The 72,089-nt window shown below is 40.3% G+C and overlaps 5 protein-coding genes and 1 non-coding gene across 7 annotated transcripts; 4 read left to right on the top strand and 2 right to left on the bottom strand.

Moving 5' to 3' along the window:
- Positions 1-16,316: 16,316 nt before the first annotated feature.
- Positions 16,317-16,733, bottom strand: LOC141627866 (uncharacterized). Its single transcript, XM_074441071.1, has one exon. It carries the CDS (start codon positions 16,731-16,733, stop codon positions 16,317-16,319), a length of 417 nt encoding a protein of 138 aa, XP_074297172.1.
- A 1,234-nt stretch (positions 16,734-17,967) lies between these two features.
- LOC141635439 (small nucleolar RNA R71) lies at positions 17,968-18,074 on the top strand. The gene has a single exon (XR_012540130.1). It is a non-coding gene; the product is annotated as a small nucleolar RNA R71 (small nucleolar RNA).
- Positions 18,075-24,863: 6,789 nt separating this feature from the next.
- LOC141627865 (uncharacterized) lies at positions 24,864-25,301 on the top strand. Its single transcript, XM_074441070.1, has one exon. It carries the CDS (start codon positions 24,864-24,866, stop codon positions 25,299-25,301), a length of 438 nt encoding a protein of 145 aa, XP_074297171.1.
- A 5,617-nt stretch (positions 25,302-30,918) lies between these two features.
- Positions 30,919-35,412, bottom strand: LOC141634486 (mitogen-activated protein kinase kinase 6-like). Of its 2 annotated transcripts, XM_074446644.1 has the most exons (7): positions 35,061-35,412; positions 34,021-34,127; positions 33,857-33,931; positions 33,664-33,731; positions 33,376-33,460; positions 32,515-32,649; positions 30,919-31,557 (listed from the first exon to the last, which is right to left on the bottom strand). In XM_074446644.1, exons 3-7 carry the CDS (start codon positions 33,875-33,877, stop codon positions 31,519-31,521), a joined length of 348 nt encoding a protein of 115 aa, XP_074302745.1. In that variant the 5' UTR covers positions 33,878-33,931; positions 34,021-34,127; positions 35,061-35,412; the 3' UTR covers positions 30,919-31,518. The 2 variants fall into 2 exon arrangements, 1 of the variants encoding a protein (XP_074302745.1); XR_012539217.1 differs by lacking the exons at positions 34,021-34,127; positions 35,061-35,412 and having other exon boundaries at positions 30,920-31,557; positions 33,664-33,726; positions 33,857-33,936.
- A 2,500-nt stretch (positions 35,413-37,912) lies between these two features.
- On the top strand, positions 37,913-39,555 carry LOC141627863 (uncharacterized). Its single transcript, XM_074441069.1, has 3 exons — positions 37,913-38,101; positions 38,222-38,961; positions 39,045-39,555. The coding sequence occupies exons 1-3, from the start codon at positions 37,913-37,915 to the stop codon at positions 39,553-39,555; spliced, it is 1,440 nt and encodes a 479-aa protein (XP_074297170.1).
- A 15,047-nt stretch (positions 39,556-54,602) lies between these two features.
- On the top strand, positions 54,603-55,415 carry LOC141627862 (uncharacterized). Its single transcript, XM_074441068.1, has 2 exons — positions 54,603-54,731; positions 54,936-55,415. Exons 1-2 carry the CDS (start codon positions 54,603-54,605, stop codon positions 55,413-55,415), a joined length of 609 nt encoding a protein of 202 aa, XP_074297169.1.
- Positions 55,416-72,089: the final 16,674 nt, after the last annotated feature.

Genomic DNA, 72,089 nt, shown 5'->3' with positions numbered 1-72,089 from the left:
CATAATCTAAGATTGATCATCCCTCGAAAAAGAAGACCCCACCAATAAAGGACATTAAACTTACAAACCCCTAAGCACAAAACTCCAACCTGTGAAATAGACACAAAACACATATAAATCAATCCAAAACAGCATATATCCACATAAGAGGATTGCTACGGATCTCTTTCCAACCTTCTCTTTTCACACAGTAATAATATAAAAATTCACCCACTCGCATATAAATAATTGATGGCAAATGTTATAACGCAATTAAGATCGGTTGTTGAGAGTAATCGATTGAGGAATCCTCGAGATCTGCTTTTGGAACTGAATATAACGCAATTAAGTAATCGATTGAGGAAAGAAAAATAAAAAAGACCTGCTTTTGGAACACAGGGGAATCAACGATTTCAATTTGGGATTTTTTGGATATAGACCGAGAGGATGAAGAAAGATGACGTTTGATGCAAAGTTTGTTTTATTTTATTATTTAATCTCGGGCGTTGGTTTCTTATATTTAATGGTTGAGATTTTCCAAACTCACAACTCACCGTAAGAACCTAACTCACGAGATCCCGCCTCTCTCTCTCTCTCTCTATATATATATATATATATATATATATATATATACAAATAAAAACAAATATACACAAAGTGGATATTTCCCTCCCCACACTTAAAATTTACATTGTCCTCAATGGAACAAAGTATAGGGAGTGAATGAGAAAAAAGGAAAACATATTTTTGTGTTTTTGCAATTTTTTCGAAAATGAAAAACATATTTTTGTTGTTTTTGTATTTTTCTTAAAATCAAATAACCTATTTTTTTTTTTGTGCCTCCTCCCCACACTTATTATGTACAACATCTAATGACTGATGAAGTGTGGTGAGAAGGCAAGTTTTGGGAAATAAAAGCAACATATTTTTGGATTTTTTAGTTTTTTCGAAAATTAAAAACATATTTTTATGTTGTTTTGAATTTATGGAATTTCCTCCCCACACTTATTTATTTACATAGTGTGTGGAGGAGATTCGGGAAGTAAAGTGCATGTTTTTTTGATTTTTGATTTTTCAATTTTTTCTTAATTTTGAAATGGGGATGCAATGCATGAACTATCCTATATGCAATATTGAAATTACGATGCAAACTATGCTAAATGAATGCACTTCCTATATGTGACAATATTTTACAAAATTTAAATCTAATGCAAGCCTAAATGAATGCAACTAAGTGATTGACTAGGTTAAATATATTACAAGTAATCTAAATGCATATGAAAGTAAATATGAATTAGAGACTTTGGATTAAGGGAGTCATACTCGGCTTTGGATTGGATTGGGAGCAAAAGTAGGCCAAAAACTAGGCCATCTACGACTCGTCGTCCACATCATCATCATCTCCGGTCCCGAACTTGGACTCCTGGATGAAGTCATTCGTGTTCATGGCCACGGTTGAGTTATCCATCCCCGTTGTCAAGTCAATGTCGACCTCCCGCCCCGCTCCCGAGCCACTTGAAAGCTCGGCATCACCAAAAATGGAGGGGGTCCCTCCAAACAAACGAGTATCATGCCCCTCCCCTTGAGTAGAGGTTGGGGTGGGGAAGAACGGAGCGCCAAAGTAGTCAGGGCGAAGGTTTATATCGGCGTAGACAAAGCTCCCGTCCTTGGGATACCCACCATCCGGCTCAAGGTAGTAAGAGGGGTAAAGGCCGAAGGGGTGGTTGTATTGCCTCCTTCTATAATCATCATAAATTGGGAATTGCCCGACCGATTGGTCGAAATATATCCGATCCAACCATTTTTGCAAACCGAGCCTCTCGCTCGCGGCCGTTTGAAATCCAAATCTCATGTCATTCATGAATATTACCAAGTTGGAGTGGAGCGGGGTTGGTTGAGGAGGGTGGCTTGAGGAGGCACCATCACAAATTGAGGGTTCTAAGGATTAGATTGGAAGGGTGATGGAGTCGGCATCATGAACCGAAGACTAGACGCGGTCTCCGTCGGGGTGTCCCTTCCATAGGCGATTGGTGGGTTTTGGGAAGGTTGGGACGGGTCTTCCTCCGCTTCAATCTCAAGGAGGTATGATTCTTGGTCGGGTTTGATTTTCATTTTGGAAGCATTTGGGAGCGGGATTGAGTTCCGCTTTTGAATTTGCTAATATTCAAGGCCATCAAAAGGAGTTGTTTTGATCCACTCAAGAGATTTCATCATGTAATCTTTTGTTATATAAGTCTCTTCTGGTAGCCAATTTATGCCGGAGAGGTCCACCGGTTAGTCCATGTGCTTGGCGATGTGGGTGATGATGCCACCCACATGTAGGGGAACCTTTTGCTTCGGAGAGTTGGCCAATTTGGCTAAGTGAAGGGCCATGTGATGAGCCACATTGATTTTACAGGGCTTATGAAACACCCCCATCTACCAAGGAGCCTTAACAAGACCTTCCCCAGCAGATAAGGGCGTTACCATCTCAGTTGCCCGAGGAACAATAATAATCAAATGTCGATAAAAGAACAATTATGTGTATTTACAAGTGATTAACCAAAAGGAAAGATAGAACTTGTGACAACTACCAACTACGTGATACTATCTCTGCCATGACTCGTCGTAGACTCGTCCCTCCAAGCACCCAGCTATGATCCAGATATCAACCTGATAAGACCAACTGCTCACCATAGTGGATCACGGCAGACACAACACAAGAAGAAAACACAACAACACCACACAAGGACAGTACCTGAAAGAACACAAAACCGGACACAACAAACATACACACATCATCTTCTCCAATCACCCACACTCCTCTTACTGCCTGAAGGTCCAGTCCTGCCAGATTACCAATCGTAACCAGTAATCCACACCGCCAGTGGGGGACCACAGCCGTACCCACCAAATCCCCGCTCATCTATTCCGAGCGATAACCAATGTTCCTTAATGTGCACATCCCCTCCTGTGACGGGTTCCACAGAGGGCGAATCAAGGGCGTGAAGCCACTCCCGCAAGTGATCCCACCAGCCGAGGACATGCCTCGTGAACCACAGACAAACAACAACAACCAAACACAACCAATCTACTCAACCAATCAGAACACTAAATGCAATCAAGCACTACAACTGACATACTAGACAACCAACAGTACTGAGTAGGAGAACCTACCTCTTGCAAACCGCAGTGATTCCGCACACGACCGTAAGAACCACCATAACCACTTATAAAAAATAGTATGACCATCTATTACTACTGTCACAAGCATAAACGAAACCAAGGAAGACGATGATGATGATGATGATGACAACATACCTATATATATATCAATCCGGCGTCAAGCCCGCTACCCGACTCATGCTTCCCATCCCTATAGTGTCTCTAGTCTCAAATGCTCCAAAGGCATGACTCAAGGTGAAGGAATAAGGATATGATGGCATCTAGGTTTAGAGAAAAGGAAATGAAATGATTTGGATTTCACGATATCACGATTTATATTTCCCCGCTGAACTCCTGTTACTCGATCGAGTATGTAACTTACTCGATCGAGTAGCCTCTGCTAGATCGAGTCTCCTGAACTCAAAGGGTTACTACGTCACATGGTTAACTCGTAACGTGCCCGAAGGTCTAAACAGGTGTCTAAGGTCGGTCAATGACGGTCAACGGGTCCCTAAAAAGGACGGGTATTATAGTGTTCCCCTCTTAAAAAGAACTTCGTCCCCGAAGTTCAACTCATCATCCCCCACGACACAAGGTGAAAAGCGAACTAAGGCAACTAACAATCATCCACCTCGGCAAGGACAAGCACGACTGTTCGCATATACCACCCATCCATGAACGCCCACCACCCATCATCATCATCTACCTTAGCAACAAATCATCCAATATGACCTCCTATCGAGTCATCAAACATGTAACACAACCGTTACTTCCACTTACTAACGACTTTTATTATTGCACGATTCCTTACACCATACATATTATATCTACCTGATACAATTAATTACCAAACACCAAAAACACAGTAATTTACCACTTATACAATTCGCAAATTAACATTCATTTTAAATTAATTCCACAACACTGATATTACTTCTTTAAATCATTTATATCACTCAACAATGTAACAATTCAATTACTTAACAACTTCGCTTAACAGCCACATGCATTGCCATTACCCAGCTGACGTACAAAGTTTAATCTTTTAATTAACAACATTGTTAAGCAACTCGAAAATGGTGTACAACAATACGACAGATTTTGCTAATAGTTACTAACAATTACTCAAAATGTGATAAGTTTGTCATAATTTGTCATTTTCTCATGCGACATTCCTCTTCCCCTCTTAAAAGGAACTTCGTCCCCGAAGTTCACCTTCAAGACGAACTACAAACATTACACATAAGGATAAATTTATTCGATCTAGACATTATGAAGCAATTGTATCATACGTTGAGACCAACAATTATCATGGTACCTAATTGATATTACATAGATAAAATGTATGCATGTTGAAATACATATTAGATGTAAATAACAACAAATAAGCAAGTGGGATGTTCCGTCATCCAATTATTATACATGAATACCGAGAAACTCCCTAAGTGACATTACCCAAAAATGTGTACTCAACATATGTAGTTGTAAACTTAAGACCGTAACAATAAACTATAACCACCGTTTAACATGGTACTTGAAGCAATTCAATTAAGCAACCAAAAGGGTGAAAATAATGAAAACCATACTTATATTATACAAAGTATATATGCATGACGATCATCAACAATTTATAACGAAACAAACGATAATCAGGGGCACTCGATCGAGCTAAGGAGAAACTCGATCGAGTTGATGCTACTCGATCGAGTACATCTACTCGATCGAGTATGTCGAGTCCAGTAAGCACTTCTAATCCCTATACGCAGTTACTCGACCGAATTAGGGGCACTCGGCCTAGTAGCTACGGGTTAAAAATACTTCAAGAAAACTTTGCCATTCTAAGAAATATAACCATTGCCGGAGTTTTCGTCTCCGACACTATCCACCTGCATAACAAGTTCCAAAATCCAACAAAATACGGCCTTATGGCCAAGTACAAACCAACGTATATCCAAGTACCAACAAAATAAGTAGCAACCGACTAAAAATCCATGGAAACGGAAGTAAAACAACAAGAAACATCACTCTAAACTCGGCTCCTCCATCTCCTCATCTCCGCCTCCTCCTCCGGATGTGCCTGCTCCAGCTTTACCCTCGCATGTGGCAGCTCCTGTAGCTGAGTCTCCTCCTACTCGCCATGGCACCAAACAACCGAAAGGATAACTCCTAGGCTTCCCCATGTATTTGGATCTACTCCAAAGGATTATAAGACTCCACTATCATCTCCGACACCCCTCCACCACACTGGTTCGGCCGAGTCGGTCCTAATGCCCTGCACATACACCATCTCATGAAGGTTCCGGAGCGTCAATGTGGGGGATACCCTCTGTGTGAGCTCACTCGCATGCATCACGGGACTAAAGGAAGATGGGTAACTCGGGTACTGTTACTGTAGAGGCACGGGCTGTACAAGCTGAGTCTCACCAACCCTCTCTCTCACCCATCTAAGACCTCTCCCCACTCTAGGTTGCTGATCCTCAGGTCTAGTCTGGCCCCCCTTGGTCGGCTCAAGCATCACCTCTAAGAGATCATCATCTATGAGGTAGTACTTCTGGGTAGGGGCAGCCTCCTCGTCATCGGAGTCCGATGCAACCACCGCCACTGTCAAAGGCTCAGTCACAGGGAGGTGCTCAGGGTCAGGTAGCTTCATCCAACTCATACCCCACACTCTCTAAGCTAACCCACCACCCTCAAAAATCTTCAACCATTTCTGGTCAATGAAGTAATTTCGGTCCAATGTAGGCACAGTCGAGACCATAGGTGTAAGGGCCGAAGAGGCCTCAAAGGTAATCAACCGCTCAGTTAACCGTGTGGCAATAACACCACAACTCAAGTACCGGGTAGAAGAGGTGGCCATGAAGGCCAAGCTAGCACAAACGATGGCCGGAGCACTAAAGGAGACTTTCGGGGCTCGGGTGGGGTTCAGATAGGCGACAAACAACATAACCTCATGTGAGTTCAACTTATTCACATCCCTCCTATCGTACAGCAGGCATGTCAAAGCTCGAAAGAAGATCTTCAAAGTTACATGTTGAACGTCATTTATCAACATGTTACTCGAAGTAGGAGCAGCCTTACCAGTAAAACAGGGCATATAACTACTAGCCCCACACTCAGTCGGAATTTCTCTAAGAGATCCCTTCTTAGGTCGAGCAAGTCCAAGGTGAGAAGAAAACTGGTCCATTGACAAAAGAAAACTGGTGTTCATAAGACGAAACTGTACGGTGTTAGCTGCCGCATCATAAGAAAACGAGCTCATAAACTCCAAAGTCAAGAAAGGGTAAGAGTGTTTCCTAAGATGATACAACCCCGCCAAACTCAAGGTCTCAAAGATGTGTCGCACGTCTGTCTTTATTTTCAGGTCCGCAAGGACGGTAGTGTCGATACATCTAGTAGGTTTCATACGGCGCTTTTGCAACTTATTGAAGGCATCTCTTTGCTCAAAGTTAACAAAGACAATGGTAGGGTACTCGGGAACCGGTGGAACAGTGGGTCCCTGACTCCCCTCTCCCACCTCGGGCTCAGACACACCAAACGGATACTTACTTGATCAAAAAGAACATTTCAAAGTATACTCATGGATAAAGAAACAACAATTTAAAGTAGTTTTCACAAGACAACCAAAAATTTCCCAAAACATGTTACTCCCACATCTCATAAAAGACGGTCTCATGGCTTTCAAAACACAAAATTTCAACAATAACCAGAAAAATTGGGGTCTTAATCCCTCAAAAATAGTTTCACAAAAGATACTTATCATAAAGATTTGGGGCGAAATTCAGTTTCGGGCACTTTTAAGACGGAGTTTTAAGACAAATTTTTGGGTGAAATTAGTCAAAATCAACACCAAAGATAATACCAACAACTTACCCTACTCTATTTCCCCTTTTTGATACTCAAAAGACAACCAAAAATCCAATTTGTAAGCCAAACCCTAGAAATTTCGGTCCATTTGTACTCACAATTTGGTTGGATTTTGCAACTTCTAGCATCAATAATCAACAAACTAAAGCAATTTTACCAAAATACACCAACTATAAACAAAATCCATGAGTATAAATCGAATTTTTCAGAAAACTAACACTTTTATATGTTACTAATTGATTAAGAACGAAGAAAGAGAGTAACAATCTTACCTTGAATGATTTGCAAAGGGATTGAATGAGTTAACAAGGATATTACAAGAGGATTAGGCACAAACTTCACCAGGATCTTTCAGAGAAAAGGGAGTTTTAGAGAATTAGGGTTTGAATCAAGAAGAAAATAAGAAGGAAGAATGAGCCAAAGAGAACATAGAAATCCCGTTATAATACGTGTACTATAGCACTTACTCGATCGAGTTACTCGGGTACTCGATCGAGTGGCCTCTACTCGATCGAGTTGGTGTTGCTCGATCGAGCTTCCGCTAGCAGTTCCAACGATTTCGATCTAACAACCCCACTACTAGATCGAGTAAGGTCTACTCGGTCGTGTAGGAACTCATACTCGATCGAATAAGGTTAGGAACAAGGTCAAAAGTGATGAATTCAATTAACAATTCCTGCAAAACAACAACTTGTTCCGAGTCCAAAGTATGTTTGGAACTCGTCACTGATTATTTCATCCAATTACGATCCATTAGTACTAACTCAAATGCAACACAACTATCTCATCCGAACATTGCACATATTCTCCACTCTATATCAAACATTTTACAAAATAATTCAACTATGACTTGCTTCAACTCACATGAACATACATATAATAACACATTATTCTACACTCACTTACGCATATTCGAATTCAGTCGTTCAACATGGGATTACACTACCTTAAGCATTCCAATTGGCAATATAGCTACTAATTATTACTCATGTTTGCTCAAAGTTTTAACATACCACAACATATCACAACAATCCGACAACCACAAGATAACTCACATACCATGCCTATTCACGGGAATATGCAACAACATTCATCCACTAAATTCCACAGCATTACATGTCAATTAATACTAACTCAGGCACATGTGAAGGTTCACAACCTATTATCACACTCACATTAATAGATACTCGTATGCAACTATCAACACATCCACTACTCCCACCACACACACACACACACACACACACACACACACACACACACACACACACACACACACACACACACACACACACACACACACACACACACACACACACACACACACACACACACACACACACACATACACACACTCACACTTCCAACGATTCACAACACCTACACGATCTATCACTACTACTTGCACGCACCAGATATTACCACAAACTCAAACACATTATATCTATTCTATAAACAACACACAAATATACACAAAAAATTCCCAACTCAACTTCTCATACGAAGTGGCTGTCTTAAGCATATTGGGGCCATGATTTTGAAATGAGGGCGCCTTTAGCTTCTCACCCAAAATCAAGCAACTGCCGGGGCTCCCAATATACATGCACCAGGTTCATTTTATTAGACTCACTATAACACCCTCATACTCCAAGTGCCTTACCAGGACCACTTAAGGTATGAGAACGCTACCATCTCGGTTACCCGAGGCAATGATAATCAAATGGACAATAACGAAACATACTTAAATAATAATAAAGTTTAAGTGATACAAATCAAATCCAAACTAATAAAAAGAAATACAAATGTTCTCAAAATTCAAACGACTAAAAGCAACTAGTTCATGACATAGCGAAAGACTCTACGACATGCGATGTCTCCATCCCAGCTATCCCTCGCGTAAGCCATCATACCTGCTCAACAACTACTCACCACCCCCGAATGGATCACCACAGTTTTTAAAACGATTAAACGGGGTCCGTACTATTTACATAAAACAACAGGTGCAATGAAATAATACTATAAATAACTCAATCAGCACAACTCAATCAGCACAACTCCATCTCATCTCCACACACCTGACTACACAGAGTGTGTAGTCCTGCCAGAGTACCCATCGCAACAAGTACTCCTTGCCGCCAGTGGGGGACCGCAGCCGTTCCCACCTAAGCCCCGCTCATCTCATCCGAGCGAAAAACCCATGTTCATTAATGTGCACATCCCTTCTATGGCGGGTTCCACAGAAGGCGAATCAAGGGCGTGAAGTCACTCCCACAAGTGACTCCACTCAGCCAGGGACGCACCTCGAAGATCACAAACAGTTACACAACAATCACCTTACACAATCCACAATTACCAGAAGCCAATTCCAATACGATAATAAAACAACAACAACAACAACAATTACCAACAATACTATGTAACCAATACTGAGTATGGAAAACTCTACCTGAAATAACAATTACCACAGACGATCTAGCAGCTAATAAGAATTTCTCCTCAACGAATCCACCTCCTATAACATGTATACATACAATTACCACCAATGCCACACAAAACACCAAAAACCCCCAACATTACCCAATTAGGGTTTTAAAGAAACTCAACCAAACGCTACATAAATTATACAAGGAACTTACCCTCGACACGACGATCACAACAGCGTAAAGAACGAGACAATTCGACACTCCTAGCTTTGGGATTTGTTGACAATGCGATGAATGCGATGTACGTAACTGTTAATATTCTCTTTGAAAGGTTTTTAGAATGTTAAAAGTGTTTAAGGAAAAGTGACGAAAGCCTTTTATATTAATCCCGAATTATTAACAAAACCCGTCAAAACACACCCGTAAAACACACTTACTCGATCGAGTAAGTGACTTACTCGATCGAGTGCCCCTTACTCGATCGAGTCCCCAACCTACTCGATCGAGTAACCTACAGGCAGTCTACTGTTTTGCGTCAAAAACTATTTACTCGACAGACTAAGCCTCACTCGATAGAGTACCCATAGACATAGAAAACCGTAGGATTACACTCACTACGTTCATTAGGCTCATTAGTTAAAGGTTCCAAAATCGTCGCTCTGATACGACATTGTAACACCCCCATCTACCAAGGAGCCTTAACAAGACCTTCCCCAGCAGATAAGGGCGTTACCATCTCGGTTGCCTGAGGAACAATAATAATCAAATGTCGATAAAAGAACAATTATGTTTATTTACAAGTGATTAACCAAAAGGAAAGAAAGAACTTGTGACAACTACCAACTACGTGATACTATCTCTGCCATGACTCGTCGTAGACTCGTCCCTCCAAGCATCCAGCTATGATACATATATCAACCAGCTAAGACCGACTGCTCACCATAGTGGATCACGGCAGATACAACACAAGAAGAAAACACAACAACACCACACAAGGTCAATAACTGAAGGAACACACAAAACCGGACATAAGAAACATACACACATCATCTTCTCCAATCACACACACTCCTCTGACTGCTCGAAGGTCCAGTCCTGCCAGATTACCAATCACAACCAGTAATCCACACCGCCAGTGGGAGACCGCAGTCGTACCCACCAAATCCCCGATCATCTATTCCGAGCGATAACCCATGTTCCTTAATGTGCACATCTCCTCCTGTGGCGGGTTCCACAGAGGGCGAATCAAGGGCGTGAAGCCACTCCCGCAAGTGACCTTACTCAGCCGAGGACACGCCTCGCGAACCACAGATAAACAACAACAACCAAACACAACCAATCTACTTAACCAATTAGAACACCAAATACAATCAAGCACTACAACCGACATACTAGACAACCGACAGTACTGAGTAGGAGAACCTACCTCTAACAAACCGCAGTGATTCCACACATGACTGTAAGATGACAAGCAACCACCATAACCACCTATAACAAACAGTATGACCATCTATTACTACTGTCACAAGCACAAAAGAAACCTAGGAAGACGATGATGATGATGATGACAACATACCTATATATATATATATATATATATATATCAATCCGTCGTCAAGACTGCTACCCGACTCATGCTTCCCATCCCCGTGGTGTCTCTACTCTCAAATGCTCCAAAAGGGTGACTCAAGGTGAAGGAATAAGGATATGACGACATCTAGGTTTAGAGAAAAGGAAATGAAATGATTTTGATTTCACGATTTTTATTTCCCCGCTGAACTCCTGTTACTCGATCGAGTATGTAACTTACTCGATCGAGTGGCCTCTACTTGATCGAGTGACTAAGATACTAAATCGAGTAGCCTCCGATAGATCAAGTCTCCTGAACTCGAAGGGTTACTATGTCACATGGTTAACTCGTAAGGTTCCCGAAGGTCTAAACAAGGGTCTAAGGTCGGTCAACGGGTCCCTAAAATAACGGGTATTACAGCTTAGGTTTCGTGATAAATATTGGTCTAAAATTTCTAGCTCAATTGTCCTAAATACCCAAGTTTCATCGGTGGCAAAGACGGTGCACCCCATGAATCGGTGCCAAATCCTCATGGGTGCATTGTGGCATGAAGTAGCCGGCTTTTTCAACCAATTTCTATCATCTAATCCCGATATAGCTTTCCACAACCGCGAAAAATGGAGGGTTTCGAGTGCCTTGTGGGTAGGGGCATTTTCCAACCCGAAAATTTGGGCAAGTTGGGCAAGGGAAATTGTATGGTCGCGATTCATGGGATGGAAGTGCAATTGGGCACCATCCCGGTTTGTCTATTCTTATCAAGACAGAAACTACTTAAGAATTCCCAAGTGATACGAGGGTAGGTCCTCTCATGGTTGGTATACATTCCTTTCATACCCACTCCCTTCAATAAGGCCTCCATCTCCTTGTCTAAACCTAGGTTCCGTATAGAGGGGCAACAAATAAACCGAGCCGAGGTTAGGGGACGATGCTTAAAAATTATGAATTTACCTTTTTGAGTTTGTGTGACAAACTCAACCTCCGAAAAGTCGGGATCCGGGTTTGTATCATTAGCCGCCACCTCGACTAGTTGTTGTTGTGCCCTCGCGAGATCGCCCCTTGTCCTCTTTCCCGCCATAGATATATGAAGGATTAAGAGGTTAGTAGTGATGTAGGGTTGGTGGTTGGTTGGGTGTTGAAGGTACGGTGGAGTACGGGTGTGCAAGAGAGGGAAATGAGTGTTTAGAGAGAAGGAAAAATCTGAAATTATGAATGAAATTGGGTGTTTCTCGGGCATTAATTGGGGGTTTCGGAGGTCCCTGCCAGTTGACCGGCAGGGAGTCTTTACCCTTATTTCCAAAAATGTCAATTTTCTTAAGATCTATTAATTCTCGCTGCCGGTGGGGGCATCGGCCGCCGGTCCCCCAGCAGGGGACTCCTTCCCTTCCTCTTTCAACGTGTTTTCAACATTTGACAGATTTCCCAGACGGTGAGCCGGCTGCCGGTCTACCGGCCTACCGGCAGAGAAATCTCTTTCCTCCTTTTTCTTCAGTTTTTTGCAATAGCATGATTCCCTACCGGTGGGCCGCTGCTGGCTTGCCGGCAGAGAATCACTGTCCTTTAAAAATATTCAATTCTTCAATATTAGGGGTGTTCCCAGCCGGTGAGCCATCTGCCGGCCTACCGGCACACACCCCCCTTCTTCTCAATTCAACAAATCTTCCTCAATTTGAAAAGTGCTCGCTGCCGGTGGGGGCACCGGCTGCCGGTCCACCGGCACATGAGCACTATACGTGAAATTCAGCCCATTTCCTTTCTTTTTCTCTTATTTTGTTCTTCAGTTTCTCATTTTTCAAATAAACCCGACTCCTTCACTTACCCATTTTCTCGTGTTTTGCACTTTCAAGCCGACACATCATGTCGGAAGTTAGGCCAAGTGAATGGTCCCGTTACACAATCCAATATGTGCCATGCACGATCTTTCCAAATTCTCATTACCTATCTAAATGAATGCAAAATCCATGGGTTGCCTCCCATGTAGCGCCCTTGTTTTACATCGTAGGCTCGACCAAGGCATGAAATAGCTTGAAATAAATTGAAATATCGGCAAGAGTAAAATGAGATTCAATGAGGGAGGATACAAGTTTCAATGGCATTTACATTCTTCAATATAGGTGATCCGGCTATGTAGTGCTTGAGCGGTTGCCCATTTACTTTGAAAACTTAATCTCCATCGGCCACTTCCACCGAGCCATAAGGAAAGACTCGGACTACGGTGAAAGGACCCGACCACTTCGACTTTAGCTTACCCGAGAAGAGCTTAAATCTTGAATTAAAGAGGAGGACCAAGTCCCCCACTTTGAACTCTCTCCTTATAATGGCTTTATCATGAAATCGCTTTGTCCTCTCCTTGTACAATCTAGAGCTCTCATAAGACTCTAGTCTAAATTCCTCAAGTTCATTAAGGTCAAGGAGTCGCTTCTCCCCTGTACTCTTCAAGTCGAAATTAAGATGTCGGATAGCCCAATGTGCCTTGTGTTCCATTTCCACCGGCAAATGACATGGCTTCCCATATACCAATCGGAATGGTGAAGTTCCTATCGGTGTTTTGAAAGCAGTGCGGTATGCCCATAATGTATCGTTAAGCTTGATGGCCTAATCTTTCCTTGACCGACTCATGGTCTTCTCAAGAATAACCTTGATCTCACGATTTGAGATTTCGGTTTACCCGTTAGCTTGTGGGTGATAGGCAAGGCTCCACCTATGTTGCACCCCATGTATTCTTAGAAGAGCATCCAAGATTCGCTCCCGGAAATGAGTTCCTCGGTCACTAATCAAAATCCTTGGCACTCCGAATCTAGGAAATATGATGGTCTTCATGAGCTTGGTCACCGATTTCGCATCACAAGTTTTGGTGGGGATTGCCTCGACCCACTTGCTAACATAGTCGACCGCAACAAGTATATATTCATAGCCATGGGAGGAGGGAAATGGACCTTGATAGTCAATTCCCCACACATCAAATAACTCCACTTCAAGAACATAATTCATAGGCATTTCATGCCTCTTCGATATGTTCCCACTCCTTTGGCATTTGTCACATCCCTTCACATAACGTTCCACATAATGAAACAAGGTGGGCCAATAAAACCCGCATTGAAGTACCCTTGTGGCGGTTTTTCTTGAACTTCCATGCCCTCCACTTGGCATGTCACGACAATGAGAAATTATTTGCTTCACCTCCTTATTTGGAACACATCTTCTAATAATCCCATCCGCACATGATTTATAGAAGCATGGGTCCTCCCAAAAGTATTGTTTGACATCATGAAAGAACCACTTCTTCTTATGGGAATCATAATCATGTGGGATGATCCCCGATACAAATTAGTTAACGAAATCCGCATACCAAGGAGCATTCACTATGGCAAGCGCAAACAATTAATCATCCGGCAAGTAATCATCAATCGGTAGTCCATCTTTCACATTCTCATTCAATAGCCTAGATAGATGGTCGGCTACAACATTCTTCACACCTTTCTTATCTCTTATCTCAGTATCGAACTCTTGGAGTAAAGTTTCCACCTAATCAAGCGGGGTTTTGATTCCTTTTTTATTAGCAAATGCATCAAGGCCGCATGATCGGTGTGCACTATTATCTTAGAGCCCACCAAGTAAGAACGGAACTTGTTCATAGCATATATGACCGCTAGAAGCTACTTTTCAGTGGTGGTGTAGTTTGCTTGAGCTTCATCCAAATTTTTTCTTGCATTATATATGGCATGATGTTTACCATTCTTCTTTTGTCCAAGCACCGCTCCCACCGCAACATTGCTAGCATCACACATCAACTCAAACAGTTCTCCCCAAGTAGGGGGTTGTATGATTGGAGCGGAGATAAGAGCTTCCTTCAACCTATTAAAAGGAACAAGACATTCATTAGTGAATTCAAATGGAATATGTTTACCAATCAAGTGAGTTAATGGACGGGCAATCAAAGAAAAATCCTTAATAAACCGCCGGTAAAAATCGGCATGCCCAAGAAAACTCCTAATTCCCTTGACATTGTTGGGAGAGGGTAGGGTTTTGATGACTTCAATTTTTGCTTGGTCAACTTCTATACCCTTACTAGACACAACATATCCCAAGAGCACCCCGGAGGTCACCATAAAATGACACTTCTTCTAATTTAGAACCAAGTGACACTCTTGGCATTTTGTCAAGACTTTCTACAAATTCGTTAAGAAATTTTCAAAAGATTTTCCCACCACCGAGAAGGCATCCATAAATACTTCACTTTCATTCTCAACGAAGTCGGAGAAAATTGACATCATGCAACGTTGGAAGGTTGAAGGTGCATTACATAATCCAAACAGCATTCTTCTATAGGCATATGTGCCGAAAGGACATGTGAAGGTGGTCTTTTCTTGGTCACTTGGATGTATAGGGATTTGGAAAAATCCCGAGTATCCATCTAAGAAACAAAAGAAGTCATGTTGAGCCAAACGCTCCAACATTTGGTCCAAGAAGAGAAGTGGAAAATGGTCTTTCCGGGTGGCTTTGGTCAACCTTCTATAATCCACACACATGCGCTTCCCGGTCACGGTTCTAGTGGGTATCAATTCATCCTTGTCATTTCTAATCACCGTCATTCCCCCCTTTTTGGGCACCACATGCACCGGACTAACCCACCTACTATCGGAAATGGGATAGATAATCCCGGCATCAAGTAGTTTGAGAACTTATTTTCTCATAACTTCCTTCATGTTAGGATTAAGGCGGCGTTGGGGCTCAATAGAAGATGTGCCCTCATCCTCTAAGTAAATTCGGTGGGTGAAAAAATAAGGTTAACACCCTTAATATCATCAATTGTGTACCCAATGACATTTCGAAATTTTCTTACAATAACAAGTAACTTTTCAAGTTCAATGTCATTGAGTGCACTATTGACAATGATGGGGTAAGTCTCATTAGGACCAAGAAAAGCATGTTTAAGAGTAGAGGGAAGAAGTTTTAATTCCACTTGAGGAGGCATGGATCTCTCCTCAATGTTGCCGTCCTTCCTTAAGCTCTCAAATTCCTTGTTTGGATCTTCTACCATTTTTGAATCCATAGCCAAAGCATATTCCCGGTGCTCCTTACAATCCTTCACCTTACCCTCAAGAAATCCTTGTAAACCTTTGTCTTCTTCAAATTTCTTCATGTCAACCCATTCTTCCACCATATCAATCATGTAGCAAGACTTTGCTTCCGAAGGCTCCTTCATAGCCTTATTCAAAGAGAACTAACTCCACTTTATCCTCACCAACTTGAAGAGAGTATTTCCTATTTTTCACATCAATCAAGCCACCCCCCGTAGTGAGGCAAGGGTGCCCCAATATGATGGGAATGTTTGAATCTTAGGGAATATCCATTACATAAAAATCACAAGGAATTTCAAGTTTGCCTACATTGAGTGGGACATCTTCCACAAGGCCAATTGGATACCTCACCGATCTATCCGCAAGTTGAAAAGAAACCCTAGTTGGTGAAAGATCATAATCCTTCAATTTCTTGAAAATCTTGAGAGGCATGAGGCTAATGCTTACCCCCATGTCACATAGAGCCCTCTCTATTTGAACGGTTTCAATGGTGCATAGTACAGAGAAACTCCCCGGATCTTCAAGCTTTTGGGGTAACTCATTCATTAGAATAACACTACATTCTATGGACAAATTCACCGTAGTTGAGGAATTCAAGGAATTTTTGTTGGCAATCAACTCCTTCAATAATTTCCCATATATTGGAATTTCCTTGATAGCATCAATGAAAGGCATTGTGATGCTCATTCCTTTCATCATATGCATGAATTTCCCATAGTTTTGCTAAAGTTTTGCTCTTGCCAACCTTTGGGGAAACGAAATTGGTGGCACATATATTCTCACGACTTGTTGCTTGGGTTCTTAAACAATCTTGGTAGGTTCATCAACTACCATAGGAGTTTCCACAACAACTTCCACAAGATCATATTCGACTACTTTCGGTGGTTCAACCACAACTTCCGGTTTCCTACTCTTTATCCTCTTGATGAACACCCGGTCTTCCAACTCCCTACCACTCCTCAAATATATAGCATAAATGGTCTTTGTGTTTTCCTCGGTTTTACCCGGAAACCTACCATTTGAGGCTTGCAATTGACTCATTTGAGAAGCCAATTAAGAGATTTGATTATTCGTCATTCGTTGGGAAGCTTGCATTTGAGTCCTTAGTTGGTTGATAGGAGACGTGGTCTCCTCTTGTTTTAGGTTAGAGTGAGCAATGAATTGGGTTTGAGTATTCATCATTTGCTCCATCATGAGCTCCATATTTGACTTAGGTTGAGTAGATTGTTAGAATAGTTATTGAGGGGCTAGTTGGAAAGGTTGTTGTGTAGGTTGGTTTAGTGGTTGGAATGGTGGCCTTGGTTGAAAAGTTCTTCCTTGAAAACCCAGTGGACCTTGGTTAAAGGGTTGATTTTGTTTGTTGGCTTGGAAGTTTGGTGGGTTTTGTGATTTTGTTTGGAAACTGGGGTTTTGCACATTTTGAGAACCATAGGAAAAATTCAGGTGGGCTCTCATTCCGGGGTGATAGTGGTTATTGTTGAAAGCTTGTCTAGCCGGACTAGACTCCCATACCCCGTTCACTTGTTCCATGCAACTCACATCTCCCATCATCAAAGGGCACTCATTTGGTGGATGCCCTTGATCTCCGCAAAAGTCACAACTATAAACATGGGCTCTTGGTGAAGAATTGTTGTGTATGTTAGAACTCAACAATGCAACTTATTGTTTAAGGTCCTCTATCAATCCCTTAACCACCATGTTATTTACCGACTCAAAACTTGTCTTTCCTTTCCTTTTATGATGGTTATTGTTCCAATGGAAAGATCGAGACGCCATCTCCTCAATCAACTCTTTGGCCGTCTTGTGGTCAATTTTATCGAGTGCTCCTTTCCCCGAACCGGAATCTAGGTTCATCTTCATGTCATTGTGCAATCCCTCATAAAAGTTGTTTATGAGATCATCCTCACCAATCTCATGATGAGGACACAACCTTTGTAGGGCCTTATATCTTTCCCATGCCTCGTAGAGGGTTTCATCATCGAGTTGAGTGAAGCCTTAGAGCTCACTTTTGATCTTTGCCGTTCTTTGAGGTGGGAAGTATTTGTTCAAGAAAGCCTTTGAGACATCATTCAATGTTCTTAGAGAATCGGGTTCACAACTCTTGAGCCACTCCTTAGCACTTCCCGTCAAAGAGTAAGGGAATAGCCTAAGGGGGATGGCATCATCCGAAACTCCATTGGCCTTGTACATCTCACAACTATCCAAAAAGTCATCGATATGCTCATTTGGGTCTTTGGTTGGACCTCCCCCAAATTGATTCCCTTGGACTAGTTGTAGTAATGTACCCTTCACTTCAAAGTTGTTTGCTTGAATTGGTGGCTTTACAATACTCGGGTTGACTATTGTTTTGGAGCCAAAATTTCTCTCGTAGAAACCGCGGCCATAACTACTTCTTCGGGAGTCCCAAAAGAATTCTCAAAGAATTCTTGATTACCCGGTTCTTCCAATTAGCCTTCCACTACTAAAGGTTCTTCAACACTTGAACTTGATGCTTCTATCAAACCCCTTTTTCGCAATGCGTTAAGTCTCCTAGTGGTGGCTTCAATTTCGAGGTCAATCACGAGTGGTGGGCCCCTTCGGTTCCGCCTTACCATGCAAAGAAGAACCTACACACTCAAGAAAAGGATTAGTAACAAAGAAAGACTTACTCTAAACTAGAATAAAACGATTAATATCTAGCCTTTGCTCCCTAGCAACGGCGCCAAAAATTTGATGATTCAAAGTCTAACCTCGCAAGTGAACGAGTTCTTTGCACTATTTAAGGATCGAATCCGCAAGGAGCATGGAAGAGTACTAATTGTTTTAAGTCTTTGGTTTAGCTAAGTCGGCGTAAATTGAGTTGAGATTATAGACTAAACAACTACACTAATTAAAATAAAATGTAAATAAACTAAAAATGGAAATTGAACAAGTGAGATTAAGAAGTTGTAATTCGAGGATAAGAAAAGTCTAGGACCCGATCTTCCCACCAACAATTCGGGTTTACTATCATGATTCCAATTTGACTAGCCATTGGGGTGATACAAAGGGGGAGATGCCTCTAATTTGCCTAATACCCCCCTCTCGGGTTCGCATTAGGACACTAGTCCTCCCAACCCCCCCCCCTTTCGGTCTCGGAGGTCGGAATCCTAGGGTAGAAAACCGGCTACCCTAGAAATGTGCACTTCTCTAAGGTATCCTAACTTCTCCTAAGTCCAAAAATCCTCATCATTTTCCGGGTCATCCAACTCCTTCTCTCGAAGGTCGAATTCAAACACTAGTCTAGAGGTGTCCTCCCATGGTTCTCCCTTTCGGTCTCAACCTTGGTTAGCAATAAGTTTCATTATTGGGTACTCGGTTCCCAACCTAACCAACTCTCGTTGGTGGACAAGGGTTACAAACCAACAACACCCACAATAGACCAAATCAACTCTAGCCTACCCTTACTAATCCTCCCCAACAACTATTTTATAGGAATAAATCAATCAATTAAACCACTCATGTTGGGGTTAAATCGGGTCCTACCTAAAGGACTACTCACTAATCATGGTTATTAAGACAAAATAGTTGATAAAGGTGGATTCTTTAACCATGGACATGATATGAAATTGAATACTACAATTAAACATGCAATAAACCAACAAAACTATGAGAAGAGACTAATTAAACTAAGATGGAAAAGGATTAATGCAAAAAGGAACAAACTTTGACACAACAACTCAAAGATTCAAACTTTTATAAGAAATATCAACTAGAAACATGAAGAAGATGAACAAGAGAGAGAAAATTATAATCTAACAACTAATACGAGAGATTTAAGTGCAAACAATTGAGATAAAACTTAAGAGAAAGTAAATGTAAACAAATGAACATAAAGGAAAGAATTGTACCAACTTAATTGCAAAAGAAGAAAACTTGGATTGAACAAGAATGGAGTAATCTTCAATTCACTTACAACCCAATTTCTAAGACTAAAATTATGCTAATTGTTGAAAGATTAGAGTGTAATTAAGGAAAGATTAACAAAGTTTGAAACTTGGTAAAATGGAAAAACTAGATCTAGGGTTGTGTGTCCAAGGGGAATTAGTAATGGGGTATTTATACTATCCCATTTGATTAAGTAACAAGAGAAACGAGAGAAAGCCCATTTGCGCCTGAGGCTCCTGTGCCGGTCTCCCTGCCGGCAGCGAGTTCTTTTGCCCAAAATGTAAAAAATTGACTTGGGGTTGTTCTCTGCCGGCTGACCGGCTACCGGCCTACCGGCAGAGGACCCTTCTTCTTTGGATTTTCTTCACTTCCTCACAAACACAGGTTATGCATGCCGGCTGACCGGCAGCGAATATCTTCAGATTTTCTTCCTTTCTTCTCTTTAAATTGGCCGAGTAATTGGGAGGGGTTCCCTTTCGGTGAGCCGGCTGCCGGTCAGCCAGCCGGCAGAGAACTCTTTTTCATTGTTTTTCTCTCTTTTTCCTCTCATGTTAACACAAGCTAACTCCGTGCGTGCTCCTTATTCCGCTTTGCCTCTTCCTAGGCCTATTCTCTACAAGATGAGACGGGAATTCACAGCATGGGAGCACATGGAATAAAGGGGGCAAAATGCAAGTAAATCGGAGCTAAAATCGTGTCAAAGGGGGTAAAAAGCATGAGAATAAAGAAGGAAAACGGTCTAATTAATCGTTTATCACTTTTATTTAATACATATTTTATTTCATGGTTAATGCAAACATTTTATCGCAGATTGTGATAAGTTTATTTGTAAACTAATTTACATACTCAATTTATTAGTTTCGTTTTTACATTAAATCTATCGTGTGTTGGGTAATAATATAGGAAGTGTTTCTATATACAGATAATCTAGTATCCTACTCAATTAGATACTGTGTAGTTGTTGTGTAAAATTCTCTTATATCAAAAATATATACAACTTACTCTATTGTTGATCAAATTCTTGTAGTAGTCAATTGTGAATTTGTGATACACGTTAATATTTTTGTTAAATTATTTAGGGATAATGACAAATGTTAATAATTTTGTTCAATTATGTAGGGATAATGACAAATGTAAATAAATATTATAATTGGAGTAAAATTCATATGTTATCCTCTTTATATTAAAAAAAATGGTTGAAATTTATATTAAATTTATTTAAGGTAGTTAGCAAAGATTGGAGATTATATTATGGACTCGAAAATTTGTCAAAGTTCCTCTTTTGCCCCAGTGATGTGTGCAGATACAAATATTTCATATTTATCTAGCGTGTAAGCAATCCACGTGTACAAATGAAATATTTACGAAAGTAACCAACAATTACAAACTAAATTACAACAACATTTCCAACCGTTATCTCATTATAGAAATAACAATAAGCTGCAATTCAAGCAAATAATTACGGAGTATTGTGTAACTCAGCAACACATAGAATCAATCTATAGGGGAAGATAAGATAGTGGCCATGCACTCACGCATGGTTCCATTACTTGAGCTTAGACACAGATGATAGTAATAAGTAAAGATGGTGAGTTTATATTTTTTGAATCTTTTTTCGGGATTTTTATACCACTATCTGTTCACCCCGCTAAGTTCAAATGTACTTAAAAGATGAACTTTTCGAGCAATATTAGAGTCTCCAAAATTATGAATGATTTTCAAGCACTCACATTAAAAATTAGATTTTCGAAAAATATTAAAGAGTTTTCGATTCATAACTTTATAAAAAGCTTCTGGCTATATTAATCAATTAGTCTTGCTATAGACGGGTATATCCGTCTATTGGTATAGACGGGTCAAATACAATGAAAGTGGTGACATTTTTTGCCCCCATCACCTCACTTGTTGTTTGTCCTACTAGGAAAGTGGTATTGTATTTGGCCCATCTTGCATTATAGACGGATAGTGTCCGTCTATAATGAGAATTTGTGTATTAATCAATTTGTGTATTAAGATATATTTTTATTTTAATATCAATAGGTCTACTTAAAAGCCACAATTATTAATTAACATAAAAAAGAGTGGCTATGAATATACATCTCGTACATCATAGAGAAGACCCCTTCATATGAAAACTTATCAAAATTGTAACATTTTACCCGTATTGTTTAGCAAAGAATAACAGAAGATTTGACTACTGCATCTTGTACATTACTCCCGTATTATTCTAAAGGGTTTGTTTTTAGATAAAGAACTATTATTATTTTAAACATTATGCTTAAGATAAAAAAAAACTACTATTAGTCAATATTCTAGCTTTAATTTATATATGTAGTTTAGAAAAGTTAGGATTATTATTATTATTATATGTTGTAAAATAGTCGATCTCCTTAGAATTTAAGTAGGACTTTTGGGCGCGCGCGCGTACACACATACAAAAAAAAAAGCTCCATGGAAACCTTGAATAGTTAGAAGTCGTTGGAAAAGAATGGCCCATTATTTAGTTGCTAGGAGACGACTCTTGTTGTTAATAGTCCCTTGAGTTGCATATAGATATATTATCGCGAACTATTTACCAGTAAAGTTTTCGTTAATTTAATAAGAGCAAATTATCACATGATTAAAATTTGAGAGCCTTTGAAACCCGAATCAAGTGGCAAAAGTTTAATTTGTCTCATTAATATATTTCAGATCAGGTGGTTAAGTCGTAGAGCTTAAAAACTCCATGTTAATAATTTTTCTCATATATTCGTTACTCCGTTTAAGCTGGCAACCGCATACCTTGCCTTAAAATCGAATCCTCTTGTGATTAACATTAAGGGTAACTTTCGAAAATAATGTTACAATAACATGCACTAAAAAATAAGCAGCACTTCAAAAGAACCCCTTACAACCAAAATATTTACTCCGTACCATTTACAAAGCCATATTGACAATTATTGAAGTTTACTCGCACGATCACAATCATCTTCATCTCTGTCTATCATCTGAGTTTCACGCCTTCAAGATTATCGAAACTGCAGCAGTCCCATCCCAGTATACATTATACGGCTTAGATGGTTTGATAATTATGCATGATACGTACTACCTACATAACACAACAAATTGGTACACATTAGAGAATAAAGAAAAAAAAAAGTGGAAAAAAAAAGCAAACATGAGAATAAGTATGATATGTTGTACCACCAGTACTGAAGGCAATTACGAACTGCATATATACACTATGAGGTAGTTGTGTTTGCGTAGTGTTTGTATTCTCATGATTATTTATTTATTTTATATATAGAATCCTAATAATTTTATACACTCTTAGAGCATATTTGGCCTCAATTCTCAAAAATGAGTTTTTATTTTATTTCCAAACTTACTTTTTCAAAGTGTTTTTGAAAAGCAGAAGCAACAAATTGCTGAATCTATTTATATGGGCAAAAATATGGATTTTTAGCTTTTGAGAATTTTTTGTTTAACTTTTAAAAAATGATGTGTTTGACCAAAAAATGTTTTTGAATCCAAAAACACTTTTACAAGCTAGGCCAAAACACACTTAATCTTGTATTACACAGTAAGTTTTGTAGCAATTATGAGTTGGATTTTATTTTTATTTTTATATGCACGTAGATTAGGTTTATTAAAAACAAAAGTATTTAATTAGTAAAAGCAATATAAGTAGCTAATAAATCATCGACCACTAATATCACTCCAAAAGTTCCTCTTTTAAGTATATATACTAGATTTAATGCCCGTGCAATGCACGGGCCTATTTGTAATGCACTATAACATATAGGCCCTGTTTGGTAAACAACGGATTAATTTCAGCATAAGCAGATTGCAAAATCAGATTATAAATGACAGATTTTATCAGAAGGTTTGACTAGCATATTATAATTAGCAGAATTAATTTGAGTATTTGGTCATTGGCAGATTACGATTAGTAGATTTTTAGTTTTCTTTGTAAAATGGAGAAAAATTTCCTATTTTACAATATGCTAACCAATATGTTGGGGTAAGCAGCATATTGTAAAACAACATATTGACCCCAAATATGCTGTTTCAATTTATTGTTTACCAAACACTAAAATTAACATATTTATTGGGCAAACATGCTAAAACCCTTGAATATGCTAAAAATTGGCCAATATGCCGTTTACCAAACATCGCCTATATGCAATAACCAAAAATGTTTCAAGAATTGCAACTATACGCTACTTTGTTTGTGCTGTGTTCTACACTCCTACCAATGTATGAGATTAATGTTTTAATCAACCAATAGCAAATCTATCTTACATTAGTTTGAGATTGTTGTATACTCCCTCCATACTACACCAATGGTTACATTGACTTTTTCACACTTGTTGAGACTCATTTTGTTACGTGAATATCTTTAGTTACACATTATTAAAAAGTATAAAAATTTGATATTCTTATAGCATTCATGACGATAAATCAAACAAGATCTCACATGACTGTATTTTGTCTTATAGATTAAGATTAATATCGTAGATTCCCTACAACCATGAATAGTCCCAAGATTCTCAATATTACCATTGGTGTGATATGGAGGGAGTATTAACTAAGTGGCATTTCCCTATTGTCGCAATTACTTCCCTATTGTCGCAATTACGGGAAGAAAACAGCCTTAAATGAAAACATTCAACCGTGTAGTAACATGCCTTTGCTAAGTTGATGCTCCTTATATTATACTCCACCAAACTACATTGTGAAACTATAGTGTAACTGAAAGAATTGTGTTTGTTTATTTGTAGAGAAACGCCTATATATTTGCAAAAACCATAAAATCATGCTAGATAGAATACTCTCATGTTTGTTGGTCTGAGTATATTTGTAAAATTAGATTCGTTTTTGGTATGTATTATTATGCATGTACAACTAACACTAACAATGGCTCATGAAGCCCTGAGTACATCTGCCAAGCTGGTCGGGTTTGGGATGGATATTGAAGACAAGTGCTCTCTTTGCGGCCTACTCTCTGAAACTATGGAGCATCTGTTCTGCGCATGCCCGTACAGTAGAAGAATAATATGGGAATTGAACAAGATTACTGCGTGGGACTTCCCTTCCAGGAACACCATGGACTGGTGTGTGCATAGAACAGGGACTGCGCTTCAAAGAGGAATTCAAAATGCTATGATGATGAGTGTGATGTACCAGATATGGCAACAAAGAAACAAGAGTAGAACTGAGAAAGTGCTGATCCGTCCAGAAGTAGTGGCAGGGTTAATCATGGAAGAAATGAAATCAAGAGTTCGAACCCGAGATAGAACACTCCTTACTCTCGAAGATAGAGATTGGCTAAAGAGATTCCGGCTTATGGTTTAAATCCTTTGTATAATCATTTTTAGCAACACTTATGTAACTCATTATAATTATTAATATATTATTCTCACATTTCACCAAAAAAAAAAAAAAAAAAAAAAAACTAACACTAACAATTTCTAAAATACTTATATTTTGATTGATTCATTTCTATGAAGATTATTTGATTACATATCAAATTGTTTGTTTTTTAAAATCCAGTAATTTATAAAACTCAAACTCTCTAATATTCGTTGAAAAGAGTTTTTTTGTGCAATCACTCCGAGAAAGTTTTTGATTTAATTTAGGAATTTAATAATTCGAATTATATTTTCTAGTGTTGTACTCATAATAGAACTAATCTCCTCATTAAATAATAACAATATCACGTTTTGTTTTAGTAGAAAACTTGTAAATGATGTAAAATATTATATTTGATACTCAAGATCCCATAAACTCGACCCGTGAAAAAATGTCAGTCGTTTCAGTTATTATGTACACTAGCTTTTCTTTTTAACAACATAGAGGTTTTTCCGACATGTTTGTACCATAACTCGAACGTTACATGAAGTTAATTACGGGTAGGAAATTGAGATAACACCACCCAGTGGTACTCAAATTCGGTACCAACGGTGGCATTTTAGTAAATTATTATCATAGTATCGTATTTCTCTTAACAACTTTTTGAAATTCAAACTTGTTTACAATTGAAGGATAGTTTGGAAGTTCACTATTTTTATAATAGAGAAAATAGAATTTTGTAGCATTTGTTTGACGCAATTATCATTCCTAAATAAAAACTGTATATATGAGCAGAACTCAATGCCTAAACTCAATAAGGACTGATGCGTGCCTATTTTATACACTTTCTTCTATTCATTAGCACGCATTTCTATGCCATTTTGAGTAGTGTAAGCTACTATTCTTCCATGAATTTGCTACTTTGTGTTATTGTGTATTTATTGCAGATTTGGACCCGAAGGAGTGTAAACAACCAAAACCCGTCCCTGGAGTCACACTTTGGATACTAGTGAAGTTAAGCTCGGGAATTATCATCTTGGAATGCGTGAAGACATAAGGAAGCATGATAATGTGATGATGGACACTACTGTCAGCCCAGGAAAGTCGATTGACAGCCACTTCTTGTCGATCGACTGACTTCAGCTTAGGAAAAAGTCGATCGACCGTTCTGGGTAGTCGATCGACTGATTTTCATACCAGGCCATGTTGATTAAGTATTAATTCGGCCCATTAGTTGTTTAATTAATAAATTTTAGCTATCTTTATATAAAGAGGGATTGAGAACAATATTAGGTTAGCTCTTAGTTTTGCTAGAATACTGTTACACGTTGCTTTCATTCGAGAATTCCGGATCTTAAATTTGTAATCTTTCTTCTTTAATTCGGTAGTCATTCCCTTTGTTCCACCTTAATTACTCCTACCTTAATTCTTTATTTTCACTTTGATTGTTTTATATTTTATGCTTAATTATTATTCATATCCTTACATCATGTTTAATTTTGTCGTTATATTTATTATCATTATTTTCGTAAATTCAGTTATGCGTAGCTAATTTCCCTCTACTAGAATTTAGTGGAACCACGGTTTTATGATGATATTTTGTGGTTGACCTGACCTTAGACCGTTTTTTACCGTGGTGAACCGACTATCCTAGCTATTTCTCTATTTATTTTTAAACCAAATTTCTTACTTGTTTACTCTTTCTTTACGCTACATTAGTTTTAGTAATCAATCAAACAACCCCCGAATTGTTACTTAGATAGTCTATTATTAGCAGATAGAACATATTTGTCTCCTTGTGAATACGATCCCGACTACCTCCACTGCATTAGTTTAGGCCAGTTGGTTTATATTTGATAGGTGTGCGATTTAGCCTGTCAAATTTTGGCGCCGTTGTCGGGGAGGCAACATGTAACACCCCTATACACGAAGGTGCCTTACCAAGACCACCTAATACATGAAAGTGCTACCATCTCGGTTACCCGAGGCAATGTATATCAAATAGACCATCAAAGAATTAAATAAATAGTTTAGGTGAATACATCAAAACCCAAAAACTGTAAAGTAAGATACAACGGATCCAAATCCAAAAACCAACTAAAGTAAATAAAATGTTCAACATAACAGCGGAAGACTTCTAATAGACTCGTGGTGACTCATGCCCAGCTAATCCCTCGCACATCCAAATCACACCTGCTAAATAACTGCTCACCATCCCCGAATGGATCACCACAGTTTTTAAAATAATTGAACGAGGTCAGTTACTGCATACATAATATAAGATATACAACAACAATATACAAAAACAATTCTCCAACACCGTCACATCACCAATCACTTGGCTAGCCTGAAGGTCTAACCCTGCCAGATTACGGCTGCAACCAGTAATCCACACCGCCAGTGGGGGACCGCAGCCATTCCCACCTAGGTCCCGCTCATCTTTACCGAGCGCAAACCCATGTTCCTTAATGTGCACATCCCCTCTTGTGACGGGTTCCACAAGGGGCGAATCAAGGGCGTGAAGCCACTCCCGCAAGTGACTCCACTCAGCCGAGGGCGCACCTCGCGAACCACAGACAAACAACAAAAACCAATTACAATATCAACAATACCAAATCAATTACGATATAAACAAATGCCAACAACCAACAACCAATAACCAACAACCTACAACCATCTCATAATCATGTATACAATAACTGCATAGGAAACCCTACCTGAAAATGCAATCACCACAGCCGACACAACAACAGATCAGAAACGCTCCTCTACGAAGTCACCTCCTATAAACATACAATCACCATCTAATACCAATAATACCCCCAAAACCCCCCAAATTACCCAATTAGAGTTTAACCAAAATTAACGAAACAACATAAAAACTGTACTAGGACCTTACCCACAATGCAACGGTCTCAAAGGTGTAAAGAACTCTGGAATCCAACGACTCAAGCCCTTAGATTTGATAGCAATGTGAGAAAGGAATGCTACGTAACTTGTTTTCTCTTGTGAAATGATAAGAATGAAGTAAAAAGTAAAAAGAAACTGGTAAAAGTCCTTTATATACCAATCTCGCATTGCTATCAAAACCTGGCCAAAAACCCGTAAGAACTGACGCACTCGATCGAGTAAGTGAGGTACTCGATCGAGTGGCCCCTACTCGATCGAGTTGCCCCTACTCGATCGAGTACCCAACAGACAGAACACTGTCCAGAACGCCAAAACACACTTACTCGACAGAGTAAGCCTTACTCGATAAAGTACCCAACATCACATAAAACCGTAGTATTACACAATAATTTTCTGTTTTATTTAGTTTGTCTCGTCTCAGGGAACATTTTTTTCTTGAGACCGTTCTCATTCCTTTCTTTAGTGTTTTGTTTATGCACATGTCTCACAGGTCCGAGCTCGTACCATTCGACTCTGAACCATAAAAAACCTTCCGAGCTAGACGAAATTTTTAGAAGGAAGTCCGTCAAGCAAAAGACTTGAGTATGCTTGACGCTGCATACGCCAATTTTATTGTAGAAAATCAGTCTTTTGAAGAAGACACTTCAGTTTCTGCCACTATTACAATCATGCCTACCTTAGCAAGTCACTCAGAACCCACCTTGAGTCCATTCCTAAAGGATTCAAACTCCCTGCAACAAACAACGGAACTTTCGAGATTAGACCATCTTACATTAGCCCGGTAGAGAGAAATTTGTTTGGAGGGGGAGCTACGGAAGACCCTGCTACACATATGGAGAGGTTCGTTACATACTGCTGCTCCATACCCTTGACCGCTAGGGTGACCCAGGACCAAGTAAAACAGGTCCTTTTCCCCTTTTCTCTGTGAGACGGTGCTGCAGAGTGACTGCGTGATTTAGACATGGAAGAACATGGGGTTACCGACTGGAATAGCTTAGCTCTTGCCTTCTACAAGAGATATTTTCTGCCACAGAAGACAAATGCCTTGAGAAGTCAAATCACAAGCTTCAAAAAAAGTCCCCCTGAAGACTTAAACGAGGCATGGGTTCGTTTTAAGAGACTGGTTCGTTCAGTCCCTTACCATGGGTTTCAGAAGTGGTTTCTCTACAACCAGTTTTTACAATGGATTGTATGATGACTATTGGGCTCTACTCGATTCTTCAGCAAACGGGTTATTTCAGAACAATACTAATGACGTTAATGCCTGAAAGCTAATTGATCAGATAACTACCCACACTGCTAAGTATGGTAACTCCAGAGGTAGTACGAGAGGGGGTGGATCAGATGGAGTTGTTGCAGCTCAGTTAGAGGCATTGACTGCCCAGATTGCCGAACTGAAGACATCCTAGTCTTTGGGAAACGAGCAGACAGTTCACGCCATGACCCAATAGGAAATACCTTGTGAGTGATGTGGTATTGCAGGACATAATGCAGTTGAATGTATGAGCACCATAGAACAGGTCCATGCTTTTCAGTCCTTCGAACAAGGTACACCATACTCAAATTTTTATAATAAGAGGACTAGGGAGCATCCGAACATCTCTTACCGAAGCCAGAATGTTCTAAATCCTACTCCACCGCCGCCGCAAGGTCAGAATCCGTCATATATTATCCCTCAAAATCGTGGAAATCAACCACAGAGTGGTTATTAGAGGCATAATCAAGGAGGTCAACAGATGCAATCCCCTCAACAAACTCAGAATAATGACATGTCTGAAAATAAAGCCATGATATAGCAATAGATAGCGGCTTCACAAAAGCAATAGGCCCTAATCGCTCAATTAATGGCACATAATAAGATGTTGGACAATCAAATTGCTCAATTATCTAATTCAAGTAGACAACCGGGTACATCGCCATTGTATGGGTAAAAATACCCTCTCATTCTCATCGTGACGTGGCAACTCGCAATTGGGTAAAATAGAGGCACACGGATCAATGATAAGGCAGCAGGCTGCTAGACGCAAGGAAGAACAAGGGGGGATGAACCTAGACATTCAAGTGATACGAAACTCACGGTTGAACTAAATAACAAACAGCCAGCAGGAACGTTGAAATGGTCAGCAGGAACATTGCGGTTATCAGCAGGAGCTTTGATAAAGTCAGCAACCACCACTAGTAGAAAAAGTCTAATTGACATCGGTTATTTTACCCCATTTACATCGCTTTTGTGGCGATGTTTCTGGGGGCGACGTATTTAGTATTTTTACCTTAACATCGGTTTTAGAACCGATGTAAATAGTATACAATTAACATCGGTTATAGGTGAAAACCGATGTTAATTGTGTTTAAATTACATCGGTTTTGGTCTAAAACCGATGTAAATAGTATATTATTAACATCGGTTATAGGTGAAAAGTGATGTTAATATTATCTCAATTACATCAGTTTTGGTCTGAAACTAATGTAATGTAAATGACAATCCTATGCTACACGATTCTACATCGGTTTTGGTCTCAATTACATCGTTTTTGGTCTCAATTACATCAGTTTTGGTCTGAAACTGATGTAGTATGAAACTAATGTAGTATGTTTCAGGTTCGCAAATGACGATTTACTCATAACCTATTTGTGAATTTTTACACTATTAGGGGCCTGCAAAATGAATCAATATACAAATAATAACCATGCATCTCATTCCTTCCAACAATTTAAACACAGCTATATATTTATTATACCAAAAAAAAAATATCATAGCGTATACAATTCCGTTCATTCAAAGTAGTTTAAAACGTACACTACACGCTTCCACATACGACGCAAAATGTGTATTTTCAATTACAATTTCTAGAAATCTAAACCATAAATACTCTAGACGTTCTTTCCACAATAAAGGGACCAAAGCTCTCGAACCTCGTTCATTTGTTCAATTGTCATGCATTTGTGAACTTGAAACACACTACATACAAGAACAAGGATTAGGAATAGGTACACACTTAGAAAATACGAACAATATATATACATAAAAGTTCTATACGAACAATATCTATACATATAAATTCAAACAGTTCGAGACAACAGATCAAGATACCTTTACTATGTCGTTAGCTAGTCGATTGAACTTACCATGCTAAGCAACTTTAATGATCAAGATACCTTTACTACGAACAATATCATATTATCGATCATTCATACATGAATAACTATAATTTAATGTTGTTAGCTAGTCGATTGAACTTACCATGCTAAGCAACTTTTTATTTGCCATGTCTTCTTTGTCGCCTTATCCGAATCAAAAATATATGCAATATTATCTCCAAGACAAAATATAACCAACATCCAATGCGAGCTATATAAAAAAACAATACTTATAAATCCTTTAATTAGGTGAGCTAAGTGATGAAATGCAGGAAAAAAAAAAATTACAATTTGTTAACTCTTATTAATAGAAATATATTGTAGCACCAGTTAACGAACACAACAAAGATGAACATAAATTATTCTATGGATAACATACTGAAAATACTTACTACACCAGCTTATGCATTCTCGGAATCCACGTGTAATGCGGTGGGGGCAATGAGGATTTATGAAGTGCAGTTTAATTTGGCTATGGCTGCGGAAAAGCGATTCCCTGATCAGAAACCACCGGGCTTTGGTACTATTAGTTCTGAAGATAGTCTTCAGGACATTGGGAGACGCCTCAAGAAGGGGGATGCGCTGATGTTGTATGGTGACATTTCCTCTTGCCCTAAACATTTTATCTGTGTAGATGCTTCATGGACTGAACAGCGAAAGAGTGGTCTTGGATGGGTCTGTTTTTCGCCGAATAGGAATGTTACTCAAATCCAAAAATCAACTTTTGCGCAAAGTGTGGAACAGGCTGAAGGTATGGCTATTTTGGAAGCTTTGCTGTGGGCAATTAACAACAAGTTGCTACATGTCTATGTAGGCTCTGATTGCCTTCAAATACTACAACAAATAATGGACGGGAAGGCAAAGAACCATTTAACAACGGCTCTAATTAAAGATATTATCCATGTTGCATCTTCTTTTCATTGTATTAGCTTTTCTTATATTCCTAGATCATGTAATACTATTGCTCATAATCTAGCCAATCGGGCTAGAGTTGAGTTCTCAATTTGTCAAAAAAAAAAAAAAAAAAAAAAAACATACTGAAAATAACTAAAAAGAATGTCAACTCACACATGTGTAAGGTAACTAGACTAATCTCATTCAATAGAAATATATTGTAGCACCAGTTATTTTCAACTATAATAATATTTATAGCTGTGAACACAATTACCTTAAAAGCAAACAACTTTACGACCCACTTATGACGAACAAGTTGCACTACTCCACCACTTCCTTTGCCAATGACCTTGACTGTCTCCAGGTCTTCCAATAAAACTTGAAAGTCAAGTTCCCTAGAATCTGAATGCTTTAAAACAAGTTGAACAAAGCTTATTCAGAAATTATGAAGGGGAACATTCAAACAATTGCCTAAAGTATTAAACTATTAATATTGAACTACATAAACACTAGCTAACTAATGTCACTGACTTACACAGCCAAAAATCGGCATAACAGTTTCCGGTCATGAATAAGTTGTACGAGTAATAAAGGCAAATCACATTGACACATAATACATTAAATTGAAGTTTAGATATTTAAAAAGGTGATACTCGTCACAAATCTTCCAAGGCAACTAAGAAAAATGTCATGAAAATACCGCACAACTTTTCTATTTATAGTCAATAATACACACAATTCCTAACTTGGTTAAACACGAATAAACACACTTCCATTATCCATGCTTGAATTGAACTTATTCACTTATCAAACTAGCAGCAAACTTGTAACCTTTGTCCCATCAAAACTATCACAAATCAGTGACCTTTCTAATTCTTTTGACATAATAGCTCTGATATGTCCTTACCGCTCGGATAGAAAATAAGCCCATAAGATTTAAGATACACGGCAATGCTAGCAAAATGATAATTAAAATTGAAGTAACAACTTACTCTTACTTGGGTTTCTCTTACTCTATCACATAATTGCTATACATAGCAAAACACAATTTGGTTCGGAACTCGAAAAATTAACTTGTTAACTGATTAAATAATTAACTACAAATAAAATTGAAATTGAATGCAACAACACTTACAGAAGAGTCATTATCTTGAGACATAAGCTGTGATCCTTTATGATTAAGCATCAAATCACCGTCTTGCAAAGTTTCACTTGCAGTCCTAAATTAAAACTCAAAAAGAGAGCATCGATTGAGTAACACATTTTCGCTTAAAACATGAAATTAATGTTTGAAGAAAAAGAAGAGAGAAGCTTATAAGAAACTGGTCAATGATGTATAATAATCAAATTAAATGCACTAAAATATATCATACAATAAAAATTAACATCAAGTAACAGGAAATTGAAATAGAAAAAGATCTACCTTTGAGTGGCAATTGAACTGCACTTGTAAGAGACCCATGTACTCAAGTATTGACCGACTGAACTGCACTTTTGCAATAAAAAAAATGTTGACTTTAGCTTGTTCATTCAAAGCGTTGATCACAAATACACATATAAGAAACAAGCAACAAAATGCTAAAGATTGATACTTTTAAATGAAAACAAAACTGCACCTTTGCCTTGGCAAGGGCCATGACCAAATCTTCTGGTTTTTTCTTTACGACGCTTTTTCATCAATGTCTGCAGCCTATATAATAAATTGCTTAAAAATTAAACTTACTAAACCACCACAAAGGAAAAATGCTTAATAAAATCCAATACATTGCTTGACATTTCCATTATTGTGAATTTATACCCCATCTCTTCCATTATCTTTCTGCGCGCTATTGACTTTGATCCCAAAATTATTTGCAACACCCAAAATCAGCCATTGAAATATGATGGCTGAAAAAGAAATGGTAAGAAGATGACTCACTCAATCATGAACTGGTAAGAAGATGACTCACTCAATCATGAACTGGTAAGAAGATGACTCACTCAATCATGTGCGACTCTATGCACTCGACAACTATATCTCAAAGTTATGGTGAAATACTCAGTAATTAATAGACAAAGGGAGCATAAATGTTCTTCCCCTAGTTAAAGTAGTATTTCCATATACATGGCAGTTAACTTTGTTTTTCTTTGTTTGTTTGTGTTTTGTTGGTCTGTAACTGAAAACTAATGAATCGTAAAGCATCATATTTTCTGCGGAGTATATATTTGAGCACCCAAGTGGTTGAACAAATTTCATGCTGAAATCTTAGTCTGAGATGGGAAAATGGTAAAAAGAAGGCATATCATTGTTACCATAACATCTTAATTTTGTAAATCTACTTTATCATTGTGTAATTTGTCAAGAGCTTGATCAGTACGTGACTCAAGTTTGAGTCAAAATTTAATCACTTTGTTGGTCTGAAACTGCAAACTGATGAATCATAAACCAAATAAAATGATGATAATGTAAAATTGCAAAGCGGATCAACCTGTGGTCATCTTCACCTCATCAATTAGCTATATCTCTTTGGCAACATGAGTTTCAAACCATTTATATAATTGAAGCATTTTAAGTGAGAGTCTCAAACTGTTGTTGTTTTTCTGACTCCCTCAATCATGTGCGACTCTATGCATTCCGCTACTATATCTCAAAGTTATGGTGACAGTGCCTCCATTATTCGTAAACTAAACTCTAACCCGACATTTCTACCATCAAGAACAATATTGGATTGCACATATTTACTCTCAAAATTGGCCATGAACACCATAAAGAAACGACAGATTTGTATTCAATATTCATAATAATCAAAGAAATAAAACAAAATTAAATGGACAATTCACCTGAATAATTCATCGAAAAAAGAGAACGACGAAAACCGGTAAGAAATCTGGTATTAAATACATAGCGGGTTGTATAGGCATCGTCATCAGAACCGGTAGATTCCGGTTGTGCTTGGAGGAGCCAATTCACCAACGGTTTATAAATGAAATGGAATGAGATTTGGTAAGAATTCTGAATAATCAACAGGCATGATCCATGTTTGGCGAGAGAGAAGGACAAACAGATGAGACGGAATTGGTGGCGGAGGAAGAGAAATCGATGCGGCGGCGGCGAACGGTAAAAGGAAAGTGAAGGTCGTGTGAAGAAAAGAGGTTAGGGGAGTTTGTCTATTAATCTTTTGCAGGTTAATGATAAAACTTTTACATCGGTTATTTAAAACCGATGTCAATGATACCCCTTTACATCGTTTATGCTAAAACCGATGGTATCAATATTTTTCTACATCGTTTTTAAAAATAATCGATGTAAGGGAAAAAATATGTACACATTTTACATCGGTTTTTGTAAGAACCGATGTTATTTATAAACATTTACATCATTTCAACTAAAATCGATGTCTTTGTGGCGATGTCAATAGGACTTTTTCTACTAGTGCACTTCCTATTTCGTAGGGAGTGGAGCATATGGTTGAGCATTTGTAGGAAACATGTGCAACAACTCAAGAGAGGCTATAAAAGGGCAACAAACACCAGATTCAAGGCATTCATTCATCAATTGGCTCCACTCGGATAAATATCATTCATCACCTGCTACAATCAATATCATTAACACATTTAGAATTTTATACATCGTTTGTGTCATTTGTACTTAGTCATTTGGAGATCACTGCTGCACCTCCTGATCGTTCCAGCTAGGTTCACCCTCGAATACTATTACTACTAGTGGATCATTGGTGGGATACCATTCCCCCCATGGTTTTTCCCACATTTTGGGTTTCCCGCGTCACCATTTTGCTTATGTCGTTTGTCTCTCTCTCTCTCTCTCTCTCTCTCTCTCTCTCTCTCTCTCTCTCTCTCTCTCTCTCTCTCTCTCTCTCTCTCTCTTTTTCGTTTGCTTTTCTCTCGTACTAGTTGTTTACTTTCATTCTCATTATGTTTTTACTACTGATCTGCTTAAATCTTTAATATCGTATTTTAATTGGAATAGCCGCATTGACTCACAAATCTTTAGTCGGTAAAATATTACCAAAACAGTCGTCTCAGCCTGAGAAGCCGCATGACATGGCTAATGCAATTCATCTTCGAAGCGGTCTTACTTATGATGGAGCAGAGATGCCCGAGGACGCTGAAAAGGTCATAATTGAGGAGTTAGATGTGGATGCGGTAGAAAAGTACGCTGACGAAGCTGCTGTAATGCCTGAAAAAAGTCGATCGACTAAATCTGCAGTTGTGAACAATGAGGAAATTGGAAAAAGTCGATCGACTGAGCTGGATAGTCGATCGACCGTGTGTGTTAGTCGATCGACAGTTTCTGATGGTCGATCGACTTTTTCACTCAACAAAACTGCTGATCCGTTACCTGTTATTGATGAGACGCCTTTTAATACCGATAAGGCGTCTAATTCTGATAAAGGGGAGACTAAAGCTGCTGACCTGCCAATCGTTATCAAGGTTCCTTTTCTGGGGAGCCTAAAGAACACAAAGGTCGAGCAGCAATTCGGTAAATTCTTGGAGGTCGTCAAAAATCTTCAAGTAACTGTACCATTTACCGAGCTAATTACCCAGGTACCCTCCCACGCCAATCGTTATGAAAAACAATTTGGCGCCCACCGTAGGGCATTGTGGTTAAATCTTGGTTAAAATACCTCTTTTCGAAATATCCTAACATCTCTATAGTTGGCCATGTCAATCAGAGCGTATCAGATCCGATGAGTACATCAGTGCAAACTCCAGTATTAGGGGCGACGCCAGCAACCTCCGGTGTTCCAACAATGGCGGCCCCTACCACCATAGTGACTGCAGGCCAGGCTCAGCCCCAAGTATCAGCAAAGCCTCCTTACTCCCCCCCCCCCCCAAAATCATAGATCTGGGAGCAGGGAAGGCTGGTAAATCACCAGTTATCAATCCTGTGCCCAAGCCTAATAGGGATGGGAGTCCGCAGTGCCCAGGATCACTAGGACACCTGACAGGAGCCCGTCTCCCAGGAGCGTCACAACCGGATCCGGTACAGCAATTGCTCCAAAGGATGACATCCTTGCAGCAGGCGGTGATAGGGCTACAAAAGGACAACCAGTCCTTGCAGGAAAAGATAGATGCTGTGTCACCCCTGGGAACGACCCAGTAGATGGTAAGGTCAGCACTCGGCTAGGGGAATGCCATGGAGTACTCAGGGAGGCTACTGCCGCAAAATCTAGTAACCAGGCTCGATATGGATATGTTGCCGCCAGGGGTAACCACGCCACCCGAGCAAGTATATCCAGCAGGAACGGTGGCCACCCAAGGTACGATCTAACCACCAGGGGTTCCACCACCACCAAGGATGCCACAAACGTACCCTATGGTACTCAATCCTTTAGGATTAGGAGCACTGACTCCAAATCCCATACCAACAACCAGCAGTACGCCAGTGATACCAGAGAGCAATCCATGGGAACAGTCAGCAAGAAACGCATATCCCGGGATGTGCTCTTATATGCCCTATACTCCGAACAGCTAGTTCAGGCCTATTGTGAACTAAACACCATTACCTGGAAGCTACATGGTCCGTCCTTACTTGTCAGGAGGAACACCAAATCCATATGGGGTCTACTCAGTAACCCACAACCAGGGTATGGGGTTTAGGAAGCCATGTAGAACAACAGTTGCAGGATATCAGGTCCCTACTCAGCAAGGTTCCAGGGTTACCACGTCCCATGGAGGTGGCGACCCCAGAGTGCAATGTGGATTCCCCCTTTGTGGACAGCATTGCCCTTGTCAGCATGCCAAAGGGGTTCACCACGCCAACAATGACGTTGTATGATGGAACAGAGGATCCGCTGGAGCACATCAACCAGTACAAACAGAAAATGATGGTGGTTGTAGCAACAGGGCCTGAAAAGGAGGCATGCATGTGCAAAGGATTCGGTTCCACCTTGTCAGGAGCCGCACTCCAATGGTTCGTTAACCTTCCTAATTACTCTATTTCCAGCTTCGCGGGGTTAGTGAACGTTTTCAATCAATAGTTCGCAAGCATTCGCAAGCCAGAAAAATTATCCAGTGATCTATACCGGATCATCCAGAGGTTCGAGGAGTCCACCAGGGATTATCTCGGCAGATTCAATGTGGAAAAAATATCTATCCCTAGGTGCGACCCTACAACAGCAGTCAATGTCTTCAGAAGGGGAATGCATCGCGACTCTGATTTGTACATGGATCTCACCAAGCACCCATGTGCCACCTTCGAGGAAGTCAAACAAATGGCAGAGGCTACTTATCGCCTAGAGGAGTATGAGGATAGAAGGGACCTATACGGAACAGAGTCATCCAGTAGAAAAATCACAACACAGAAGAAGAACGAAAGAGCCAAACCCTACAGCAAGAACACAGTGAAAAAAGTCTCAGGAGAAACAGAGAGCACCGAGGCTCCACCTAAGCTCAGCGAGTATGGGTTCACCACTGGACTTGCTGGGGTATTAAAGGCAATCAGGGAACTAGGGCAGAGGGCCAGGTGGCCCAAGAAGCCTACCCCCAGCGAGAACGACAGAAGAGATGCCAGCAAAAGGTGTGAATACCACAACGATATTGGTCAAAATACAAAACATTGTGTAGTACTACGAAAGGAAGTGAAGCACCTCTACAGTGTTGGATGCTTGAATCACCTGCTCCCCAAGGGAGCGAAAACTGGAAAGGTCAATACTACTGACCAGGCCCAACCATCCCCACCTCCACCTTACTCAAAGGTCGTGAGCGTCATCACAGGAGGGTAGGAGATATGTGGTCTCACTTATTCAGCAGCAAAGCGACATGCAACCAAGAATAAAGGAGATAAACCATAGTTCTCCTCAGGTTCAGCAGACTGGATCTACCAGCAATCTCATTCGACGAGGCAGACATACCCGATGAGGCAAAACACCACCATGACGCCTTGATCATTACCCTTTCTATAGGTAATTGTCTTGTTAAAAAGATATTGGTAGATACAGGAAGCTCTGTGAATCTAATAATGCTGGAAACCTTGATGAACATGGGGTTCAGCGAGAAAGATCTGGTGCAGAAGGCAGTACCCTGGGTAGGCTTCAGCGGAGAAACTAAACAATCCCTTGGAGAAATAGTGATACCTACCTTTGCAAGGGTCATTAACAAACAGGTACGGTACTTGGTCATTGATGGTCCGTCAACTTATAACGTGATACTTGGCAGGCCTTGGATCCATGAAATGAAAGCGGTACCATCAACGTACCATCAGAGCCTGAAGTTCCCTACACCCTGGGGGGTACAGGAGATACGGGGAGATCAAAATGTCGCTCGGGATTGCTACAAGAATGCTCTGAAACCCACTACGGCTGGTCCAGCATAGCAATTACAGAAACTGTGCGTCCAGAGGGAGTATAACGCACCTCCCCAGGAGGAACTCGACAAAGTAATCCTGGACCCACAGTTTTCAGCAAGAACAGTTCTGGTGGGAGCTGATTGTGCAGGTAACATCTGTGAGCAGATAATTTAATTTCTACGTACTAACATGGATTGTTTCGCCTGGTCCATAGCGACATGATTGGCATAGATCCAAGTGTAATTACACACCGGTTAAATGTAGACCCCAGATTTCCTCCAGTCCAGCAGAAAAGGCGGAAATTTGCTCCTGAAAGGAACGAGGTGATAAACCAGGAGGTAGACAACCTCCTGGCAGCAGGCAAGATCAGGGAAGTTAACTACCCAGAATGGCTCTCAAATGTTGTGGTTGTACCCAAGAAGAACAACAACCGGAGAGTATGTGTTGATTTCACAGATCTTAATAAATCTTGCCCAAAAGACCCATTCCTCCTGCCGCACATTGATTCCATGGTAGACGCAATAGCAGGGCATGAGCTACTTACCTTTCTTGACGCCTGGAGCGGGTACAACCAGATAAAAATGGACCCTAAGGATCAGGAGAAAACAGCCTTCACATCTGACAGAGACTTGTACTGCTACAATGTGATGCCCTTTGGCCTCAAGAACGTCGGTTCCACCTATCAGCGCCTGGTGAACAGAATGTTCAAGGAGGAGATAGGGAGAACAATGGAAGTCTACATTGATGATATGGTAGTCAAATCCGAGAAGGCAGAACAACACATGTCCCACCTGGAAAATACCTTCTTGATCATCAGAAAATACCATATGAAGCTGAATCCCCTGAAATGCACTTTTGGAGTCTCCTCGGGGAAATTCCTGGGGTACTTGGTGACGCAAAGTGGGATAGAAGCCAACACGGAGCAAATCAAAGCAGTACTCCAGTTAGAATCTCCTCAGAAGCCAAAGGACGTACATAGGCTCACAGGACGGGTAGCAGCCCTAAACCGGTTCATATCAAGGTTCTCAGACAGGTGCCGATTGTTCTATGACATCCTGAGGAAGAGCCGGAAGTTTGAATGGACGCAAGAGCATGAAAAGGCGTTTGGGGTGCTCAAGAAATACCTCAGCACCCCCCCTCCACTGTACTTGTATCTGTCAGTTACAGAGGTGGCAATAAGCGCTGTACTGGTACGAGAGCACGAAGGTATGCAGAAACCAGTATACGATATAAGCAAGTCTCTGTTACCTGCGGAGACCAGGTACACATCTCTATAAAAACTCGTTTTAGCACTTGTTACTGCTTCGTACAAATTGGGTCCCTATTTTGAGTCACATACAATTTCAGTCGTGACCAACTACCCCCTGAGAACCATAATGAGGAAACCCAAACTGTCAGGGAGAATGGTTAAGTGGTATGTCCACCTAAGTGGGTACGACCTGAAATTTGAACCCCGAACAGCCATAAAGTCCCAAGCCCTAGCTGACTTTGTGTCAGACTTTAGTCCCACCCTTCAAGAACAAGCCGGCAGTGAAATCTTGACCCTAAGTGAGGCTAAAGGGGAGCAGGTATGGGAATTACATGTTGATGGGGCATCCAACACGAAGGGAGTAGGGGTAGGGCTGGTCCTGAAATTACCTAAGGGGGAACAGATAATACAGGCAGTACGGTGCGAGTTCAAAGCAACGAATAACGAGGCTGAATACGAGGCCCTAATCTTAGGACTCCAATTAGCCTTAGAAATGTAAATCAACCACATCAAGGTGTATAGTGACTCCCAACTGATTGTCAACCACGTGAATAACGTATACACGACCAGGGATCCTAAAATGGTAGCCTACTTGGAAGTGGAGAACGAGCTCAAACTCCGCTTTGCCTCCTTCCACATCCAGCAGATACCAAGGGACCAGAATGTTGAAGCAGATGCTCTCGCCACCCTGGGAGCAGCCTTCACTCTAGGGGCAGTGGGTTCTATACCATTCATACATGTCATGAAACCTGACATATGCCAGAATGAACAACAGAACGCCAGTAAGGCTGCAACCACCCAGTGGACATACGAAGCAGGGATACTGTGTACTGCCACACCCCAGGAAGAAACTGATGATTGGCACAAGCCTTACATTAGTTGGCTACGTGATGAGGAATTACCACCTGACCAGAAAGACACCAGGAGCTTCAAAATGAAATCCTCCAGATTCGTACTCATTGATGGTATCCTATTTAGGAAGTCCATGGCAGGACCCTATCTGAGGTGCTTGAGCATACATGAGGCACAGGCAGTGATGTGTGACATCCACAGTGGTGATTGTGGAAATCACACAGGGGGTAGGAGCATGTCCAACAAGACACTAAGGCAGGGTTACTTCTGGCCTACCATGAGGAAGGACGCCATAGATTACGTCAAGAAATATGAAGAATGCCAAAGGCACACCCCTGTCAGCCACCAGCCAGCAGAACATATGCATCCTATCATCTCGCCTTGGCCTTTTATGAAATGGAGTATGGACATTATGGGACCATTACCCCGTGCTTCTGGAAACAGGACGTATATACTGGCAATGACAGAATACTTCTCTGAATGGATAGAGGCAGAAGCTTTCGCTCAGATCCTGGAGAAGCATGTGATATCTTTCATCAAGAGGAACATAGTAACTAGATTTGGCATCCCTTCAGAAATCCTATGTGACAACGGGTCACAATTCATATCCAACAGAACAGAAGACTACTGCGCCAGAGGTTACAACAAAAACGTAAGGCTGAGAACGCTGCAGGTAGGGGACCTGGTACTCAGGAAGGTATTGCCAAACACCAAGAATCAGAGTGCAGGTTAATTCGTCTATGACTGGGAAGGTCCCTACCGCATAGAAGGCATCGTGGTTAATGGGGCATACAAGTTGGAGACCATGGATGGGAAAGCTGTCCCTAGACCCTGGAACATCATTCGCCTTAAAAAGTATTATGTCTGAGGTTCCAGGTGCATGACCCAGGAGTTCCACCTTCAACAGGTACATCCCAAGACCCTTGAATCCTAGCATTCAGTACTCCAGAAACCTTAGAACATGAACTAACTTGCTAAAAGTATCTTTGATTAAGCAGCTATCGCTTGAAGGGGAACAACCCCATAACCCACTTGTTGGAGCCACAACTCACTCTCTCATGAAGTACATGCGAAAAGAACTAATCATTTTGTTTCGTACCGCCTGACTGTACCACCTGCATTGGTCTAACAGTAATATCTCTTTTGACAGTAGGAACAACTAAGTCACCAGGCAAGGTCTTTCGTTGAATACGCACGTGCTAAGTCTCCTGAATTCAGCAGGTACTACTAAGGAAATGACAACTTATAAAGTATCTTTCAAATCCTTTGAGTCAAAACCCTTTTTCTTATTTTCCCTTGGTGTCAACCTCACAGGTGTCACAAGGAGAAAAATGTGGAAGCAACGTACTTAGTATTTCAAAAGGCTAAAATGAAACTCTATTTCTTTTAAGTTGTTGTAAAACTCTGGGAGAACACACTTTGTGCTCCTTAAACTATTTTGGATTTATGAAATTGCTTCTATTTTTAGGTTTACCAATGTTTTTGGATTGAATGTGGATATGGTAAGTTGAATACTAAGGCAATGTCCTATTAGGCTAACTGATGAACAGGAACTAGCGAAGTGTTCCTCCTACAGGAAGTATCCAATGTGCGCGTGGTCGAAACAGAGGGATTCGAGCATCCTGATGGACAGAAAGCTCCCTGAACCACCACAGACACCTCAACAAGTACGAAGCCATCACACAAACAGAAAGAACAAAAGAATTTCTAGCAAAACAACAGAAGGAACAAAACGAAAATTCATAAACACCCCTCATTAGGGGGAACTTGAAAAGCAAAGTATTTTTCCTCCTCCTACGAGGCAAAAAGAAAAGTATTAAAAGGTGCCCAAAACTATCAGGCACCAAAGAGTTGGATTACAATGGGCCACCATACAGGGTGCCCAACAAAACATCAACAATTCGGGGTCACATCAGCAGGAGCATCTACATGGTCGTTGGGCTCCACAATATCCTCTCCCCCAGATGGACCTTCCCCTCCCTGGACAACAAGGGCATCCTCCCTAACCTCCTCGACCGACACGACAGCTGGTTGTTCAATCCTAGTACTGGTCTCTACTTCATCACCACCCAGCAAGTCGTTGATGAGGCTGAAGTCCGGCTTGGCTGGATATGCAACATTAAACAACCGTTCCTCCTCAGCAAGATCCCAGTTGGAGTGTTCACCCGCCTCAAACAGCTTGATGCATTTGATCTTTGTTTCCCAGGCGGAAACCAATGTAGAGTCCAAGACCAGATGCTTTAACATCACCACCTCCTTGTGAGCCTCTTCCATACGCCCTTATGCCACACTCCTCTCAGCTTCCAGCTGCTTTTGGACAACTGCCATCTCCTCAACCAGCTTCTTTTAGGTCGCCACCTTCTCCCTCCTAGCCAGCGCCAGATCTACCTCCACCTTCCCCAGGTTGACGTTGAGGTTGTTCACCTCCCCCATTAATCTGGCAACCTCCCTGCGCAGGAACAGGCCGTCCTGCAAAACCTGCAAGAGGAACAGTCAGCAGCACGAACAAAATAGACCAGTGAAACATAAAGGAAATTAAAAAAGGTACTTGCAGGGCACGTCCAGGAGCTTCATCTAGTACTGCAGGAAGAGGGGTATTTCCCAGAGAATGGAAAGCGCAGGGAGCAGGAGTTGTTCTATATAAGGCCAGGGGAGCAACCTCAACAGGGTCAGGCGTGTTAACCGGCTCCTTTTCAACAGGGAGCGATGGCCTCTTCCTGGGAGAAGGACCGGAGGAGGCAGAAGCAACTTTCTTTCTATTTCTATCCAGCAGGGAGAGAGAGGAAACAGGAGTATTCCCTAATACAGGAACACAGTTAGAACACAAACACAAATGACCATATAGCAAGAACGAGAACCTATAAAAAACGAAGCCTTACCAGACGACATCTGGAATTCGGCAGCTGGGGGTTCTTGCTGACTGGTGAAGGTACCAACTTCATCTTCTTCTTCTTCCATTTCCTCCCCTTCCTTCTCTTCTTCTCTCTCTTCTTCCTCCTCCTCTTGCTCTCCTTTACCAATGTCAAGAGGTTCGGAGGCAGATGCACCAATAGGGGAAGAAGGCACACCAGGGTAAGAGCGAGTTGCAACAGGAAGGGCAAATAAACGGCTAATCACGCTATGATCTCTCGAGGGAACTGGCTGCTTCAAACCTGCAGCAGTACACCAGTAAGAACATTAAGATAAAAGAAAAATAACAGACACCCAAAAATTAAAATTACCTTTAGAGGCCCCCCACTTATCAAATAAGTACTCGTGGGTGGGGGTAAGAGAGTCAATCTTAACGAAGATGAATTTCGTATTCCAGCCTTCATCCCTCACTTTGGGAGGTAGGATTACGCCAGGATGCTGCGATCGCAGAACCTCAAGGTGATAAGCCCGGCAACAAAGGGCCTGAAAGCATAGAGTAGGGCGAGGTCACCCATGTAATACTACGGTTTTATGAGTCTCTAGGTACTCTATCGAGTAGGCCTTACTCTGTCGAGTAAGGGTGTGTTGCGTTTTAAAAATAGTTTCTGACCTGTTGGGTACTCGATCGAGTAACGTTGATACTCGATCGAGTAAGGGGGCACTCGATCGAGTACCTCAGCTACTCGATCGAGTAGCCGGTGTACGGGGTGATGATTTGTCGGGTTTTGTTAATAATGCGATTAAGTATATAATTACTTCCGTCACTTTTCTTTAAACACTTTTACAACCTAATTGCTTTCAAAAACAGGAAACAAACTACGTTCTTCGCATCAATCGCATTGTTGACAAATCCCGGAGCTTGGAAGGTCGGATTTTACCTTTCTTTATACCTTTGTGATCCTTGCGTCGAGGGTAAGATTTACGTACCGTTTTTATAGTATTTCGTTAAAGTTGGTTAAACCCTAATTTGGGATTTGGGGGTTGTTGTTGTATTTCGTGATTGGTAGTGATTATATGTTTGTATGTTAGGAGGAGGATTCGTAGAGGAAGCCTTTTGATATCAGCTGTGAGACCGTCTGATTGTGTTGCTTTCCAGGTAGGGTTTCCCTACTCAGTATTAGTCCCATAATGCATTGTTGGTGTTGCGTGATTGTTGAATATTATCGTATTCGTATTGTGACGGTTGTTGGTTTTGATTGCTGCTTAATGGTTGTGATTGTTTGTCTCTGGTTCTCGAGATACGTTCTCGGCTGAGTGGAGTCACTTGCGGGAGTGGCTTCACGCCCTAGTTTTGTCCTCCGTGGAACCCGCCACGGGAGGGGATATGCACATTAATGGGACAGGGTTATCGCTCGGTATGATGAGCGGGGATTTGGTGGGTACGGCTGCGGTCCCCCATTGGCAGGGCTGGTCCAGTGGACAGTCGGTGACGGAGATTGATTGGAGTGGGTGTGATTGTGTGTGTATGATTGTTGAGCTGTTTGTTTACTGTGTTGTTGAGTATATAAATTGTGTGATTAGTACTGACCCCATTTAATGTTTTAAAAACTGTGGTGATCCATTCGAGGATGGTGAGCAGTTATTAAGCAGGTATGAGTCGAGTTACTGGGATAGCTGGGATGTGCCACCGTCTGATGGTAGAAGTCTTCCGCTGTAGCTTTAGTAGTTTAATAAACATTTCATTTAGTTGGTTAAACAGTTGGTTTTGAGAACTTGTATTCGTATTTTGGTTTTGCCTTTGAATTATAACCTTTCACTAAAGTTATACTATTTAAATGCTATTTCGTTATTTTCTGATGATTATCATTGCCTCGGGTAACCGAGATGGTAGCATCCTTATACCTGAGTGGTCCTGGTAAGGCACTTGGAGTATGGGGGTGTTACAAAATGGTATCAGAGCGACGATCCTGAAACCTGTAACCCATGAATCTAATGAACATAGGGAGTCAATTAAAATGAACCTGGGGTAAAGGTTATAGGAGCTAATGCAAAGGCTTGGGAGACGTCCTAAAGTCGCGAACTCGCCCTACAATTTTGAACCGGTCACATGGAGGGTATATGTCAAGGTCATATGTGATCCTTGTTAGCTTGTATGTGGATGTGATGAGGTATGTTGTAATTGTTGGATGTTTGGAGTAGAAGGTTGAGATTGTGAATGAAAGGTTGGTGAAGTATATAAAACTGTTGTTTGAACAAGAAGCATGTTGGATGTTTACTATGTGGCGTTTGATAATATGATATAGTTGTTTTGTTGATCATATGAAAAGCTTGGTAGAATTGCATCTTAACTATATTATAAAGTTGAGTTTATAAAGTTGCATAGAGTATGTTCGGATATGTGAGATAACATCCGGGTAGTATATACGAATCAGCATGACTCGATCAAGTAAGTGGGTACTCGATCGAGTAGGTGAGGTACTCGGTCGAGTGGGTCTGACTCGATCGAGTAGGTATTTGGCATTTTTACAACCAGAATCGTGTTTTTGGGCACTCGATCGAGTACATAGGGCACTCGATCGAGTAGGGGGTCACTTGATCGAGTAGCTGTGCTACTCGGTCGAGTATGATAGAGATCAGAAGGTCTGTTTGGGGTCTGATGTCGAGGCACTCGATCGAGTATGGTGGGCACTCGATCGAGTAGCCTCTACTCGATCGAGTAGGTTTAGGCACTCGATCGAGTGTGTTCTGGGCAGTCTGCTATCGTGTTTTGAGGTTTTAGTGCGTATGTTTATATCTACCCTTTCTTATATAGTTTCAAGATGCCGCCCAAGAGAAACGCTTTGTATGCGAGAGCTGAGACCATGAACATAGATGATATCGTTAAGATGTTGGAGCATCAGGATGCTCTTACGGAGGCCTTAAAGAAAGTGGGAAAGTATAAGGAGGTTGATCCCTCCAAGATCAGCCTTTATAAAGCGAGGTTTAACCCAAAAGAGTACAAGGGGACCGGGGAGCCTAACCTTCTTGACAAATGGCATCGTGAGATGGAGAACATACTAGACCTGGTTCACTGTCCTGATGAGATGAGAGTAGAACAAGCTGCGTTCTACCTGAGGGAAGCAGCTGGCGAGTGGTGGGATAAGGTGAAGGTGAGTGCTAGGGAGATGTATGCGAACCAGGGCTTACCTGCTATACCTTGGGAAGAGTTTCAGAGGGCTATGAGGAAAGAGTTTATACCGGAACATGTGAGGAGTAAGCTGAGAGAGGAGTTTTATTGGTTTAAGATAACATCTGATATGTCTATGGCTGAATACTACAAGCAGTTTAATGAGAAGTCTAGGTATGCTGAGGATATGGGTTTGAGTGAGGAGAACCTGGCGCTGAGGTTTGAGAGGGTGTTGACCCCTAAGATCATGGATAAGCTACCCGTGGGAGTCCTTACTGATGTTAAGGAAGCTTATGAGAGGGCTGGAAGAGCTGAGAGGGTGGTGGCCAATCTAGTCACAAGAAAGGCAATCACAATCAAACTAAATGGTTTTCTTCTGTGTCAGGGTTCAGTGCTGGGGCTTCCTTTGGGCGTGGCCGTATGAGTAGTAGTGGTAGTTGGGGGATGACCTGCTATGGCTGTGGCGGTGTAGGCCACAAGAGACATAAGTGCACGAGTATGCCTGGAGCTTTTCAGGGATCGGCTCGGGGGAGCTATTCTCAGGGACCCGCACGAGTTATGCGAGCAATAGACCGTCGGGTCATGGTCTAACCGGGAAGTCGAGCTATTAGGGTGGAGGTAACCGCAATGGCGGTAATTCTTATCAGAAACCAGCTACGAACAACAACAACAATCGTCGGTGGTGGTGCTAAGCCGACCACATCACCAAGATCTTGTCGGGAGGTGGAGAAGACCGATGGAAAGTCGTTCATGATCGACAAGAAAGCAGCTGAGGATGATGCACATGTTATCACTGGTAATTTTCTTGTTAACGGTATTCATACCTTTGTTTTGTTTGATTCGGGGGCGTCTCAGTCGTTTGTATCTTCGAGTCATGTTAAACGGTTGGGTTTGAGGGTATATGAGTCTGTAAGTGAGAAAGTTTTTATACCTTCGGGTGAGTCTGTATCATGTGGGAGGTTGTATAGAGATGTGTCTATGATAGTTGGGCAAGTTGATCTACCTGTAGACTTGCTCGAGTTTCCTTTTGACGGTTTTGAGATGATAGTCGGGATGGATTGGTTGGGAAAGTATAAAGCTAGGATAGACTGTGATTAAAAGAAAGTGTCTTTGAGAGGTCCTAAGGGTGTTAGTGTGTCTTATTGTGGGTTTGTGGTCAAACCCAAAGTTAAGTTGATTGCAGCTGTGACCTTGAAGTCTTATCTGAGGAAGGGATACCCTTTGATCTTGTGCCATGTGAGAGATGACCGGATAAAGAGTCCGACAGTTGATCAGATCCCAGTCGTGGATGAGTTTACAGATGTTTTTCCAGAGGAGATTCCGGGGTTGCCACCGAAAAGGGAGATAGATTTCACAGTTGAGTTGAAACCGGGGACGGGGCCAATCTCTAAGGCACCGTACCGGATGGGTCCTAAAGAGATGGAGGAGCTTAGGAAACAGCTAGATGATCTGATAGAGAAGGAATACATTAGACCTAGTGTATCACCGTAGGGAGCACCAGTTCTTTTTGTGAATAAGAAAGATGGGAGTTTGAGGTTGTGCATAGACTACAGAGAGCTGAACCGAGTGACGGTGAAGAACAAGTATCCTTTGCCAAGGATAGATGACCTGTTTGATCAGTTGAGTGGTGCATCAGTCTTTTCCAAGATTGATTTGAGGTCGGGGTACCATCAGGTGAAGATTAGAGAGGTGGACATACCAAAGACAGCTTTCACATCGAGGTATGGCCATTATAAGTATGTGGTGATGCCGTTTGGGTTATCTAATGCACCGGCTGTGTTTATGGATTTGATGAACAGAATCTTCAGACAGTTTTTGGACAAGTTTGTGGTGGTGTTTGTCGATGACATCTTAGTCTACTCCAAGACTAAGGAGGAGCATGAGGAGCATCTGAGGATTGTGTTGCAGACTTTGAGGGAGCATGAGTTATATGCTAAGCTGCCCAAGTGTGAGTTCTGGTTAGAGAAAGTTGTTTTTATGGGGCATGTGATCTCTAAGGAGGGAGTAGCTGTGGATCCGGCAAAGATTGAGGCAGTGACAAAGTGGGAAGCACCAAAAAATGTTGCTGAGATCAGGAGTTTCTTGGGTTTAGCTGGATACTACAGACGGTTCGTGAAAGATTTCTCCAAGATAGCTAGACCTATGACAGATTTGATGAGGAAAGAGAACAGGTTTCGTTGGGATGAGAGTTGTGAGACGGCGTTCCAAACATTAAATGAGCGTTTGACCACAACTCCTATCTTAGCATTGCCTGAAGGGATCGAGAACTTTGAGGTTTATACAGATGCCTCAAAGAATGGGTTGGGATGTGTGTTGATGCAGAACGGTAATGTGATTGCCTATGCTTCTAGGCAGTTGAAGCCTTATGAGGAGAACTATCCTACGCATGATCTGGAGTTGGGTGCAGTGGTGTTTGCTCTCAAGATTTGGAGACATTACCTTTATGGGGCGACCTTTAAGGTGTTTTCGGATCCCAAGAGTCTCAAGTACATCTTCACTCAAAAGGAGTTGAACATGAGACAGAGGAGGTGGATGGAGCTGATTGGCGATTATGACATGGATATTATCTACCATGAAGGGAAAGCCAATGTTGTTGCAGATGCTTTGAGTAGGAAGAGTGTGCATTCTTTGTGTACAGCTCTATATTTTATGAGGTAGAGAGATGAGGTGGGGAAGTTTGGGATACATATGATGCAGAGAGGGGATGCCGTGGGAGATTTGACAGTACAGCCTGATCTTTATGATGAGATTCGAGGTAAACAGGCGTTGGATCCTAAGATGGTTGAGTGGAGAGCTGGAGTAGAGAAAAGGACAGTGTCTCGATTCTCTATTCATACAGATGGTAGTTTGAGGTTTGATGGTAGGTGGTGTGTCCCTAATGACGAGGAGCTGAAAAAGACTATCATGACAGAGGCACATTGTACACCATATTCCGTACATCCAGGTGGTGATAAGCTGTACAAGGATTTAAAGAACACGTTTTGGTGGCCTGGGATGAAGAAAGAAACAGCTGAGTTTGTGGCCCGTTGTTTGACATGCCAAAGAGTTAAAGGGGAACAGCGACGACCACAAGGTAATATTCAGTCTCTAGAGGTACCTGAGTGGAAGTGGGAATCCATTTCTATGGATTTTATCGTGGGTTTGCCAAAGAGTCAACAGGGTAACAACATGATATGGGTAATAGTGGATCGACTAACCAAGTCAGCTCACTTTGTGCCAATGAAAGATACATGGACTAAAGCACAATTAGCTATGGTTATCGTAAGAATGTGCTTAAGTTACATGGAGTCCCTAAGGACATAGTATCTGACAGAAATGCGAGGTTTATCTCAAGGTTTTGGAAAGAGTTGCAGGAATCTTTGGGAACAACTTTGAAGATGAGTACGACATTTCATCCCGCGAGACAGTCGGTCGATCGAGAGAACGATCAAGACTCTTGAGAATATGTTACGAGCTTGTGTGATGGACTTTGGTGGTAGCTGAGAATAGAGGTTGGATTTGATAGAGTTTTCTTACAACAACAGCTATCACACTAGTATTAGCATGGCACCGTTTGAGGCTTTATATGAGAGGAAATGTAGGAGTCCGATTTGTTGGGACGACAGTGCTGAGGCAGTGGTTCTAGGACCAGAGATGGTACATGAGATGGTTGAACAGATTAAGATGATCAGGGAACGGATGAGAGCTCGGGATAGGCAAAAGAGTTATGCGGATCTACATCATTTGGGATATAGAGTTTCAGGTTGGGGATAAGGTTCTTATGAAAGTGTCTCCTATGCGTGGGGTTATGAGATTTGGGAAGAAAGGCAAGCTGAGTCAGAAGTTCATCGGGCCTTATGAGATCTTAGAGCGGGTTGGAGAGGTTGCATATCGTCTGGCTTTACCAGCTGCGTTAGAGAGAGTGCATAACGTGTTTCATGTATCTCAGCTACGGAAGTATGTGAGTGACCCGTCACATGTGTTAGAGGCAGAGAGCTTAGAGCTAGATGATTCCTTATCATATCTTGAGGTACCTAAGCAGATTCTTGACCGGAAGGTTATGAAGACTAGGAGTGGTGAGACAGTTTTGCTTAAGATCCTTTGGTCTAACCACGAGACTGAGGAAGCTACATGGGAGGCAGAGGAGGCCAAGAGAGAGCGTTACCCTTTCCTTTTTGATCAGGTATGTATGGTTACGGGGACGTAACCTTATTTCTTTTAGGGGGGGGGGGGGGGGTAGGAGATGATCGCGAAGAGTTTTAAGAGTTTTTTTATACCCTTTTTATGTTGTGTCGGTATGTTTGTTGTGGTTGAGTCGGGTTGAGTTTGGGTTAGTAACATGTTTTATGTTGAGTTTTGTTTGGTTGTTGAGTCGGGAGTGTTGTAGTGTGTGTCTTTGTTTTGTTGTGGTTTGAACTTCGGGGACGAAGTTCTTTTTAAGGAGGGAAGACTGTAATACTACGGTTTTATGAGTCTCTGGGTACTCTATCGAGTAGGCCTTACTCTGTCAAGTAAGGGTGTGTTGCGTTTTAAAAATAGTTTCTGACCTAATGGGTACTCGATCGAGTAACGTTGATACTCGATCGAGTAAGGGGGCACTCGATCGAGTACCTCAGCTACTCGATCAAGTAGCCGGTTTACGGGGTGATTATTTGTCGGGTTTTGTTAATAATGCGATTAAGTATATAATTACTTCCGTCACTTTTCTTTAAACACTTTTTCAACCTAATTGCTTTCAAAAAGAGAAAAAAAACTACGTTCTTCGCATCAATCGCATTGTTGACAAATCCCGGAGCTTGGAAGGTCGGGTTTTACCTTTCTTTATACCTTTGTGATCCTTGTGTCGAGGATAAGATTTACGTACCGTTTTTATAGTATTTCGTTAAAGTTGGTTAAACCCTAATTTGGGATTTGGGGGTTTTTGTTGTATTTCGTGATTGGTAGTGATTATATGTTTGTATGTTAGGAGGAGGATTCGTAGAGGAAGCCTTTTGATATCAGCTGTGAGACCGTCTGATTGTGTTGCTTTCCAGGTAGGGTTTCCCTACTCAGTATTAGTCCCATAATGCACTGTTGGTGTTGTGTGATTGTTGAATATTATCGTATTTGTATTGTGACGGTTGTTGGTTTTGATTGCAGCTTAATGGTTGTGATTGTTTGTCTCTGGTTCTCGAGATGCGTTCTCGGCTGAGTGGAGTCACTTGCGGGAGTGGCTTCACGCCCTAGTTTCGCCCTCCGTGGAACCCGTCACGGGAGGGGATGTGCATATTAATGGGACAGGGTTATCGCTCGGTATGATGAGCGGGGATTTGGTGGGTACGGCTGCGGTCCCCCACTAGCAGGGCTGGTCCAGTGGACAGTCGGTGACGGAGATTGATTGGAGTGGGTGTGATTGTGTGTGTGATCGTTGAGCTGTTTGTTTACTGTGTTGTTGGTTATATAAATTGTGTGATTAGTATCGACCCGTTTAATGTTTTAAAATCGTGGTGATCCATTCGGGGATGGTGAGCAGTTATTAAGCAGGTATGAGTCGAGTTACTGGGATAGCTGGGATGTGCCACCGTCTGATGGTAGAAGTCTTCCGCTGTAACTTTAGTAGTTTAATAAACATTTCATTTAGTTGATTAGACAGTTGGTTTTGAGAACTTGTATTCGTATTTTGGTTTTGGCTTTGAATTTTAACCTTTCACTAAAGTTATACTATTTAAATGCTATTTCGTTATTGTCTGATGATTATCATTGCCTCGGGTAACCGAGATGGTAGCATCCTTATACCTGAGTGGTCCTAGTAAGGCACTTGGAGTATGGGGGTGTTACAACCCAGACCAATCCCCAGAGCGTGATCCTCAGCGAGGATGCAGAGCGGAACCAGAACGCGCCATGCATGAGGCACAAGCTGGCAGATCGCCAACCTGTAGTGACGCAAGATCCTTTGCACCAAAGGAGACATGGGGGAGGTGGGGAGTTATTTAGAGGAAGTGACTGATTAGACCTCTAACGGTCAATCTTAGTGGATAAGAATGCAAGTGGGCTAATGTCACGCTATGACATCACCACTACATGCAGCATCCAGAAGGGAAGCAACTCCCAGCATCCATCGAATAAGAACAGAACCTGGCAGTTGCTTGGGAGTAATTGTATGGGTAAAAATACCCTCTCATTCTCATCATGACGTGGCAACTCGCAATTGGGTAAAATAGAGGCACACGGATCAATGACAAGGCAGCAGGCTGCTAGATGCAAGGAAGAATAATGGGGGATAAACCTAGACATTCAAGTGATACGAAAGCCACGGTTATACTAAATAACAAACAGCCAGCAGGAACGTTGAAATGGTCAGTAGGAACATTGCGGTTATCAGCAGGAGCTTTGACAAAGTCAGCAACCACTTCCTATTTCGTAGGGAGTGGAGCATATGGTTGAGCATTTGTAGGAAACATGTGCAACAACTCAAGAGAGGCTATAAAAGAGCAACAAACACCAGATTCAAGGCATTCATTCATTAATTGGCTCCACTCGGAAAAATATCATTCATCACCTGCGACAATCAACATCATTAACACATTTAGAAGTTTATACATCGTTTGTGCCATTTGTACTTAGTCATTTGGAGATCACTGCTGCACCTCCTGATCATTCCAGCTAGGTTCACCCTCGAATACTATTACTACTAGTGGATCATTGGTGCGATACCATTCCCCCCGCGGGTTTTCCCACATTTTGGGTTTCCCGCGTCACCATTTTGCTTGTGTCGTTTGTCTCTCTCTCTCTCTCTCTCTCTCTCTCTCTCTCTCTCTCTCTCTTTCGTTTGCTTTTTTCTCGCACTAGTTTTTTACTTTCGTTCTCGTTATGTTCTTACTACTGATCTGCTTAAGTCTTGAATATCGTATTTTAATTGGAATAGCCGCATTAACTCTCAAATCTTTAGTCGGTAAAATATTACCAAAACAGTCGTCTCAGCCTGAGAAGCCGCATGACATGGCTAATGCAATTCATCTTCGAAGCGGTCTTACTTATGATGGAGCAGAGATGCCCGAGGACGCTGAAAAGGTCATAATTGAGGAGTTAGATGTGGATGCGGTAGAAAAGTACGCTGACGAAGCTGCTGTAATGCCTGAAAAAAGTCGATCGACTAAATCTGCAGTTGTGAACAATGAGGAAATTGGAAAAAGTCGATCGACTGAGCTGGATAGTCGATCGACCGTGTGTGTTAGTCGATCGACAGTTTCTGATGGTCGATCGACTTTTTCACTCAACAAAACTGCTGATCCGTTACCTGTTATTGATGAGACGCCTTTTAATACCGATAAGGCGTCTAATTCTGATAAAGGGGAGACTAAAGCTGCTGACCTGCCAATCGTTATCAAGGTTCCTTTTCTGGGGAGCCTAAAGAACACAAAGGTCGAGCAGCAATTCGGTAAATTCTTGGAGGTCGTCAAAAATCTTCAAGTAACTGTACCATTTACCGAGCTAATTACCCAGGTACCCTCCCACGCTAAATTTATGAAAAATATTCTAACTCGTAAGAGGAGCTTTAACGAAGTGGAGACCATTGCTTTTATAGAAGAATGTAGTGCACTCCTACAAAGCAAATCCCCACCCAAATTGAAGGATCCGGGTAGTTTTTCAATTCCCTGTACCATAGGCACTCATGTAATAGATAAAGCCTTACGTGATTTGGGTGTCAGTGTCAATGTCATGCCCTATGCGGTTTGCGAGAAACTGAATATGGGGCATCTTAAAGTTACCAACGTGACCCTACAGATGGCTAACCAGGCAGTTAAGTTGTAACACCACACGATAATTGAAAAGGTCCATTGATAGGCTTAAATGACTAGTGCTTAAAGGGATTGAAAGTACTACTCATATCAACAAAGTGCACTTTCTTTTATGGTCATCCATGTGAAAGAACTCCAAAGTTAAGTGTGCTTGGCTGAGAGTAGTCTTAGAATGGGTGACCTCCTGGGAAGGTTCCCGGGATGCGCATGAGTGAGGACAAAATACGCTATAAAAGACACGTGTTGATCTGTGGGCCATGTACACCGCTTGGTGAGCTATCATAAGTAAGCGCTCCCGACCCTATTTGGGCCGGGGTGTTACAAGTGGTATCAGAGCAACCCTGCAACCGTGTGGTGATAGGAGGCAGTTGTTATACGCTCCCGGAGGCAGTTGTTATACGCTCCATTGTGATCACCCACCTAGCGTGGGAGGATTTTGGGTTAGCGGTTATGCTCCCAGGCGCAACGAGGACATTGCGTTCTTCAAGTGGGGGTGATTGTAACAACACACGGTAATTGAAGAGCTCCATTGATACGCTTAAATGACTAGTGCTTAAAGGGATTGAAAGTACTACTCATATCAACAAAGTGCACTTTCTTTTATGGTCATGCATGTGAAAGAACTCCAAAGTTAAGCGTGCTTAGCTGAGAGTAGTCGTAGGATGGGTGACCTCCTGGTAAGGTTTCCGGGATGCGTATGAGTGAGGACAAAATGCGCTATAAAGGACCAGTGTTTATCTGTGGGCTATGTACACAGTCTGGTGAGCTATCATAAGTAACCGCTCCCGACCCGGTTTGGGCCGGGGTGTTACAAGTGGTATCAGAGCAACCCTGCAACTGTGTGGTGATGGGAGGCAGTTGTTATACACTCCCGGAAGCAGTTGTTATACGCTCCATTGTGATCACCCACCTAGCGTGGGAGGATTTTGGGTTAGCGGTTATGCTCCCAGGCGCAACGAGGACATTGCGTTCTTCAAGTGGGGGTGATTGTAACAACACAAGGTAATTAAAGAGGTCCATTGATAGGCTTAAATGACTAGTGCTTAAAGGGATTGAAAGTACTACTCATATCAACAAAGTGCACTTTCTTTTATGGTCATGCATGTGAAAAAACTCCAAAGTTAAGCGTGCTTGGCTGAGAGTAGTCGTAGGATGGGTGACCTCCTGGGAAGGTTCCCGGGATGCGCATGAGTGAGGACAAAATGCGCTATAAAGGACCCGTGTTGATCTGTGGGCCATGTACACAGCCTGGTGAGCTATCATAAGTAACCGCTCCCGACCCGGTTTGGGTCGGGGTGTTACAAGTGGTATCAGAGCAACCCTGCAACTATGTGGTGATGGGAGGCAGTTGATATACGCTCCCGGAAGCAGTTGTTATACGCTCCATTGTGATCACCCACCTAGCGGGGGAGGATTCTGGGTTAGCGGTTATGCTTCCATGCGCAACGAGGACGTTGCGTTCTTCAAGTGGGGGTGATTGTAACACCACACGGTAATTGAAGAGGTCCATTGATAGGCTTAAATGACTAGTGCTTAAAGGGATTTAAAGTACTACTCATATCAACAAAGTGCACTTTCTTTTATGGTCATCCATGTGAAAGAACTCCAAAGTTCAGCGTGCTTGGCTGAGAGTAGTCTTAGGATAGATGACCTCCTGGGAAGGTTCTCGGGATGCGCATGAGTGAGGACAAAACGCGCTATAAAGGACCCGTGTTGATCTGTGGGCCATGTACACAGCTTGGTGAGCTATCATAAGTAACCGATCCCGACCAGGTTTGGGCCGGGGTATTACATAAGCGTCCTTTAGGTGTGTTAGAAGATTTCCCTGTTAAGATAGGTAAATTTTTCATACCTGTTGATTTTATTGTGTTAGATATGGCTAAAGATACTCAGATTCCTATAATCTTGGGTAAGCCATTTTTGCATACAGCAGGGGCTATTATTGATGTCAAATAGGGATGTTTGACTCTCGAGGTAGGGGATGATAAGGTGAAATTTAATTTGGCTAGCACGCTGGCTAAGCCTATGATAGAAGATACACGTTATGCTATAGACATTGTAGATGAATCTATGTACATGTTGATTATAGGACGATGAAAGGTGCTCTAAAAGGTAAGGAGTTCACTATTGAGAAGGGTGAGACGGTAATTGCTGTTATGGAAACCTCTTATGCTGCTGAGGTAAAGATACCAGAGCGTAAACCTCTTCCTTCTCACCTTAAAAATGAGTTCTTAGATGACTCCGAGCAATATCCTGTTATTAATGCTAAACTTGATGATAACCAACTTTCTGCTATGTTGGTCATTCTTAAGAAAAACAGGAAAGCTTTAGGATACAGTTTGGCTGACCTTAAGGGCATCAATCCTGACATTTGTATACATACAATTAAGCTAGAGGGAGGACACAAGCCTTGCTAGCAGGGTCAGCGAAAGTTGAATCCGAAGATGCAGGATGTGGTTATGGCAGAAGTGATGAAGCTACTTGATGCATGTATTATCTACACCGTTGGCAAACTCCAAGTGAGTAAGTCCGATTCAGGTAGTCCCAAAGAAAGGAGGGACTACAGTAGTGAAAAATGAGAAAAATGAATTAATACCAACTAGAGTAGTAACGGGTTGGCGGATGTGCATTGATTATAAACAATTAAATGCCGCCACCAAGAAAGATCACTTTCCCGGCCCCTTCCTTTTATTGATCATATGGTATAGAGATTAGCCTCACATAAATTTTTCTGTTATTTAGATATATATTCAGGTTTCTTTCAGATCCCAATCCATCCTGACGATCATGAAAAGACTACTTTTACTTGCTCGCATGATGTTTTTGCCTATCTCAGAATGCCATTTGGATTGTGTAATGCCCCAATTACCTTTCAGAGGTGCATGATGGGGATATTTTATGAGTATTTAGAGTCAATTATGGAGGTATTCATGGATGATTTTAGCGTATATGGTAATGATTTTGATGATTGTTTGACTAACCTTGAGAAAGTTTTGCAGCGATGTATTGAGGTTAATTTAGTGCTGGATTGGGAGAAGTGCCATTTTATGGTTAACGAGGTAATTGTCCTTGGGCACTTAGTATCTGATAAGGGTATCCAGGTTAATAAAGCAAAGGTGCAAGTGATTGAGCAATTGCCTCCTCCTGTTAATGTTAAGGGAGTTAAGAGTTTCCTTGGTCATGCTGGATTTTACCGCCGGTTCATTAAGGACTTTTCTAAAATTGTTAAACTACTTACACAATTGTTACTTAAGGATGCTGTATTTAATTTTACTGATAAATGTCTTACTGCTTTTAGCAGGTTGAAGCAGGCTTTGATTACAGCACCGATCATTCAGCCTCCAGACTGGGAGCTGCCTTTTGAGATTATGTGCGATGCTAGTGATTATGCAGTTGGTGCAGTGCTAGGCCAGCGGAAAGACAAAGCTTTGAGTGCTATCTACTATACAATCCAAACTCTGGATGAGGCTCAGGTGAGTTATGCAACTATAGAGAAGGAGCTGTTAGTCGTGGTATACGCGCTAGAGAAATTTAGGTCTTACTTATTAGGTTCGAAAGTTACTGTATTTTCTAACCATGCAGCGCTGAGATACCTATTTGCTAAGAAATAAGCCAAGCCAAGATTATTGCGATGGATACTCCTTCTTCAGGAGTTTGATTTTGAAATTAAAGACAAGAAAGGCGCTGAGAATTTGGTAGCTGATCATTTATCACGCCTACCATTGCAAGAAGGGGGAGATTCTTTACCTATCGATGACTCTTTCCCTGATGATATTTTGTTGGCTATTTTCTAATGCTGAAACTCCTTGGTATACTGATTATAATAATTTTATTATAGGTGATTTATTGCCTCTTGACTTGTCATATCAGCAGAGAAAGCGGTTCCTTCATGAGGAGTATATACTCCTATATAGTTGAATGAAGAAGAAAAAAAAGAAAAAAAAAAAGAGAAATGAAGTTGAAAAAAAAGAAGATGGGAATTTCGTTTTACTCCTATATAGCTATTCCGTATTATCTGAGGAGTATATACTGCTTTAGTGTGTGAGTTTTATGCCAGTTTCGGCATTGCTACATCTTATATGGTTGGGTTGTTGAGCGGGATTTGTTACTATTGGTTTTGTTTGGTACTAGCTTGTCTCTTACCTCCAATTTTCCAAATCATTTTGCCCCTTCTTACCCAATTACCTCACTTCACCATATTTGTAAGTCCTCGGCATGTGACTTGGTTATGTTTGGTTGGAATGCATATGTACGGTCGGTAAAGATAACTATCATTTTAGATTGCATGCATGTTCTTAAAGGTTACAGTTAGGTGAGTGTCTTGTTTCCCTTCTGATCTTACACTATATAATCTCACCATGTTCTTCAATGAGTGATAAGCGGCCCGTGAGAGTCCGATATATACGAGTCTTGTAAGGTCGAAGGTTCAACAGATTTATCATTAGTATAACTTGTTTGCAATTGATTTTGTACATTGATTTTTGGCGTATAAAGCATATTTAGCTCTGAGTTTGTCTACCGTTCCATTTGTTGTCTTTGTCCTTAGTCTTTGCTTGCTTGGGGACAAGCAAGGGTTTGGTTTGGCGAGGTTTCATGCGTGCCTATTTTATACACTTTATTCTATTCATTAGCACGCATTTCTATGCCATTTTGAGTAGCGTAAGCTACTATTCTCCCATGAATTTGCTACTTTGTGTTATTTTCTATTTATTGCAGATTTGGAGCCGAAGGAGTGTAAACAAGCCAAAACCCATCCCTGGCGTCGCATTTTGGATACTAGTGAAGTTAAGCTCGGGAATTATCATCTTGGAATGCGTGAAGACGTAAGGAAGCGTGATAAAGTGATGATGGACGCTGTTGTCAGCCCAGGAAAGTCGATTGACAGCCACTTCTTGTCGATCGACTGACTTCAGCTTAGGAAAAATTCGATCGACCGTTCTGGGTAGTCGATCGACTGGGTTTTCATACCAGGCCGTGTTGATTAAGTGTTAATTCGGCCCATTAGTTGTTTAATTAATTAATCTTAGCTATCTTTATTTAAAGCGGGACTGAGAACTATATTAGGTTATCTCTTACTTTTGCTAGAACATTGTTACTCGTTGCTTTCATTCGAGAATTCGAGATCTTAAACTTGTAATCTTTCTTCTTTAATTCAGTAATCAATTTCCCTTTGTTCCACCTTAAGTCCTCTTACTTTAATTCTTTATTTTCACTTTGATTGTTTTATATTTTATGCTTAATTATTATTCATATCCTTACATCATGTTTAATTTTGTCGTTATATTTATTATCATTATTTTCGTAAATTCAATTATGCGTAGCTAATTTTCTTATGCTAGAATTTAGTGGAACCACGGTTTTATGATGATATTTTGTTAAGTTTTTAGGTCTAGCCTTTTACTCCGTCTGAATTGTTAATCGTAGCACTTAATTGCGGTTTTAATTAGTTAAATGCATGTGACTAATTGACCACCTTGTTAAACCTTGACCTGGATTGAAAGATTGTAAAAGGTGAAGACTTGCCACGAACAATAGAATACTCTAATTTGGGCGAGAGCAAATTAGAAGTGTTTCTAGGGCGAATAGTGGACCGAGAGGACCTGTTCATTACCCTTCAGACCGTTTTATAATGACCGTTGACCTGAACTTAGACCATTGTTGACCGTGGTGAACCGACTATCCTAGCTATTTCTTTATATATTCTTAGACCAAATTTCTTACTTGTTTACTCTTTCTTTACGCTACATTAGTTTTAGTAATCAATCAAACAACCCCCGAATTGTTACTTAGACAGACTATTATTAGAAGATAGAACACATTTGTCTCCCTGTGAATACGATCTCGACTACCTCCACTGCATTAGTTTAGGCCAGTTGGTTTATTTTTGATAGATGTGCGACTTAGCTTGTCAAGGACATAGACTATAAAGAAATTAATAGTAAAGTTGTGAAACTTATTTAAAGACATAAATATTAATCCATAAATTTTCCACTTCGATCTTGAACTTTGTCGCCGCACATGTAAGTATAGTCTTCAAACTCATATTTGAATACAAACACCCATATTAGCATCATTAGTTATTAGTTTGTAATAAAAGCAAAAATCGTAGCCTAAATTGTTATGCACGGGGACGGAAAATAATTTAACTCAACTATTGTAATGTAGTAGAATAGTCGAGATCGAAACACAAGGATATCAAAAATTGAGTACTACTTTTGTCTCAAGTTACAAGTAAGCTACGCAAATCAAAAGGTTGATTGATATTAAGCTAAATAACTAAACTAAACTAATTAAGTCTACTAAACTAAATAAACAAATAATAGAATAGTGCGTTAAGCAATGAAGAGAAGGTCTAGGGTCCGATTTTCTCCACCAACACACCTTATTTACAACCATGAATTCTATTAACAAGTCATTGGGTAATGGTTAGGGGGAAAACGCCTCTAAGTCGCCTAACACCTCCCTCTCGGTCTCGTGTTAGGACGGTAGTCATCCCGATAACCTCCTTCTCGGGTTCGTGATTCGGAATCCCTTATCCTAAGGTAAGGTCAATAAGCCCACGTTATCTTCTCGGTCATCCCAATCCTTTTCCCAAAGGTAGAGTTCAAACCGACAATTAAAGGTACCATTCCCAAGTTCTCCCCTTCGGGTTCAACTCGAGTTGGCTACTAGTCTAGGTAAGGTGAGTCGGCTCCCAACCTAATAAACTCCCATTGATGGTCAAGGGTCAAGAGTCAACAACAATCCCAAATAGAACATAAGCAAGTCAAATCCCCTAATTAACCCCAACTAATTACCCAACAACTAGTTAATTATGGATTCAAATTAAGTATACTTGACATGTTATGGATTAATCGAACCCTAGTGAGAAAACTACTCAATAATCATACTAAATCAAACACAAGACACATAAATAACTACTCTAAACATAATATTGAGCATAATCTAATAATAAAGTTTGTAACTTTCAACTAATCTAATGACCTAACATGAATGAATTAAGACTAAACATACTACCCACGACTAAACATACTACCCACTACCCTAATTATAACATTAAACATGACAATAATGATAAAGATTGGAACTTTAACTAAATAATTGCATAAATAAGAAAAACAAGAACTTGAAATAAGTTAGAAGGGAGGAAAAAATTAGTTACCCAACTTGAATTAAAGAGGAAAAGAGATGGTAAATCTTCATACAAATATTGTAATTTGAGATGATAAACTAAATCTAAACTAGAAATAATTAAACAGGAGCAATTTTATTGATTTTTGAATAAACTAAAACCCTAAGCTATCTACTATCTAGTATCTACCTCCTTTTTCGTCCCCTGCTTGTGCCCAGCTGAAACCAAAACATGCCTTCTTCTTGGAGATTCTTTGGTGGGTCATATCATTGGAAGGCCCAATTTGAGGAGTAAAAGCAAGCCACATAAAAACAAAGAGCATGTGTGTGTTAACAAGCCCATATTTTTTCTGTTAAATTAAAATTAATAAATAAAATAACATATATAAGGATGAAAAAAAATTCAGTTTCTTACCTTTAATTGTTATGCTCTCAATGAAGACTTGCGTCCTACATATTCTACCTGGCTACCTGAAAACAAAATATTGAGTATTTAGAAAAGATGAACAATCAATACTAAGCAAAAATTAGGTATACATACAATACATACAATGACATTTAAATACCACATCAAATCTTTCAGTGAATGGAAATTATTTAAAATATATAGAGGAAATAGACTAAATAGATGACAACATTTGCCGAAACTTTGAAAGTATATATACACAAAAGTAATAGAATTGTAGTAGTACTCAATTGCTTACACGGTCAAACTCTATCTAACTTTCTTCTATTTCAGTGAGGATCCTTTGTCCCATTTGGTGTCCCATTCCGTGTCCCATTCCGTGTCCCACTTCATACAAATTTTGGCACCCAACAAATTACCACATTTATTTTGTATTTTTTATTTGCAACAAGTGATGTGTCAAGATGTGTATGAAATGGGACACATAATGGGACACAAAAATGGGATTGAAGATCCTCACTGCTTGTATTGAATTGAATTTTCTATATCTATATTTAATAATGTATGATTCTTATGTATTTCGTAAAGGTTGTACTCTCTATAATCACTCGAAAAAGCTTCCTTTAATTATATTTATAGATAGATATTGATTGATTGTGATAGACTTCAACTTGTATGCACTACATATATATAATATTACAATTAATAAAAAAAGGATAGCAAGGCAATAGGAATATACATTGTATTATAAAAAATATAATAAAAAAAAAGAATTTCATCCAAAAACAAACTCTACTCCATATCATATTCTAGATTGTATATACTACTATGCTATTAGAGTCATTTACAAGTACGGAGTATGATTTAGGAGTTACCTATATATGCCAGTATATTACCTTCAACGTTTGTCTACGACTCACTTTTCATGTTTTTAATTTTTATAATTTGTTTTGAGGTTGATTATTATAGTCTTGCTAATTTCAGAAATTGTATATCTTATATTTTCTATTTTTTTTACATTGTCCCAGGATCATGTTGATGTGCAGCTATTGGAGATCAGTGTGGATCCTCTGTTCCATTTTTGTGTCCCATTTTGTGTGCAACACCACTTACATTTCGACATATTACTTATAGCAAAAGAAAATATTACAATATATATATATATATATATATATATATATATATATATATATATATATATATATATATATATATATATATAGAGAGAGAGAGAGGAGAGAGAGAGAGAGTGAGAGAGATAGGTTCAGGTAAGTCCACAAATTTGGTTGAGTCCCTAAGTCCTATTCTTAGCCAATCATTTCTGAGTGTAACTTTACTACTTTATGAGTGTAACTTTAGTAATTTATTAATTTATGAGTGAAATTTTGTTCTTTAAGGTCATTGTGTATATGAAAATTTGAATTTATAAATTTGAATTTATGTAATTTTAACAAAAATATATGTAACTTTATTGTTTTACGAGTATAACTGATACGAATGCGGAAGCGAATAAAATAAAAAGACGATTTTTTTGCTAGGGATCGAACTCGTGACTCGTAAGACCGAGAAACAAGTTTGATTCCGTAGGGATATTTGACTAGAAGTCAGCCTCGACTTCGAGTCAATGGGATATTTGCCCGAAATAGACCTATATCTCGAACAATGGGTGCTTAAGTTAAAGACCTATTTAACTTAAATCAAAGATTTGAAGTACAATCTCAAATCTGGAATTTCTGATCAACCTTGATCTTTTTTCTGGAATTTTTATTAACTTTCAATGATTTAGAATAACTACAACTCTAACTTAAATAGCCCTAATTTGCTTACAATAAAAGACTCCTAAATGAAATAGAAAACAATAAATTAATCTGACAACTAAAAGATAATAATCTAACTAATGAAATCTAATCTTTTGATTAGTTTTATTCCGTCCTAACTACTCCTAATTGCATCAGCTACCACTAATTCAAACCCGTGTTCGATCCCTGGCACTGCACTAATTTAATTTAATTAATAGTGCCATCAGAATTGTATCATACTCCCTTTCTTCAAAAGAATCGTCCCGATTCTTAGAACCCTAGAATTCCCCTGGATCGAATACAATCCTAGCAAATTCAGATGCAGAATTGATGAAGAAGAACAGAAAGTTATGTGGGCAAATCATTAATTTCCTCTTCAACTCATCATCTTCAATCTCCATGAATTTGCAACCATAGTAATCATTTATAACCCTCTTGTGTCGTCTGACTCGTCTCCACTCGTGCCTTCCACCCCTCCACCCTCCTTGCACGAGAATAATTTCCTCATTAACCTCAACGGTTTCCTCATCATTATAATCATCAAACATAGAAGGTAATTTCGGATCAAACTTAACCTTCTCCTCATAGGAGCTTTCAAACGAGAACACCGCCGACATTTTTTCCCGGATGAATAGTACACGTGAATAATAATTTTTTTTTTTTTGCTGTCACGCCTCGTACAAGTTACTAGAACTGCTCCTGAGATAAGTAATCAAAACCGATTAACTCTCGAACTACCTGCTCAAGTTTAACCCTTGAACTCCAATCGCAATCAGAAATTCAACTAACAACTTGGTTTGACACGCCTAGGACCGTCTAGATTTAGGGAAATCAAGAGCCGAAGCTCTGATACCATATGATACGAATGCGGAAGCGAATAAAATAAAAAGACGATTTTTGTGCTAGGGATCGAACTCGTGACTCGTAAGACCGAGAAACAAGTTTGATTCCGTAGGGATATTTGACTAGAAGTCAGCCTAGACTTCGAGTCAATGGGATATTTGCCCGAAATAGACCTATATCTCGAACAATGGGTGCTTAAGTTAAAGACCTATTTAACTTAAATCAAAGATTTGAAGTACAGTCTCAAATCTGGAATTTCTGATCAACCTTGATCTTTTTTCTGGAATTTTTATTAACTTTCAATGATTTAGAATAACTACAACTCTAACTTAAATAGCCCTAATTTTCTTACAATAAAAGACTCCTAAATGAAATAGAAAACAATAAATTAATCTGACCACTAAAAGATAATAATCTAACTAATGAAATCTAATCTTTTGATTAGTTTTATTCCGTCCTAACTACTCCTAATTGCATCAGCTACCACTAATTCAAACCCGTGTTCGATCCCTGGCACTGCACTAATTTAATTTAATTAATAGTGCCATCAGAATTGTATCATACTCCCTTTCTTCAAAAGAATCGTCCCGATTCTTAGAACCCTAGAATTCCCCTGGATCGAATACAATCCTAGCAAATTCAGATGCAGAATTGATGAAGAAGAACAGAAAGTTATGTGGGCAAATCATTAATTTCCTCTTCAACTCATCATCTTCAATCTCCATGAATTTGCAACCATAGTAATCATTTATAACCCTCTTGTGTCGTCTGACTCGTCTCCACTCGTGCCTTCCACCCCTCCACCCTCCTTGCACGAGAATAATTTCCTCATTAACCTCAACGGTTTCCTCATCATTATAATCATCAAACATAGAAGGTAATTTCGGATCAAACTTAACCTTCTCCTCATAGGAGCTTTCAAACGAGAACACCGCCGACATTTTTTCCCGGATGAATAGTACACGTGAATAATAATTTTTTTTTTTTTGCTGTCACGCCTCGTACAAGTTACTAGAACTGCTCCTGAGATAAGTAATCAAAACCGATTAACTCTCGAACTACCTGCTCAAGTTTAACCCTTGAACTCCAATCGCAATCAAGAAATTCAACTAACAACTTGGTTTGACACGCCTAGGACCGTCTAGATTTAGGGAAATCAAGAGCCGAAGCTCTGATACCATATGATACGAATGCGGAAGCGAATAAAATAAAAAGACGATTTTTGTGCTAGGGATCGAACTCGTGACTCGTAAGACCGAGAAACAAGTTTGATTCCGTAGGGATATTTGACTAGAAGTCAGCCTAGACTTCGAGTCAATGGGATATTTGCCCGAAATAGACCTATATCTCGAACAATGGGTGCTTAAGTTAAAGACCTATTTAACTTAAATCAAAGATTTGAAGTACAGTCTCAAATCTGGAATTTCTGATCAACCTTGATCTTTTTTCTGGAATTTTTATTAACTTTCAATGATTTAGAATAACTACAACTCTAACTTAAATAGCCCTAATTTTCTTACAATAAAAGACTCCTAAATGAAATAGAAAACAATAAATTAATCTGACCACTAAAAGATAATAATCTAACTAATGAAATCTAATCTTTTGATTAGTTTTATTCCGTCCTAACTACTCCTAATTGCATCAGCTACCACTAATTCAAACCCGTGTTCGATCCCTGGCACTGCACTAATTTAATTTAATTAATAGTGCCATCAGAATTGTATCAATAACTTTAGCCGTTTTAGGTGTAACTTTAGTCGTTTTAGATATAAATTTAGTCGTATGGTGGTTTCTATACTTTTATGGGTGTAATTTTACCCTTTCAAGTGTAACTTTAGTCGTTGGAGTCGTAACTTTAGTCATAATAATAACTTGTATGTATAAATTTGAATTAATAGACTTTACTATTATAACTTTAGTCCTTTCTAGTGTAATTTTTGCCCTTCAAGACTGTCACTTTAGTCTGAAGGTGTAAGTTTAGTCAAAGAGGTGTAATTTTATTGTCTTAAGAATGTAACTCTAGTCCGTAAATTTGTAACTTTAGTCCTCGGAAGTGTAACTTTATACTAATAACTATTTTTTCACCATCACCGCCATCCTACCACCTCGTACCCCAAACACCACAGCAACACCACCTCAAAACCGCAACAACCAACACCACCACCAAGCCCTTATTATCTCAGATCTAGAAAAAAAAAAGACGGCAGACACACCACCAGCCGCATCTCGCACAGCACCACCAACCCACTCCCACTCCCATCACCACCTCCAAACCGCAACAACCAACAACAACACCATATAAATCTCAGATTTGAAAGAAAAAAAAAGGGAGGCGGCAGACGGAAATGGTTGAATCAAATATCATGCATGTCTGCCACTATTCAAAAAAACAAAACCATTATGAAACCAAATAAACAGAACCATTATGAAACCAAAAGTGCTAAGGGTACTATATTTTAATGAATTATGCCTAACATAATGAATGAATCAAATATCATGCATGTCTGCCACTATTCAAATATCAACAGCGATTAAAAAAAAATTCGGTGCCTTACAAATAAACTAATAATACCAGATAACATGTGAACGGCAACGGCGATAGGCATAATTATACTATGATATAAATCATATCAGTATTCAATTCATCCGTATACATGCGTATAGATCAGTAACAATTACCAAAATTATGCGTATTTAACCATAAGTCAAATCAGTTTTCATCCGAAGGATAACTTTTCAGATCTGGAAAGGCGGCGGGAAAAAAAAAGTGGTGGCAGAGAGGAGGCTGGCGGCGGGAGTGATGGCGTCGGTATGGTGGTGGTGAGGGCGGCCGCGGTGGGGCGTTGGTGTGCTGCCGCCTTTGTGAGAGAAGGATGAGAGAGAGGTGAGAGATGTGAGAGAAGGAGAAATGAGAGAAATGTGAGAGAGAGGTAGGGTTTGGTTTGTTTTAATCTTGGTCATCCATTTAAATTTAATCTCCACCACTCATCTAATAGATCCAAAGGCCTACATTAGGACTTATGGACTCAACCAAAAAAGGTGGACTTACATGATCCTTTCTATATATATATATATATATATATATATATATGGCCCAATTTAGCCTGGTCTGACTTCAGTCTAGCCTGACTTAATTAGGCTGATTGGGGCAACCAGAGGCTGGGCGATTACAATTATTATTTGACATGGAAGCTACTCAAAAGGCCTGGTAGAAATCTCTTGCAGGCTAATCAATCAGCAAATCAACAGGATAATTATGCACAAGCCCTATTTTTGCGGAAGACCAAATCAAACTATAAGAACGTGAACATCTCCACATACTGCAACGTGCAAAAAGGAAGAAGGGGATGTCGTTAAACAAGAATGAGTCAACCGAATTAATAGGGAATATGCCTTATTAATCAGGAAGTGGTTTCCAACGGCTAGGAAGTGTGTGAAGATCAAATGTAAACGTTAGAATAGAGAGGCTATAATAGATGGGAGAAACATTTGTAAGGAACACGGAAACTGACACAAGAATCATATACAATTAAGCTGGTTATTCTTATTCTACGGTGTTCTTACTTTCGTTATTATCTTTTTTTTTTTTTGGTGAAATGTGAAAATTATATTAATAATTAAGATAATGCATTACAATCACCAATATACACAAACCATAGTGCCCCTACTATGAACTACTACAGATATAACAAATTACATCCAAGGGGTCCAACTCAAACGTTGGTACTTAGAAGTCCACTTCCACTGCTGACCGCTACTTTGCACAATTTGTTGCACAGTTTTAACTACACTTGTAGGAGAAGGGAGGTAACAGTCCACCCTGCATACATTACGAACCCTTCACAGCTGATACACCAAGGCCAAAACCGCAGCACAGACAATCCTTTTTTTCATGAGAGACCTGCATCTCCATGAGCTACACCACTCAAGTATCCTTAAGCATAGCCCAACATTGGCTACTGAACCAGCAATAATATAGCAAATGAGACTGATCTTCAGCATGGTTCAGACACATATCACACGTAGCATCCTGAGTAACCCCAAAACGTACTAGTCTATCCTTAGTGAGTAATCTTCCTTGGATAGCCAGCCATCCTATAAACGAGTGCTTGGGCATATTGAAACGATTCCAAACAACAGGATGCCAAGGAACCTTGGCCTGATCACGTTGAAGCCAACTGTAACCCTCAGAGATAGTGTATCTCCCTGCATTAGTCCTCCAGTGACCATTATAGTAAGCAGGTTTAAGTTGCTCCTTGACCTGGCAAAGTTTCCTCCAAGTCCAGCTAGAGCTAACAGTTGGAACATAATCCATCCAATGCTGGTCTTTGATATACATGTGATTCACCCATCGAATCCATAAATGATCTGCCTTTAAGGAAGCCACCATACATACTTGCCAAGCATAGCCACATTCCACAGTTTACAATTAATAATACCAAGACCACCAGATTTTTTCCCTGTAAATACCTTAGTCCAAGCTACAGGAGGAGTTTTCATAAATTCCTCAGAATCACTCCACAAATAATTTCGACAAATAAGCTCTATTCTGTCCATCACAGTAATAGGAATGAGAAAAATATGAGCCCAAAAACTGTGCAGCTGTGAAAGAACAGCCTGAACAAGGACAAAGCGACCTGCATAACTGAACTTTCTAGCTCCCCAACCTCAAATTCTCACTACCACTCTCACCACAAGCCTAGAGCAATCCCCAACAACCATTCTTTTATATGAAATGGGAATGCCCAGATACCTAAAAGGGAAGTTCCCTTCTCTGAAGCCTGAGACCCTCATCACATACTGATTATCCTCATTGCACATACCATTAAAGTAGATATCAGATTTCTCTCTATTCATTACCAGTCCAGAGGCTTTAGAGAAAGTAGCAAAAGCTCTCAGAATGGTACATATAGACTGTCTATCTCCCCTGCAAAACATAAGGAGGTCGTCCGCAAAACACAAATGAGTCAGCCTGAGTGCTCTACACATGGGATGGTAATTGAACTCAAGGTACTTGTCACATGATTCAAAATTCTACTAAGGTACTCCATGCTAAGGGTAAAAAGAAGAGGAGACATTGGATCTCCTTGTCCGATCTCTCTTTTTCCCTGAAAGTACCCAAAAGTAGAACCATTTAGAGACAATGTAAACCAGGGAGTAGATATGTCCATAACCCATTAAATCATCTTTTGAGGGAACTCCAGGGCAACCAACATCTGCCTAATGAATTCCCATTCAACAGAGTCGTATGCCTTCTTGAGATCCACCTTCATTAAACACCTAGGAGAGCAAGCTTTCCTTTTGTATAACCTCACTAAGTCATGACATATCGGTATGTTATCAACAATGTCTCTCCCTTTTAAAAATGCACTCTGATTTTCACTAATGATATCAGGAAGCACAGTTGCTAATCTGGCACAAATCACTTTAGAAATAATTTTATAAACCATATTGCAACAAGCAATTGGCCTAAAATCAGCCACTGTCACAGGTCTGTCCTTCTTAGGAATTAAAGTCAATGTGGTAGAATTGACTTGTTTGAGCATTCGTCCAGCAGTAAAGAACTCTTTCACAGCACCACATAAATCAGCTCCAGTAATGTCACATGAATCTTTAAAAAACTGTGAGGTATACCCATCCGGTCCAAGTGCTTTATCAGCAGGTATAGAAAACAAAGCCTCTTTGATCTCAGTATCAGACACATCAACAATCAGCCTCATTTTATGCTCATTATTTAGCACCTTTCCTCTCTGAACTATGCCAATATGCACCTTAGCCACCTTAGTTTGTGTTCCCAGGATATGCTTATAGTATTTTATAAAAGCTGCTTCAATATCAGTCGAGGTAGTGTGATTCTGACCATCCATGTCATAAATTCTTAGGATCCTATTCTGCATCCTACGAGCTTTAATGACACTATGGAAGTAATGAGTATTATCATCACCATCCCTCATCCAATGAGCTTTTGCTTTTTGTGCAAGGAAACTTCTCAAAGCTTGTCCACGATCCTTATAGAGGAGATCAGCATCCTTAACTGCCTGCTGCAGACCAACATTAGTAGGGTCACCCTGCAACTGCATCTGAACATTGTGAAGATGTTTCAATGCAACCTGAGCAGTGGTCTCAATGTTGGCATAACCAATTCTGTTAAGCTCTTTCAGAGGTTGTTTCAGTAGCTTAAGTTTCTTTACTAGCTGAAACATTTTATACCCATACAACTGATCACTCCACCTAGCTTGAACAATATTATGGAAGTTAGGGTCCTTCCCCCACATGTTAAAGTACTTAAATGATCTATTCTGATTCCTGACTTCAGAAGTGAGCTGCAAGGTGCACGGGCAATGATCAAATACACCCTCAGGGTGATAAATTGTAATAGTATTTGGAAACTCAAGTAACCAGCTGTCATTGACAAGAGTTCTGTCAATTCTACTGATTTTTAAGTCCCCAATCTCATGTTTGTTTGTCCATGTGAAAAATGCTCCTTGAGAAGGAATATCACATA

This window comes from Silene latifolia, chromosome Y (genome assembly GCF_048544455.1).
Source record: "Silene latifolia isolate original U9 population chromosome Y, ASM4854445v1, whole genome shotgun sequence".
NCBI classification, from domain to species: Eukaryota; Viridiplantae; Streptophyta; class Magnoliopsida; order Caryophyllales; family Caryophyllaceae; genus Silene; species Silene latifolia.
This window is presented reverse-complemented; position numbering and strand designations above follow the sequence as displayed.

Excerpts from the sequence above, each read along its gene's own strand:
- LOC141634486 (XM_074446644.1), bottom strand. The coding sequence starts at position 33,877 with ATGGCCCTTGCCAAGGCAAAG. Across the intron at positions 33,461-33,663 it reads AGTTCAATTGCCACTCAAAG|GACTGCAAGTGAAACTTTGC; the intron begins GTAGATCTTTTT and ends GTTTTAATTTAG. Across the intron at positions 32,650-33,375 it reads CTCAAGATAATGACTCTTCT|CATTCAGATTCTAGGGAACT; the intron begins GTAAGTGTTGTT and ends CTTGTTTTAAAG.
- LOC141627863 (XM_074441069.1), top strand. The coding sequence starts at position 37,913 with ATGGAGGTGGCGACCCCAGAGTGCAATGTGGATTCCCCCTTTGTGGAC. Across the intron at positions 38,102-38,221 it reads CAACAGGGCCTGAAAAGGAG|TTCGCAAGCATTCGCAAGCC; the intron begins GCATGCATGTGC and ends TTCAATCAATAG. Across the intron at positions 38,962-39,044 it reads GTGAGCGTCATCACAGGAGG|GTTCAGCAGACTGGATCTAC; the intron begins GTAGGAGATATG and ends AGTTCTCCTCAG.
- LOC141627862 (XM_074441068.1), top strand. The coding sequence starts at position 54,603 with ATGGCTAATGCAATTCATCTTCGAAGCGGTCTTACTTATGATGGAGCA. Across the intron at positions 54,732-54,935 it reads AGTACGCTGACGAAGCTGCT|GCGTCTAATTCTGATAAAGG; the intron begins GTAATGCCTGAA and ends AATACCGATAAG.
- LOC141627866 (XM_074441071.1), bottom strand. The coding sequence starts at position 16,733 with ATGCCTTTCATTGATGCTATCAAGGAAATTCCAATATATGGGAAATTA.
- LOC141627865 (XM_074441070.1), top strand. The coding sequence starts at position 24,864 with ATGGCTCATGAAGCCCTGAGTACATCTGCCAAGCTGGTCGGGTTTGGG.